This window comes from Electrophorus electricus, chromosome 2 (assembly GCF_041902795.1).
Source record: "Electrophorus electricus isolate QZ-2024a chromosome 2, ASM4190279v1, whole genome shotgun sequence".
NCBI classification, from domain to species: domain Eukaryota; kingdom Metazoa; phylum Chordata; class Actinopteri; order Gymnotiformes; family Gymnotidae; genus Electrophorus; species Electrophorus electricus.
The window spans coordinates 38,178,696-38,250,571 of NC_137498.1; the positions used below are offsets into that span (position 1 = coordinate 38,178,696).

The 71,876-nt window shown below is 38.1% G+C and overlaps 6 protein-coding genes across 23 annotated transcripts in view; 4 read left to right on the forward strand and 2 right to left on the reverse strand.

Moving 5' to 3' along the window:
- heyl (hes related family bHLH transcription factor with YRPW motif like) overlaps positions 1 to 650 on the forward strand; it is a 3,956-nt gene extending 3,306 nt beyond the window's left edge. Inside the window, exon 5 of the mRNA XM_027006371.3 lies at positions 1 to 650. This exon is cut by the window's left edge and continues 631 nt beyond it. Within this exon, the coding sequence (XP_026862172.2) occupies positions 1 to 34 (34 nt within the window). The 3' untranslated portion in view covers positions 35 to 650.
- A 10,329-nt stretch (positions 651 to 10,979) lies between these two features.
- On the reverse strand, positions 10,980 to 19,768 carry zgc:91944 (homeobox-containing protein 1). 8 transcript variants are annotated; one of them, XM_081702523.1, is made up of 12 exons: positions 19,552 to 19,763; positions 18,929 to 19,040; positions 18,303 to 18,741; positions 16,992 to 17,077; positions 16,619 to 16,729; positions 15,644 to 15,769; positions 15,219 to 15,372; positions 13,012 to 13,094; positions 12,746 to 12,841; positions 12,500 to 12,621; positions 12,259 to 12,395; positions 10,980 to 11,931 (listed from the first exon to the last, which is right to left on the reverse strand). In XM_081702523.1, the coding sequence occupies exons 2-12, from the start codon at positions 19,005 to 19,007 to the stop codon at positions 11,886 to 11,888; spliced, it is 1,479 nt and encodes a 492-aa protein (XP_081558649.1). In that variant the 5' UTR covers positions 19,008 to 19,040; positions 19,552 to 19,763; the 3' UTR covers positions 10,980 to 11,885. The 8 variants fall into 8 exon arrangements, with proteins under 8 accessions (XP_081558649.1, XP_081558654.1, XP_081558653.1 ...); XM_081702528.1 differs by having other exon boundaries at positions 18,303 to 18,711; positions 19,552 to 19,762; XM_081702527.1 differs by lacking the exon at positions 19,552 to 19,763 and adding an exon at positions 19,279 to 19,529.
- A 595-nt stretch (positions 19,769 to 20,363) lies between these two features.
- On the forward strand, positions 20,364 to 21,612 carry LOC113575054 (gap junction beta-4 protein-like). Its single transcript, XM_027006351.3, has one exon. It carries the CDS (start codon positions 20,555 to 20,557, stop codon positions 21,371 to 21,373), a length of 819 nt encoding a protein of 272 aa, XP_026862152.2. The 5' UTR covers positions 20,364 to 20,554; the 3' UTR covers positions 21,374 to 21,612.
- A 1,193-nt stretch (positions 21,613 to 22,805) lies between these two features.
- On the forward strand, positions 22,806 to 24,218 carry LOC113575066 (gap junction beta-3 protein-like). Its single transcript, XM_027006370.3, has 2 exons — positions 22,806 to 22,989; positions 23,322 to 24,218. Exon 2 carries the CDS (start codon positions 23,417 to 23,419, stop codon positions 24,185 to 24,187), a length of 771 nt encoding a protein of 256 aa, XP_026862171.2. The 5' UTR covers positions 22,806 to 22,989; positions 23,322 to 23,416; the 3' UTR covers positions 24,188 to 24,218.
- Positions 24,219 to 24,897: 679 nt separating this feature from the next.
- tmem54b (transmembrane protein 54b) lies at positions 24,898 to 30,483 on the forward strand. Of its 8 annotated transcripts, none has more exons than XM_081702575.1 (8): positions 24,898 to 25,104; positions 25,958 to 26,006; positions 26,217 to 26,397; positions 26,688 to 26,878; positions 27,105 to 27,164; positions 28,047 to 28,238; positions 29,257 to 29,388; positions 29,764 to 30,483. In XM_081702575.1, exons 4-8 carry the CDS (start codon positions 26,726 to 26,728, stop codon positions 29,986 to 29,988), a joined length of 762 nt encoding a protein of 253 aa, XP_081558701.1. In that variant the 5' UTR covers positions 24,898 to 25,104; positions 25,958 to 26,006; positions 26,217 to 26,397; positions 26,688 to 26,725; the 3' UTR covers positions 29,989 to 30,483. The 8 variants fall into 8 exon arrangements, with proteins under 8 accessions (XP_081558701.1, XP_026862192.2, XP_026862195.2 ...); XM_027006391.3 differs by having other exon boundaries at positions 26,217 to 26,345; XM_027006389.3 differs by lacking the exon at positions 24,898 to 25,104 and adding an exon at positions 25,379 to 25,696 and having other exon boundaries at positions 26,217 to 26,345.
- Positions 30,484 to 30,591: 108 nt separating this feature from the next.
- Positions 30,592 to 57,973, reverse strand: hpca (hippocalcin). Of its 4 annotated transcripts, XM_081702590.1 has the most exons (6): positions 57,777 to 57,973; positions 38,687 to 38,714; positions 38,308 to 38,455; positions 35,796 to 36,077; positions 33,092 to 33,197; positions 30,592 to 32,390 (listed from the first exon to the last, which is right to left on the reverse strand). In XM_081702590.1, exons 3-6 carry the CDS (start codon positions 38,401 to 38,403, stop codon positions 32,293 to 32,295), a joined length of 582 nt encoding a protein of 193 aa, XP_081558716.1. In that variant the 5' UTR covers positions 38,404 to 38,455; positions 38,687 to 38,714; positions 57,777 to 57,973; the 3' UTR covers positions 30,592 to 32,292. The 4 variants fall into 4 exon arrangements, with proteins under 4 accessions (XP_081558716.1, XP_026862187.1, XP_081558721.1 ...); XM_027006386.3 differs by lacking the exon at positions 38,687 to 38,714 and having other exon boundaries at positions 57,777 to 57,972; XM_081702595.1 differs by lacking the exons at positions 38,687 to 38,714; positions 57,777 to 57,973 and adding an exon at positions 37,641 to 37,807 and having other exon boundaries at positions 38,308 to 38,446.
- Positions 57,974 to 71,876: the final 13,903 nt, after the last annotated feature.

The window sequence follows — 71,876 nt, forward strand, 5'->3', positions numbered from 1 at the left end:
TAAGACTTGGGTAACAGAGATTGGAGCATTTTGATTCATTTTTGATTTTGGACTAACAGAACAGAGGTCTTGCTTGGCCATCAAAATGAGGCATTCATGATTAATATTTCTTTTGGTTATAGACATTACAAAATGTTTCGCACACAATAATATGAACATATGCTCCAGACACACAGCTTCCCATGTTGTTACACAGGAATTAAAGATGATAATATGTTTAGAATTTCATCAGATGGTAAGTTCAGATGGTAACTAAAAATAAACAATACAAATACAAATAAAAGAAACAAAGAATAAGAAGAATGATCCAATGATATAACCATTAAAACTCAAAAACAACTGTTTTTCCACACACTTGCTGAAAACAAGCTGGAACAAATATATACTTTGGAAGAAAAGGCTGAATACCATGTCTATCATATTCTACATATAACACCATCTGTAAGACAAACTGATAAGAATGGACTGCCTTAATACATCAGTATAAACATTTTTTCTATCATCTATACTATCTTTTTAGTTTGGTTTGTTGTTTATTTGTTATCTTTGTCATTTGCACACAAGTTTACTTGAATGTTCATATGTTATCCATTGGACATGGAAGTGCTTGAGGAAATTCCATAAATACACAAGTGCCTTTTCAAAATTCATGCTTTGTGTTGTGTACTTTTCTCTGGGGAAGTAAAAAAAGACCTGGGAAAGACACTAGATAATGACTGTGCCCACAGCACAGACTGAATAACAGTTATCTGGAAGATTCCTTTGGGTACAATGTGAGCAGGGTGGCAGTTTGTGTTTTCTCTACCCCTGTCCAGAGGGGGTCATGGAATTGGTGCAAGTGGCGGCCACAAAGGGAAAATACAGTGGGTGCTGGCTGAGCTCCTACACCACTCAGAGGAAACTGGGCATGCTGTATGCCTTCTCATTGCATCTGCCTACAGCTCTCAGACTAACCACTGTAATTTGGGTGATCCACACTGTGTGACTCCCAGAATTACATGTATATACTCGTGCAGACATATCCAAATGCACACACAAACATGTAGGCACATGAACATGCAAGTGTGCGCACATACAATCTCAAAGATTATTACTCTGCACATTTATTGCCAAATGGAAAAATATGGATACAATTATGCACGTATGCTTTGGTACCAGGGGCTTTAGGTGCAATCAGAGTCTAAGCTAGTAATTATCTATAACAATATTAACTGCATACTAGACAAAGGAGATGTACAGAACACTTAAGTTCTCGTGTATAGCATTTTATTACAGAAAGCCTCTGTAAAGCCTCTGTAAAGTCATGGTATGTGCTATTAAGATAGACAACAAGATATAGTGCATTATCCTACTCACATAACTATGGAACATACATTCACTTGTTCACAGTGGATATTGTTCATGCATTTAAAGACCTTAGAATGTGTACTATTTTTTTCTCAAACAACATAAGTGATGCATGACGTGTGCACTGACTGTGATTACAGTATAACAAAATACCACTATATTTTACCCTCAGAAAAGCAATTAAAATGTCTGGCAGAACATCAAAGAGTAACATATTCTGGACATTGGAAGTGAGGTTCTTCAATGCACGAAAGAATGAATGTTTCTGGTTGTCATGTTGTTTGTTTGGCTGTATTTTTTTTTCTCTCCAACTTTGTATTTCAAAAAGGGTGTGTATGCTCATGTAAGGAATGTCTGTGGGTGTGTGTGTGTGCGTCTGCTTGGATGGGTTGGGGTTTGTGTATGTGTGTGTGTTTCAAGCTGTGGTGGGACTCTGTGTCTGTGAGGACTGAAGAGTGGGTCAACCAAGCAGCGCAGGGGTGGATGATTGGGGTACTAGATGTGGGTAGTTAAGTGTGTATATGTGTGTTTGTTTTGCTGAATGTTTAGACTGACTCTCGTGTGAGTGGCGTGTGTGTTTGTGTGCATGCACGTGCGTGCGTGTGTGTGTGTGTGTGTGAAGCTCCTCTGCCTGCCATTCTTTTGGCAGCAGCAAAGCCAGTGCTCCCACCGCAGCTTCCAGCGAGGGCCACCACAGGCACATGAGCCAGGCTTTCCCACGGGGAGGGGCCCTAGCCTGACCTGGAGCAGGAAGGAAGGATGCCAGCAAATCCCAGAGGAAGACCAGAGGATTCCTAGCAGAATTTAACCAGTGAAGTATAACTTTTTTCCTCTGTCCTCTTATTTAAAGGTTCAATACACCCAATATCTAATTTGATAAAAAAAATACTATACTATAAAAAGTGTATACTACATAATGGTCATAGAAAGGTAGCACAACATGGTAATGGCAAGTAACAAGCCAGAAGATTTATGTAGGAAAAACTGAGCTAGGAAAAAGTGTGCCTTTTTACTGGTGGTCAGTACATCAGTACAACTACCAGTTTATACTGTATGTCTCAACAATACATAAAGCTAACCACGTAACCACTGCTGGTTACATTCAGTGGATGTGGCAGAGCGAGGTTTGAAGACATTTCAATCTATGCCTTAACAGATCTCAGAAAAGGAATTAAGGTTGTAGTGTACAGGTTTGTCCTACAGGTTATTTATCCTACTGAGACATTTACCTTCTGAATTTATAAAAAATTAGTTGTTTTTTTTGCATAGTGAGGAAAATGCATGCAAGTATAAATCAAAGCCAGCAACTGAAATCTGTCTTGTGGATCTACAATACGGGAGAAGAGGGTAAGATGAGCCAGTGGGTAAGTTGATCCACAACCTGTATCTGACCAACCATACAAAATTTTTGTCATATGACCCTAAATTTAGAGTGACCCTAAATTTAATCTATTTTCATCTTTCTGTGGAAGGAAGGACCATATGGATGGAGTGGTAGGCATATTCTTTCACAAAAATTAGGGGTTTTTTTTGCTTGTCAAAGGTTATTGTTTTGGGTTTTTGTTTTTTTTGACATATCAGGTATATTGATGTAATCAGTCTCACATCAAAGGTAATCAAATCCGATATCAAATATGTTGATAAACTACCACTGTGTAAAACTTGTGATTAAATTAGCAGAAGTGTAGCTGTGGTCTGCTAGACTAAACACTTTTCCCAAAAGGGTGTCTATGGGGTAAACTGAGTCAGAGCCTTGGGGCTGAGTTCAACCTGTAGATCATTTTACCCCCTCAGGTTTACATGAAGTTAAGGAAAAAAAAACTTTCAGTTTAAATTGATGTTGCTTCCTAACAATGAATAAATTAATATTATATTTCATATTTTAGATGCAGCATCTAAACAGCTGACAGGTCACATAATTACAGAAAAAAGACCAGGTAGGGGATCCTTGGGGGCAACCTATATGCATGGAAGGTTGACTGATTGTTGTCAAAGAATTCTGTTTACAAATTAGGCTAAAATGTTTGTCATTACATCAAACATTCAGTTGGACATCTCTGAAAGTGAAAAACAAATAATCTGCATATGTTCGTCAAAAATAATATTGTCTATTCTCAAACAGATGTATGTCTATTTATTAGTCCTTTAGACTTGGCAAACCATATTCAGGTTTCATAACTATAGACAAATTAGTAGTTTACATGTATTTCACGAACACCAATAAAATCAGATCAATGGGGGATTTAGTTATTAATCATGGTATTTGAATTTATATTTAAAAATCTGGTTTATACAATAGTTTTTTTTCTGATGGATCAATTTACCCTATCAGATGGATCAGCTTACCCATAATATGAGGCGAGTTGAGCCACATGTTTTCTTATCTATTACAGTTAGGTACACTATTATGGATTCTATCGATGACATTCAGGCATACATCCTGAACTTGTGTTGTGTGCGTTTTATTCCTGTCTCATATTCACTTGGCTTCTCTTGGCCATATAGGTGGAGTCTCTATCATCTTCTCTGGTGGAGTTCAAGAAAAACGGTCATCAAACGTTGCTCATATGTGGAATAACATCAGTATACCATTCTTTTTCATGAATGAAGTTTTGGTAGAATAACGAATGCAGACAATTCATTGTATAGTTGTATTCATTGTATTGGTGTATAGTTTGTCACTCCATGTTTCATGATTTTTCTTTTATCCCAAATTAAATTGTTACATTTTAGAATGAAAAAATAGATCTAAGTTGCATCCCCTTGAAACAGCCAGTAACCCATAGGCTTTGGCTAGTGAAAGACATGCAGATCAAATTTACCTATATGTAAACAAACAAACAAACAAACAAGTAAAAAAATAATGCCAATGGTTACACAAAATGCAAATATGCTTTTATCTTGCCAAGACAACATTCCTCCTGACTCATGAACAACAGCTGCTTGGAACTAAGTACCAAAAACAATAATAACCAAGTATGTAAGCACAGACTCTTACTCTTTATCCTACTCTTACTCCTTCAGTTCTCAGGATCAGTCCTGCTTGAGTGCTTCATAGCCTTCTGTGCTGCCATTATTACCACCCTCCAATAAACTCTGAGTTTACAGAGCACTCATGATGTCATTCTCCAGCCTTCCATAACTTCTCCTACACAAATCACAGTTTTTATTCAACAGTCAATACTTGCCATGTTCCAATATTTCAAACATTCTGGGTATGCCAAAAACACAAGCCATTCTACAAGTCCTAAATACATTTTTAACACTAATCATTGCCCTACCTCATTTGATATTTACTGTTAATGATTTGATTATCTATGCTTAAACTCAATAATTAGGTGTTTTGGGTCTGAACAAGGTTTATTTTGTTTATCTTTGGGCACACAGTGTGCTCTTTGGATGTCTCTAAAGCTGTTTCGTGGCAATGTTTGGTTTAAGATGTTTTTGTGAAAAGTGTTTGTTATAACAGGTGTTTTAGAAAAAAAAAGATAAATGTTTATTGATGTCTTTTTGATGTCAAGATATTTTAGCTGTTCAAAGGGTAGACTAGGTTAATAGGCAAAAATATTTTTTTTTTGCTCAAGCATAAAAAATCATTTTAAAAGTACATCCTGAACTTAGGGTTTTTGTAACAAACTAATTAAATATTTTTCAAATAACATGTCTTCAAATAAAACATCAGGAATGGTGTTATCAGAAAGCATTTTTTTTCTTCATTATGACTGTTAACTCAATTCAAGTTCAAAATCTAATTTGTTTAAATTTCCCCAAACCTCTAGAACATCATTTGAAGAACCTGAAGATCGAATTTAGATTTTTTTAAAGGGAGTAACTGAATTCTCAGAACTTATGACGAACCTTCCCAAAAGAATAGAAATGAATCTGTGGGAAATAAATGTATCTAATCAATGCCAACTCTCCAGTACATTTTCCAGTATATATAAAAAGTATGGCTTACTTGTCATTGCCCTCTAGTGGTTTGGGGGTGATGAAAAATTCAATGCATATTTTATTCGACATTGGTCGTAATATTGATTTATTATTACCATGAGACATCAAATAATACAAACATGTACACTGTGCAAGTCAATTGCCATCTGAAACAATGCAGTGCTCAAGGAATGACTCTTTAGATTCAGGATGGATTCTTTTTGGCTCCTTGTTACGAACTAACAGGCAATCAATCATTTTAATAAACAGCAGATTATGTGAGGTAGATTTGTCTTAATTTGAAGGAGGGAAAAACACCCTCCTAAAAAGTGCAACAAGGGTCTAGAGAGCTTTCATGCTGTCAGTTAGCCTGTGAGTCTGATCATTCTGCATACATGTTCCACATACACTTTCATTCTTGTTATTTAAGTGGATTGTTGCTCATTGTCTTGCAAGCTAAGTATGATCATTCTGCAAAGAAATAAACATCATAAAAAACAGACTGTGGGAGGCCAATATAGTGTTCTTGTGTTCTTAGTCACAATGGATCGAGAAAAGCTATATTTTCCCAGATGAAGACACACATCATGGGCATATTTAGAGCCACTGGGAAACACTGATTAAAGAAGAAGACAATAGGAAGAGACTGCAGTAGGATGGAGGCCTTTTGGTTTTCAGCACCCTGCCTCTTATGGGTAGAAGAATGTGTGGTGATGCATTTGAATTATCCCAGAATCTCTGGAATATATTTTGTGGCACTGGGGCAGATCTTCTCCACTGATCATAAGATTTGAGACAGAAGTCTTGATAGCTAGTGATAGGGGTCTGTGTATCAAAGTATGTTGCCGCTCTTTTGGCAGTAAGCTGGTACTTGCCATTTACTACCTCACTCCTGATCCAGTCTAGGGATTTGGAAACATGTGGACAGCCCAGGTTTATCAGGTCTTCCACAGCCAAGTCCTCCGTTTGCGAACCCTTTTAGATACCAGGTGGTTCATATTTACTTCTTTGCACATCACCACCAGAATCTCCATATCAGTCATAACAACACTTACAAAAGCTAAGCAGTCATAGGTACTGATAATAAAACCACAGTTTGTATGGGTTTAGAAATTAAAGACAAATAATAAGAAAGGTATTCCAACCATACACTAAAGAAACAAGAACACACAGAAACACACACACATAAACACACCAATTTATTCAGGGCTTATTTTACAAGTATTGATGCCACTCTGGCAGTACCCAGCACATAAATTAGTGTTGCAAATGTAATAGTCCTTGTGAAGTGTTCCAGGGCATAAGTGCTGCACAAGCCTCTGGACCCATGAGAGGCACCTGGGCTTTCTGCAGTGTATTCATGGTCAATCCTGAAACATCCAGGACAGTATGCAGAGAGGTATGGTGATACAGAATTGTCCTGTGCTAAACTGTTCACTGCTGTCACACTGTCTGTCTCATCCCTTTCTCATCCTGTCACAGTGCTGTACATTCAAAAGAAATCAGCCTTCATTTTCAAATCACACTACACAAACAGGACCCGTGAAATCTTGTGACACTAGTAATGCAAAATCATATGGCAAAATCACAAACCCATGTAATCATATGGAAATAACTTGACCACTGAAGTAAATAATTGGGACAAGTTTGAACAATGAAGAAAATACTTAAATGCACTCATCACTGAACATGACTGGTTTATTTAGTTTTAAAAGAGCAATGTACCAGCTTTCAATAACAATATATTTTTATCTTTTAATTTTCTTTTTTTGTGTGTGTGTGTTTTAAAAATATTTTTAAAATTACAACTGTAGAATTTGCTCTTTATTTTAGGGTTCTTTTATTCTCAGTGCTATAAAATGCCAAAATGGAAAAAATATCTTTCAACATACTGCTGATTTGGTATATGCATGTATCTTTTTTTCAGATAGAGCATGTTTACAAAATGTCTGCATATACCATACAAATATAACACATTTTTGTCTATTGGATATTTGAGTTTGTTTTTTTGTTCACCACAAAGTTTAGATTGGTGAGTGCACAGTGACAGTGACAGTGAAGTTTAGTTTATTTATGCCATAAGGTATGATGAAAATGACTGTGAGAAGTTACAGAAGTTACAGATTTCAAACAGAGCATAATTAGTATTGTTTTGGGCTCCATTTTTGGGGCTTAAACATTAGTTTAGTTATAGGGTTGTAAATAGACATGTTTGTATTATAAGCAAATAAACCACTTTTTACTGGAAGTTTACTTACAAAAAGAGGCAGTGTGCTGCAGTAAGAATCCATCTGTTGGCAATGATGGATGCACCACAAATCTATCCTGCCAGGGCCATTTACCTGCTCTGGCATTAGAGCCACCCAACACCCTTTCCCCAGTCAGCCCATATGGTGACATCCCTTCAAAACATTTATCTGTAGAAAATCCTTAGGCACTGTTCTTAATCTCTTTTAAAAACTAGAGAACACCATTTCTTTCACATATCCACTAGGAAGCTTTTGCTGCACTCTATTGTTAAACCTATTGACAAGATTGAGAGTATTTATTCTCAATTAGAGTGGATGACAACTTCTCAAAAAGATATTTTTGTTGGGGAGAACTTCCCAACAAGACAAAAATGATTTAAGCAGTTATTTCGTATATGCTTATTCTGCACTGTGTCAGAAATACAACCACTAGCAGTTAAGGTGAAACTGTATGCCTCACCTGTCATTACTGGTCCCATCAGACCATATAAAGGTGAAGAAGAAGCAGACCTGGTTCTTTGTTCAGGCTAGCTTACAATATTACATGTCTAGGGAATAGTTCTGCTGAATGTCACTCACAGGAAAATTCTCATCTTGGACTAAACAAAAGTGCAACAGCACAGAACAGAACACTTGTACACATAGTTAGAATTCAAATTGTGGAAACAAGTACAAAATTTAATCTATTGGCTTTTGAATGCAACAGCTAAACAAGCACAAAATACATTTCAAAATGACAAATTTGGATGCATGAAGTTTTTACATTTACTGTGAGTTGTTTGCATTTAACAAAAGAGTCTGGTAAAACAGACAGCAACACAAACAGGAGACAGTCATCTTTCCCCTAAATAAATGACTCAGTTATATTTTAAAGGATATATGGGTAAAGTTCAAAGTATAAAGTAAACATGACACTCACTGGCAAAGAGAAGTCACAAGACCAAAATTAATGGTCTCTGTCTTGTCTTGTTCTTGATATTGGTCTTGTCTTGGGGTAATGTAACGGATGAGGGTTAAGGAGGATGCGGGGACGAATAGCGTGACAGACCCAGCACACGTTTGACATTCAGACACACACTAACAGAGGCAAAAACCAACAACACAAACACATAAACAACAGACCTTTATACATATGATAACAACACAATAAGCAGGTGTGCGACATAAGGAGGGCGTGGCCACATTGACGAACACACACACACGCACGGAGACGTTTGGAGGGAGAGGGGCCGTACCGTGACAGGTAAGGAGGACTCAGTATTGTTCACGAGCCCAACCGATTACATTAGTTTTAAATTAAATTAAAAACAATCATTAAAGGTGTTTCTTTATATGGTTTGCAAACTGCTAACCAAATGTTTAACAGATGCTGTTATAGCGAAGTTTAAAATGATAATAAGATTAAATAATGGTAAATTAATTATGTATTCTACCTGTCTTCTTCCATCAATGTGTATTTTTGCCTCAGCTAAAACCCAAATAGTACCCATTGTAACTTTTTAGTAACCTGAACTGAAACATATTGTGCATGCAGAATTTACAAGCTTCAAATGTTCCCCTCGACCAGCAGTACAGTAAATAATATACAATACTGTTTTGGTGGCATTACATTTAGAAAGCATTTCAATACACATTTGCTGCTACATTCACTATTTTACCAAACTAAAATAATCTGTCTTTTCAAATTCTAACGTTTAATATCATGTAAGTCTTATTTGTCTAGTCTTATTTGCTTGCTGGTGCATGTGCATGTATGCCCTCAATTACTACTATTACTACTGCATATTATTATGAAATAATTTGGTATATTTTTACAGTTCACCTACTATTATGAGATAGGTTAAGCTATATCAAACAATGTATTTTTCAAGACAAGTGGAATGTCATTTAACAGAATATACCCATTCCATGATCAATGAGTCTTATTTGTTGATATTCATTAAATCAGAATTCAAACAGGCCTCAAGGGTAGATTGCAATGTTATTATTAGGTTTACTATGCTTTCATTTAATGGGTGTATGAACCTATTGCTTGGGTTGTTTTCAGTTGACTTTAGGGTTTGTCTTCAGAAAAACATCTGAGTAACTTCAGTGGGCAGAGTGAAACTGCATTAACATTTGTCTTGAAAAGTGAAAATACAGTTGGATTGAGACTACTGCACTACTGCACTGAGCAGAGAATGGCACATTACTAGAGCACCTGGTACATTACCAACAGTCAGTGAAGACTATAATACATTCACACTCTCTAACAATGTTTCTATGTATCCATATGATACAATTTACCAATCAGAGAATAAATAGCTCCAACATGTAACCTTGTTGGATATAGCTTTCAATTGTTCTGTCTCTCCTCATTAGTACAAGAACTAAGTCTGCCTTTGCCAAATCTTTCAAGTTTTAGTGATTTACACTTCTGAAAACAGTATGTCCTAACAATGCTCAACTGCTTGCATGTTCTTCACAACTGGTTTATACAGGCAAATCATATTCACTGCTACTTCACTAGTTGTCTCTTTAAGGAAAGCATAATATATATAATCCTCACCTTCATATCCTGATGCAAATGAATGTAATTAACATTAGAACAAACAATAATATAATTATCAATTAAAAATAAATGAATATCTAAAAGTCAATTGTGACTAATAAGAAATTAATTTCTACATGTAATAATGTAGAAATCATCTATAACAAACCTCAGAGGTCACTGAATTCTTGATAGCGAATTAAAAAATTTTAAATGTTTTTTTAAAAATTAGTACTGGCCAAAGTTTGATATCAAAATTTTAACTACAACAAATAAAATTTCTGATTAAAGTATACTTAAAGTAGGCTTAAAAGCTAAAATGGCTTGCCATATAAAGTGGATTTTCATACATGTTCAGTCTGGCCACATTAAATAATAGTTTAAATGCAGGTCAGACTGGCTTGTTAAGAGTAAACTATGAACAGAAGGGAAAGATTTTTCGCATCTGTATCCTATATTACCTACAAAATAGTTCTAGCTAACTAGCTTAGGACAGCTGGCAGCTTAAAGCTAAATAGAAAATTACTTGATAATATAAAAAAAAAAGTTTGACCAAAACAAAACAAAAATTGTTTGCTTGTCTTATGATGTCAGTTCATTGTGCTCTGGCCTTAGCTTACATTAAGCAAATGTATTTATTTAGTTTTACTTTTTATTGACCTCATATTGCAAAATATTATATTCAGGAGAAAATGTACAGAAGACAAAACATATCAGATTTGGAACATTTTCGACTACCACATGTCTAAAGGCAAAAAATCTAAAACATTTTTGAAAGATCTGAATACACATTAATTGACCCTAACATTAGTAAGATAAAAATAGTCTACACAAATTGCCCCTAACATGAGTAAGAGAATTCATGAAAATCATGAAGTGTATAAGCAAGTAAGGTGGTATCAGTAAATCCATAGACAAGACTATACTTGTACACTAGTTTTATTTAAGTCATCAGGGAAATGCAGACAGAGATGGCCCTTGGCAGCGTGCAACATTGTTGTTCTTGCACATGGAGCTGGACTAGGCTTGAATTTATCATGGCTTAAAGCCTTCCCACACTCAGAGCACATTTCATTTCGCCACATTGCTCATACTTTAAACTTATCATCAGAGAATGACAATTTGTTTTTGACCACATAAAAATTATTCTCTGTGTATGATGACGTACCTTGGCATAGCTTTGGCTTGAAAGAGACAAGGAGAAAAAAACAAACAAACAGTGGATCCTCCACCTGAAAGCAGCTCTTTGCATTAAATTCTAATTTTGACATTTTGTAGCTTTACATACTGCATTAGCTTATGAAAGTAATAATGGTGCTCATAGCAAACCATAAGTAGGATTTTTATATATATAAAATGAAGCATTTTAGAGCCCAAGTACCAGGCAGAAGTCACAATAGCTTAAGTGACTGGGTACAGAAAGGCTTGAAGTAGTGGTTAATATAAAAAGAGTGAAAAGTCATGATTATCTGCTTGATGAATAGATCATATTTAAAGAAAATCTCTCAGCTTTGTTTACTAAAAGTGTGAAGAAAAAAGACATATAAACACAGATGGTAAAGTGATCTGAGACACAAAATCCCAACCCCGAGGTCTCTATTATTGACTTTAGAGATAGTGAGTGAATATGGGACCATTTGCTCTCCGTCATATCCCAAATTTAGTTTTACCTGAGTTGGTGGTGGTGTTCAGATTGTGTAGCTGTCCAATCCTGTACAAGAACTAGTGCATATCAGTAAGGATATTTCCACACTGCCTGCATTTACACAAGCTTCACACGTTTAGTGCACCCCGTCACCACACCCAAACACCTGTCCTGCAGGTTCCTCTCACACTGCTTGCTGCTGTTTTATGAGGTTTGCAAAATACTTGAAACTGTTAGGCATGAGAAGAGTGAGAGAATGAAAAAAGGCTTTAGCATGAGGTGGAAGGTTACCAGTTTGCACCATACGCATCTTTCCTTCTTAGAATATGCATTAAGACTGTCTTGGAATGCACAATATAGTGTATAGAGATAAATATTGCCATTACTACAAGCGTGATTACTGCAGATACATATGGCTGCCTCCCTACCAGTAGAGGCACCAGAAAGTTTGGTGTCTGGCCTGACTTAGATGTCATCCTCAGAAATGTCTAACAATGACACTAAGCGGCACAATTTCAGGCCACTAAAATAAGATGCTGACTCCAGCCACTGCTCACTCCTCATCAGTGGCCTCCCTTTTCGATTCCTCCAGCCTCTGATCCATATGTTGGGCAGGACTTGCAAGAGGCACTACTTCTACTGCTGGCAACGTGGTTCCATCTTGCTCACTTTCCTTTCTTTGAGAGAGATCCTCCTGAGCACAAAAGCATTTTTTTAGCATTTTATAGGCCGCTACAAATGGACACTCCATTTTAATCCATCACTGTAGAAGTGGGTATGTCTTAGAGCAGGTCTTACCTGCTCAGAAAATCGCTGATTCACCACCTGATCCCCAAAATCTTGGTTCTCAAGCTCTTCTCCATTGGAATGACAGCTGGGGCTTGGTACCTCTATTCCATGGCTCTCAAGAATGGCAGCCTCTGTGAAAGTGAGATGTGAATGGTAGAGTTAGCAAAAGGGAATAAAAAGCAATGGAATTTAAACCAGGGCTACTCTACACCAAAATATTTTTCTTGTATTTATCAGAATTCCATCCCATCTCACCTATGTTGGCACGCCTCTTCATCTCCTTCCTGCGATTGGCAAACCAGTTATACACTTTGAGTGCTGTGACTCTCTCAAATTCTGAAAGTTTGCATCCTGCAACACCATTTCACAAATAGAAAAATCAAGTAGCTTCATTTTTAATCTGGACAATCTAATCTGTGGTCTACTATCACAATCAGGCAGAAACCTCAAAGAGTACACTGACATTATACCTTTATAGAGCTGCAACCAGTCTGCATATAAAATGATGAAGAATTAATCACCTGGTTTTTGGATGACTGAATTACAGGCATTGGCAATCTCCTCTCTTTTCGCTTCATCAGGATATTGATTCTCTATAAAGAAACTGACAGATGACATCCAAAAAAATCAACAAATTATATATAGTGTATATATAGTAAAGACTTGCACTGCACTATAACAACAAAGCCTTGAGGCACTGGAGAAAATTTATATAAATATATATATATATATATATATATATATATATATATATATATATATATATATATATATATATATTTATTTATTTATATACACATATACACACACACACACACACACACACATATACAATGACATATACATGTGATTGGGAAGATGACAAGCAGATTTGTACTTGTCATCTTCCTCAGAACTATAACTGCCTACAGAACGGGACTGACAGGCATTCAAATTGTAACCACAGGCCCTCTAGTGGTGTTGAATGAAGCCTGGCAAACCATCACTGTGTAACAAAATGCAGCTTATAGCTCACAAGTGATATAGCTGCATGTTGATCAAAGCAATTTTCTCTAAGGCACTGTTGATTTGACACTTCTTTCTTTTCAAATGGAAAAGATGCATGGCGAAAAATAAATAAATACATTTAACCCCCCCCCCCCCCCCCCCAACACACACACACAACAAAAAACCCCAAATATTTTTATATTTATATATATATATATATATATATAAAAACATTCACTCCAGATATTTTGGAAAACATCTTTCTCTTGATAATAATATTACTAAGCAAGAAAAAAAAATACAGTAGTAAATGTGAAAATGAGGTGAATGTTAAAATATGTATCCCAGATCAAGCATTCGTACAGACAAAAGTAGCTCAATGGGGATTCTGCACCAAAAAGCCAGTATATTTTTTATACAATCTATTAATCTTCTTATAGTAGAGTTTACAGTATAGCCAGTCACACAGCAGGACAGATCTTGGACCTTTACACTACTGGAGAACTAAAAGAACATCCACCCTCAGTAGAAGAAGCAGGGGCCACAAATCACCTGCCAGAAAGCAAATTATCGAATCAGGCCCCAACCCCAATTCTTGTACTCATGACAGTGTCAATAACCTTACAGTGTACAAGTTTTATAAAAGGTAAAATCCATAATCAAAACATATTTTAAGGCAATGCTTCAGATACCTCAGTATAAAATAGTACTGTAAATAACAACTGCAGTGGCAGATACGTTTCTGCGGACACTTAATAACATACAATAAACACACAATGGGTGAATAAACCATTACTTACAAAATGGAGAAGGCCTATTAATTTATTCTAGATGCACTTAAATATTATTCTATACTAGTACATGCCTCCTGTTTGCCAGTGCTCATTTTTCAACACTTGTTTGATTACAGTCGTTTTTCAAATTGCAAATTGGCACAATTGGATTCTACACTACCATAAATGTGCTTCATGTGACAGTGATAGTGGTTTTAGCTGCATTGAAACAATAACATTCATCCTAAATAACGTAGATATGGTATCCATCAATATGTAATATGTATCACCAATCATAGTTGAACTAGATGTTGAAAAGCATGTGAATACAAACATATTCACTGGTTAACAGAGACTATTAGCTATTAGTCTATTAACCTTAGCCAATGGTATTAGTCTATTAGGCCTTTGTCATTTCTTACACCAGGGCAAATCCGAATAGCAAAAAACAAGAGAAATCATCCCACCTTTATCCATTTATTCAGATGATCTTTTGGAATATTTATGATACTGAAGCATGACTCTGGAGCCCCCTTGAACATCTTTACATGTTTTTCTCAATTTAGAATTAATATTAATATCAATGATTGAACTACCATACAAAAAACAAAGTAGATAACCTGGTGATCTCAACATTACCCTTCAAGCCAAGTTCACACTCTGGTGCACAATCTTTCTTTCATTTTTTTGGGAATTGTCCATTCTTTGGCAAATTCTTCTAAACAGTTTGAAATTATGTTCTTGTCCAATTCTGGTAAATAAACCGCCAATCAAACTGTTATTTCAAGTCTATGTTTATTATGTATTTGTCTTAAATGTATTGTCTATAATATTATCTTTTATGGCAAACAAGTGGAAAAAAGACCCATGGGACAACAAACCCAATAACCTGCTGATACAGCAACTGCCCTGTTTTCCCTAATATGCATGCAGCCTTCTGTACAGGAACCTCTTTGTGATTGGCTAACCTCTCCATGATTGACTGACACTCTTTTCTCCATGTGAAACGGCTGCCCCTCCTCAGTCTGAAAGGCCCGCTCACAGCTGCCCTGTCTCCGGGGCTAGCAGCAACCCTCCAGTCAGGTTCTTCTTTGACCAAGGAGCGCATGGACAGTGTAGCACCTGCAGACATATTAGAGAGACACAAAAAATAAAAATGAGGTACACTATAATAAATTCTACTTCTTAGCAAAATCCTAACATATACAGAGATGTCAACTGCTGAAAAAAACATTAAATATGAACTATGCATTTAATAATATGATGATATCTTAAATCTCTCTATGAAAAATGTGAAAATAATGCCCTCTGGGTCATGCATTGCCTATCGACCAGCTTTAAGTACAGCAGCTGGGTCCATCAGTTACAGGCTTCCCTACAGCGTAGAGGTTACCTGGCTGGGACTGGTGTGCAGAGTACCAGGGGAGCAGGTGCATCAGTAGTTCTCTCTGTCTACTCCAAGGGGTGTCAGTTCTGCTCCTGGGGCCCTGAGCATGCTGGTTTTCACTCCATCTGAACCCTTTAAGCCATTTGGGCAATCAGAAAACTGTATGTTAACTATAGTCTCTTCCAAGGGCTAACAAGTTATCATTCATAGGTCTATACAACCTCAAAAATATAGTTCAGTCAAAATCTGTTGTGAAAATGGTCCAATCAACTCTATTGTGTTACTCGGTCCATAATTCAAGGAATTGATTCAAGCAGAAGCGTGCTTAACACTGACTGCAGCTTTGCAGAGGATTATAAAGCAACATGCCGACGGCCCTGTTAGTAGTGTTAGTTGGAGCAGAGACATCATGAAAACCAGCAAGTTCCAGGCCCAGGATCAGGACTGAGAGCTACAGTGCACAGCCTAGTCTGGGACTCCGCAGAAAGGTAGCCTGAGGTAAGGATCCCAGACGCCTCAGACTCCGCATGACTTTATCAGTCCCTTATGATGTTGTCATATTCACTCTTTTTAATATAAGTAAGTGAGCGATTTGGCTGGATGACAGGCTGCTAAGTTCACTCCCTAAACAATATGCACATCTATAGGATTTGCCAAATCCAACTCAAATCCAATTCAACAATATAAAAATTGGTAAATGAAATCACTTGGTTTCATTTCAATTCATTATGTGAACAAGACTTTATATAGTTTCATAAGGCCTGTTTCAGACTCTATGTTTCATACTGAATCATTACCATAGAAAGCATATGGAAGTTAAGTGTGAGAGAAGTGAATGTTAGATGAACAAAAAAACCCACAGAACATCTGCTTTGCTCTAGGAATACATTCACCCCAGACTGAATCTCCTGTCCTATGTAGCAGTTAGATTCTCAGCTGAACGTCAAATGCCTCTATACTGGTCAGAGCAGCCATGCTCACCTGGGCTGTTACGCTCCAGCAGGTACCAGCGGTAGAAGGCCCTGCGTTTGGAATCGCTCATCTCCAGACCCTGCTGCAGTAGCCACTGGGAGATGTAGCTCTGACTGATACCTAGAATAGGAAGCACAAAATGAATGGAACAAACCAGACAATGAGGACTTGGTGAGTTCACACAGTTGAGAAGTTAAAAGGATAAAAAAATATACTTCAGTTTTAGTTCCTCCAAGTGTGATTTTAAAAAGTAGATGTTTTTGCTCATAGACATGAACTTTTATAACTTTATTTACAGGGAGAGCCTTCCACTATATTTTATTTTCTCACCAATATTAAAGCCATTGCAGCACTGAATGCCAGAGGGAGTTGGACCGATTACCTGTAACTTGCCCAACAATAGCCTGAGAGATTCTCCTGTTATTCAGGAAAGCCTTGATCTCCTCCTTTACCAGGTTACTGTCCCTCCTAAAAGTCACACAAGGCTAAAAGTGAAATATCATCAAATAAACAGCACCAGCCACTCCACCAAGCCTGGAGTCCAATACCATATGCACATGTACCTCAGTTGTTATGCACTGTGATGTTCAGATAAATGATTAAACAGTTACAACACTAATTAGATGATATACTGTGAGCCATGATACCAGAGGATGTAATGAATCTAAGAAACAGTTTAGGTCTATCCAGAATTTTGTGATTCTTGCATAGCTTAATAGTAAAAATAAATAAATAAATAAATAAATAATTTCTAATGAGTTTATCATTTTAACAGTTTCTGCAATTTCCTGCTTGAAATGACAACATGGACAAATTACACTGTTACGGTGGGAAACAGTCCAATCAAGTCACATTTACATAAGCCTTTTCTTCCTTTATCACACTGCACCAAGCATTTTCTATTCTGAGCAGCTCTGATCAACACAGGGTGTGAGGGAGAAAAACTGTCAAGTAGGAAAAAAACACATGCATAAATAAGACTGTAAAGAAGGCTGCAAAATGCATAAAAAACCTCCAATGATCAACCTTGACTGTGTTATACTGAATAACAGGCATGAGAGAAATGAGAAAAAAACAATAGAACTATTATTATTAAATATCTATTTTTAGAATGTGCTACCAAAACTCTCTTTAGACACTTAAAACAAAGTGCACATCATCAAAAGACTATGTATTTAAGTAGGAACTAAATTACCCAAGCATTTTGCCTGTACTTTCCACTATTCTAGAATAGCAAAAGCTAGGAGGGACTAAGAACAGGCTAAATGCAAATTTAAGAACAAATGCATCTGGTTTATTTCCGTTTAGTTCCTGTTAACCTTGCCTTATTGAACAGTAATTGTTAAATACCTATATTTAACTTTCTCAACATTACAGTAATTTCTATCATCTTTCTATATGATAATCACATCATTAGAAATATCTTCACAGCCTTATGACCACAAATAATACGCCTTGGAGATGAGCACAACCTGAAATAAGTTAAAGAGCTTTAAAAATCCTACTAAAACTAGCAATCTCACCATCTCTCCCAGTCCACCTGACCCACTTCAGAAAAGCTTGTCATTCTCTGAAAATTACACCATGCCTCCTGGGATATTTGCTACCATTATGTGGTTATATTAATCTCTCCCTCTCTTTAATATTCTGAGCAAAAACCAGCAACATGAAGAAACACAATACAATCGTATACCTCATGTATTCCTCCACCTTTTCCTCAAGATCCCAGTCCTCTTCTGCCAGATCATAACTAAATGACCTCTGAACCCCACTGGGTGGGTACAGAGGTGGAGGTGAAGCATCGTAGCTGTTGCTTGGTGACAGCGCAGCATCCAAGACAGGGGTTTGTGTGGTAGCTGAGGTGAGAGAGGAGGACGACGAGGAGGAAGAGGGGGCAGCCGGGGCCGCGGAGGTAGGAGCAGTGGGTGGGGCTGAGTGATTGTCACAGCAAGGGGTGCGGTGGTCTGGATCCAGTCTCTCTAGAGACTCCAGGGCTTGGATTATCTGAGGTTTGGTTAGCCCTGACAGCCTGAGGCGCTGGAGCAGGTCAATCTGCTCAATGGTATAGCGGGGTTCCACATCGCAACACTCCATCCTGGCATCTGAGAGAAGAGCAGTTAATACTTCTGCATCTGGAATTAAATTAATGATTATGACAAAGGGAATACAAATAATTTCAAGTAAACAAATTTTAGTAATTTGCCTTTTTATGTACCTGAAAAACACAGCTGAAGAAGTTTATTTTGAACCGAATATGTCCATTTAAATTAAAAGTCTTACGTGTTGCGTCGCCGCGCTGTTTCAAAACCCGAGACCTACCTGACAGCTGAGGTGATAATCGGCCCGTAGGGAGCGGTTCAGTGCGTGGAGCCACAGCAGGGAGGCACCACTGTCGCATGGTCGAGAAGTCACCGCAGGGGCTAAGAGACGTCTGTCAAAAATTCCCGAGACATTAAACTCACCACAAGTAAGTCCCTTGGGACATGAAACTCTTGGCTATAAAAGTTAAATATTTTTATTATGCTTAAATGCGCAATAACCCGCAGATGTATTAACTGTTTCTGCAACTATGACAGGTTTCTATAATGTGTTTTGCTGCAGTTTTGAGCAGTTAGCTAGCGGTAGCTTACTAGCTTTAGCTAGCAAGCTAGCGATTTGCAAAAGCATACTTGAAACCTTTGCTTTGATCCTTGTTTTCTTCTGTCTTAGCACACTGAATTACTTGGGACAGCCCCTGATCACGGCAGATATTTAAGTCAAGTAATCCTGCAAAGTCGCTGAAAAGATTTTAATACAAAGATACTGTAACCAATCTTTGGCACTTTTTTTGATTGCGGATGAGAAATGGCAGCTGACTAGCAAACCTATGATAAATAGCTTGCTAAAGGACTAAGTTAACTGTTTTTTCGCCGCTAGCAAGCAGGCTATGCTGTCCGCCTTACCTCCCCGTGCTAGTGCTAGCTAACTGCAGCCGGTGTGATAGATCGTGCAGCAGGCGACGCAGTCGGTGCACTCTCCGGTAAATCTTGGCCCAAGCGCCCGTGCACTGGCTTGCACTCCGAGTTGTTCCAACTAGCTAATGAAGGTGATCCAAGAAGGGTCACATTGTCCTGGGATGCTGCAGTATAATATCACTCGGTGTTATGGCGAGCGGTCTCAGCGTTACTGACCTCTCACCCGCAGCGACAGTCCCAAGTTGGTGCAGGAAGTGGATTTATTCCACTAGGAGGGAAAATTAAAGGAACTTCTGTTGTGTACCCTCATAAGACAAAATAGAACATTAACTAACAGCCTCACTGAACATGTCTGTAAGTAACTGGAAGAAATGACAGCTGTTACTCAACACCCTTGGCGTATAATTACCGCTAGTCTGTCTTACAACCAGATGTTAGAAAAAGCACTAGCTCATAATATTTTGCCCTAAATATTATACATATTTGCTTTTCACGTTATGCTATGCGTTGTAACAGAATGACAGAATAGAGCAGAAAATGTACAGGAAACATAGGAACACATCACTTCGGGTCACTTTTTTTTCAGTGCTTTGTTGGATATGTGGCTAGAGCTGGGAGAACAAGAATAAATAATGTACTATCTGCGAAATGGTTTACAAAAGGTGCTGGCTGCTGTATGAAAGTTTATGAAATCTCAAATAGATGATGACATCTCAAATAAATAATGATTATGTGATAAGAGAACTCAACTCAGCCTCACATTTAGTAAGATGAATCTCTGTTCTTTCTCTCACACATGCTCTGTGTTACACACACACACACACACACACACACACACACACTAAGCATGCACACCATATTTACTTTCCCTGAGTCGATCAGCCTTTAGACACATAATAGCTGATGTGAACGGCACACCTCAGTTATATCAGTACAGACCAACTCAGAACCTACTGCTATATACTGTGTATTCTAGTGTCTGTGTTTAAAAATGAACTGGGCTTTCTTTCAAGGACTAGTTAGTGGTGTTAATAAATATTCCACCGCTTTTGGCCGTATCTGGTTGTCTGTGGTGTTCATCTTCCGTCTGATGGTGCTTTTGGTTGCAGCTGAGAAGGTTTGGGGTGATGAGCAGAAGGACTTTGACTGCAACACCAGGGAGCCAGGCTGCCACAATGTCTGTTATGACCATTTCTTCCCCATCTCTCATTCTCGTCTGTGGGCTCTGCAGCTCATCTTTGTCACCTGCCCATCTCTCCTTGTCGTCCTGCATGTGGCATATCGGAAGGACCGTGAGAAGAAGCATGAGCTGAAATATGGTGAGGGCTGTCCCCATCTCTACCAAAACACCAGTAAAAAACGAGGGGGACTGTGGTGGACATATCTCTTCAGCCTTATATTCAAGATGTCTGTGGATGCTATCTTCATTTTCCTTGTGTTTCACATTTATGAGGCCAGCTTCTTTCCTTTGCTGGTGAGATGTCATGAGGCTCCCTGCCCTCAAGTGACAGACTGCTACATCGGTCGTCCGACAGAGAAACGCATCTTCACAGTCTTTCTGGTGGTGGTCAGTTTGGTCTGCATCCTGCTGACTCTGTGTGAGATATTGTACCTCATTTGTAAGCGTTGCCGTGAATGTGTTGTCTCACACAAACTCAACAACCATGTGAACCAGACTGCAGTTGTCTCTTCACTGGCAAGCAAACATAATGAAGATAACATGCAAGAGTTTTCTCTGTTAGACAAAGTTAATGGTCATACCGCAACTGAGGAAGACAGTGCTCCTGCTTACGGCTTGGTATTCTCTTGAATTTGATCAACTAAAAGAAAAAATATAGCTTTTATGCACCTGTGAGAGTGTGTACGTGTGTTTCTGTCTATGTGTTACAATGTCTTAATATCACTAAGAGAAAGAATATGAGTGTGCTAAGTATGCACATGACTATACACCTTTTCTTTAATTAATCCTAAAATCCTTCTGTATTTTGTTCTGTTTTTAAGGTATTGTAATTATAGAGATTGATATAATAAATTGTAATAAAACTTGAACTTGTGTCTGTTTAAAGCTTGCTTTTGATGCTTTCTGCTGTTTTTGGCAAATTCATAATAAAGCTGAGCTTTAAAATAACAAAAAGACTTTTGTCTAATGTAAGAATTGTGGAAAAGCAAACAAATAGCTAACTGACGGTCAGCTCTAATGAAGTCTAAGGGATCAGTATTACTGCTTTGAGACCAAATCTGACCATTATAACTCATCAACTGCTTAACCAACTACACCTACTTAAACATTTGCACTATTATAACAAGGCCTGTGAATTCAGTTGTTATGTGAGTTATTTTTGTATTAGGATCCCCACAAACAGTTTAAAAGATTTTGGGACATTGTAAATTTATTTACCATGTATCATCCAAAAGTATGTCTGTTGTGTGGTAGAGGTGGGCTAAGCATACATGTGCAGAGCTATGCATATAGCTGGCAATTATTCAATTTTTTTTTTACAATAGCTAAGTTGCGATTAAGAAACTAACACGTCCTATATGGCAATATGTGTCTTAGAAGAAACTCCCTTAAAACAAACAATTTTTTTTAGCCAGTGCCTTTTAGTAACCCCTGTCACTGTCATATTGGATGTTAATCATATGTAATTTAAAATGTCAACCATATTAGTTCTAAGTATCATAGGTGTGTGTATGTGAGCTTGCAAGTTATCTTTGTCCAGAACTTTTGTTCTCTATGTTGCTTGTCTTGGGTAAACAAAATATTTGACGACAATGCTTATCTCTGCTTTTAAGACTAGGTGGAGGTGAAAACCAGTCACTGGCAAAACCAGTCACCAAAATGGAGTGAAAATACATTCATCATTAGGGACAGATAAGCTTCATGCCTTAACAGCTCCACAGGTATAATAATATCCAAGGTAAAACATTTTTTTTTTTTTTACTAATTTACTAAAATTTGTCACATGAATTATCAGGTAAATTCCAGTAACCAGATGGAGCAAGAACTTAATTTCATGGTGAAGTTAGCTCTTTGATAATAGTAAAGCATAACCATATATTAAGTAGTTTGGAGGATATGAAAATATGAAAAGGTGTATGAAAATAGAGAGGGTTGTTTGTTTGTTTTTTAATAAATGGAATTATTACGCATGTACAATATTGAATTCAACATTCTGACAGATTACCTTTATGTAATTGGACTTGTAGTGACTCTAAAAGTATCCTCCCATGCCAAGCCAGTATGCAGATAAGAAAGTGATGAAGCCACACCTCATACTGACAAAGTGTGTGACTAGCACACAGAGTCCTACGCTCCAACATAAGAGTGAGCAAATGCTGGAAAAGGAGCTGGTCAAATGGGAACTGTTAGTGATGAACTAGGCAACCTAATCATATAATAAAATGATGGATCAAGCAACATTATAGGTATGGCACCTTGGGGATTTTGTATGTTACTATTGGCCTATGTAAAAGTAAAAGTTGTAAACAACATAATATACCATGTAATTTGTATTGATTACAAATGCAGATAAAGCAGCAATCTTGTCATTTATATCCTTCTAAACTGATGGATTACATATAGATTCTATGAAATAATAATTATGTGCTATTGCTGTGTTAAAGTCTTATTTGAATCAAGTGGAAATGTAAAACTTTTAAAATTAAATTATTTTAAAACTGGATTAGTTTATGATTTAAGGCATTCTTAAGTTAATGAGTAGGGTTGTTTTTTCTTGTGTTTCTACTGGTTTGTAAAGGTTGCATTTCGCTGCTGTCAGTTGGGTGCACCACTTGAAGGCATCATTCAGCTTCCTTAATAACGATTTTCATCTGACTTTGTGAACCTTCATTCATGGATTGGAAGACTCTCGAATCCCTTCTCAGTGGTGCAAATAAATACTCCACGGGTTTTGGACGTATCTGGCTGTCCCTGGTGTTCGTGTTCCGTGTCATGGTGTTCGTGGTAGCTGCTGAGCGTGTGTGGAGTGATGATCATAAAGAATTTGACTGTGATACCAAAAGGCCAGGCTGCCCCAATGCCTGTTATAACTACTGCTTTCCCATTATCCACACACGACTCTGGGCCCTGCAGCTCATCTTTGTCACCTGCCCTTCCTTCCTGGTTGTTATGCATGTGTGGTACCGTGAAGATCGCGAGCGCAAATACCGACTCATCCACGGCGAGAAGGCGAAGCTATATGATAACCCTGGGCAGAAGCATGGGGGTCTGTGGTGGACATACCTCATCAGCCTTTTCTTCAAGACAGGCATTGAGGTGGGATTCCTCTACCTGCTCCATCTGCTCTACCACAACTTCGATATGCCCCGCAGCATAGTCTGTGACATTGAGCCCTGCAGGCAAGTGACATGTTACATAGCACGTCCCACGGAGAAGAGGGTCTTCACGTATTTTATGGTGGGGGCCTCAGTCATCTGCATAATTCTAAATGTGTCTGAGATCTTCTACTTGATTGCTATGCGGATCGTGCATCTCACCCAGAAGGGCAGCCATGTCCCTTCACGCAGGAGATGTGGAGAGCCAGGATGTGATAGCTGTAATGTAGTAATGACCTCTGTAGATTACAAACTAGCTAATCCAGAAAAGGCAACAAAACAATCTTAAAACCCCAGAAAGGGCATGCAGGGGATGTGGGATGTGGTCTTAATATATAAAAAATAAATTAATGATGAATTGTTACTTAATTTTGTTACTGTCTGGAAATTATTATAATATTGCTTTTTAATTACTGGAAGGTAGGTGTGAATTATCATTTAACATCACACACACACACACACACACACACACACACACACACACACACACAGTGTGTGGAGAGAGATTTACACAAACACACGTATATATACACACACACACATATATATATATAGATATAGATATAGATATACACACACACACAGCGATATATATATATATATAAAATGAGTGATCCATTTTCTTGTGTGCATACGATTAATACAACAATTTATCAAATAATCCTCTTCATGTCTGTCTAAGGAAAATAATTAATCATTACCAAATAATTTAAAACAAGTATTCAAACACAAAATAGGCATACCTAGTGTTACACCTAAAATTTGCGCAATCTATTATGTGAGGTAGAACACGTTTAGAAACAATTCAAAACTATTTTTCTCCATCTAGTGGCGAGCAGCGTACTTGTCCATACTATTTAAAAATACATAATACTTTAACATTGTATTTGATAAATCAAAATAAACTAGCGAGCGTTACTTTTGCTCGGCTCCTGTGTGAAGTACCTGCGGGAAAACTCAGTGGGGCGTTACCTATTTGGTTACGACGTTTAGCATGCAGACAGAGCTACATTTCATAGAGAAACCTAACTTTAAGTCTAAGAGTTCATTTGCTCTATCAACGCTACATCTGTCGTTGTCCTACCACAGTACTTTACTGCTGAATGTGGAAGAGGGTTTGTGTTGATCTCACGCTTATCGAGAGGAGTGCTTGTGTACGATGACTTGACAGTCCTTTAAGAAGATAAATTAAAATGGCAAATTCAGGTGAGTTTCAACAGACAATAAAATATTTCCGCAGAAAGTGTGAATTAACTAACTTCTAACTATGAGGTCGCCCAGGTGGCTTGATCATCGACCAGAGCTCAATATTCAGGGGTAGGGGGCTGGATATATTAACTCCAGCTGTCGTCAGAGTGTGGGCTGAGTGTATTGCAGAGTTTGTGCTGCTGAAAATAGTTCATATCTTGGATTCATTTTTACACTATTTGCCTCCTTTTGACTTTTTTAATGGATATGATTTTGTAAAATGTCTGCAAATAAGTTTAATAAACAGCTAACCGAGCATCCCGTTTCCATAATAGTTATAGGTTTGTTTCCTTAAATCATACCTATGATATCGTCGTGTATACAGTGTATAGTGCTTAACTGTGGTTATATTACAGATGTAACATTTAGCCTGAGCGCTATAATCAATACTGGGGTGACGATGTCAAATATGGCGGGGCAGAATACCACGGTCTAGTTTTGGACTTGGGATCTTCCCTTAGGCTTTAATAGGTAAATGGGGGTCATGCGTACCAGTACGCGAATTTATAACATTTAGTGGCACAGCAAGCATGAAATTAGAGGCATGAAGGTAGGTGAGGACCAAAGCTTTGTTTTTCAGGAGATTTTGTAGTACTTCATGTACTTCAACGTTCTGCATGAACGCGTTTTGTTGCGTTACCAGAGAAGAACTCTCACCCACCAAACCAGTAAAATTGTATTCATTTGGACATAATATTAAAGACAAAGTTATAAAGACTGAGTCAACAGAGGTTAATGTTTTGTCTTCTAGTCCTCCAACATAACTTGACCTAAATGAGCTTTTTTTTTTTCTTTTAATGTTTTATTTTAGAAGAAAAACACATTCTGCTTATGTTCAGTCAGTATTGGTAAGATAAATGGTAAGTCACTTATTAATAAATACATTTATCTGACCTTTAGAATAAGAATCATATTTTGGTAAAGTGCACATACAAGGAATTTGTCTTTGTAAAATTAGTGCTTATTTAAAGGGGTGAGAATCTGCGCTTATAACATGGTATTCTTACCATAGATTTTTACAGATGTGTAGTGGATGGTGAGCTATAGTTTTGTTTTTTTGTTTTTTTCAGATTAGCAGATATTGTGCTTCAGTTTGGCATTGGCCTGAGGTTGATGCAGCACCAATCCAAACATTTGTTAATGCTGTCAAGATGTACTTGATGATGATCTGGTTAAACTGGACCAGTTACCTATGGGAGGTTGTATTTCTGCAGCTATCATAAGAATCATTCTCTGATGAATCTTCATTGAGTATGTTTGTTGAAAGACTATGTTTTTTTGTAAATGGACCAAACATTTTAGAAACTAACTTGCATGTACATTAAGAACATTAAAAAAAAAAAAAAATCTGAGTCTCTTTCATTAAGGGTCTGTTTCCCTTGAAAAGGTTACTAGGTCACTTATACAGATTTTGCACTGCTTGTTTAGACATTAACTGAATGAGTCATTGACAGTGAATATTAAACAGTGGTCTATTTATAACAGATGTACCTGTGTGTTTTGTGTGTGTGTGTGCTTGCACATGTGTATGTGTGTTACAGGGGTATTCTGTGCCAATCTGGAGGAGCCCAGGTCTATAATGAAGCTGGGACTGTCTATGGTGTTGGTAGGACATGTGAACTTCCTGCTGGCTGCCTTGGTGCATGGCACTGTATTGAGGAATGTCAGCCTCAATCCCCAGACCATGGAGTACGCAGTTGCCAACATTATAGCGCTGGCAGCTGGCCTAGTGGTAAGACATGCTAAGAACCTCCCTCCCTCACCATCGCTTTTACCAGTAATGTCACCATGTTATCCTTATCTAAGGGACAGTGGCCTATAATGCATTAAATATCTGACCACTGAATAAACCAGATTCAAATATACAAGTAGATTACAGCTAGGCATTGCATACAACTTCAGCTCCACGTGCTTCTCGCTTATGTTCCATGCTTATTCTCTGCCTTATTTCTCTGCAGGGTGCTGTTGTTGGAATACTGGCTATGGTACTTTCTAAGCATGAGAAGAGTCGGGGACTGGTAAGCTAGTGACTTCCAGAGCTCTCTTTTTATGCAGTCCAACTGTTTGAGTGATTAAAATATTCCAGTGAGTAATATTAATTATTTGAAACACACTCACATTTCTTTGAGTAACACATTCAGTATGGCTATGTAATCCCATTACTCATGAGGACTGCATCCTCAATGGTGACATGTATACAGGGTTCAAGCAAGCACCATATTTGTTAGGTGGTACTGGGAGATTAAAACAAACAGTGAGTCAGCCTCAGTTCAGTGCATTAGTAACAGTCCTCTATGGGCATTAAAGAAAGAAAGCTTTTGTCATGTAGTGACAGATCTTATTTCTTACACCACAGCCTTAAAAAGTTAATGAAAATGGTGAATATGGTGAACTTATAATTCATACAATTAAAAGCATTGTTAAACTGCTCATGCCATATCTGCCTAAGAGACTACTCGGACCTTCCTGAATGCATATTATTATGATGGCTATCTACAACTCTGTATAAGCCTTTTATGTAAGTACCTACAAACTGACTGTAAAGGTCTGCCTATCTTTATCTTTCTCATGTATGTTTCGAGCTTTTTAAACACCTGCCTAGAGAATGGCCCAGTTAATCCACTCTGCTTTCAGGTTGTCTGTGAACTAACAGTCGTCTTCCCAGTTCTTTGGCCCTCAACTATGTCAGAATGATAGCTCATGGGATATGGCTTATGCACATATGTTTAACAGTTTTTCTTTCGGGACTGATACTTTTCTTTCTGGACTGATTCGCTTCAGCTTGGCATGGTTGTCTGTGCTTCCTTTTTATTTCTGTTGTCTCCCTCTTGTGGTTAAATGTGTGCATGCAGGTCCACTCTGCAAAGCTGCTAGTCAGTAAAATGCCTTTCCTTGTCCAGGTATGGTCTGTGTGCATGCTGAGTGCAGCCAGTGGTCTGCTTGCTGCTGCCTCAGTCATAGGGCTGATAGTTTCCATGGTGTGGACCATCAATCATGGCAGCAAAGGTCTTCTTGACCAGTGCAACCTGCCTGATGGCATAAGCTCCTTCAGTATCACAGATGAGTGTCCCTTTGACCCCACCCGTATTTATGTGAGTAACCAAGACCAGGTGGAATTGACCTGAACACTGAACGATCAATGACAGTATGTAAATTGCAGGAATATGCAGTACTCATTTAATCAATTTTCTAAAACATGATACAAAGCAACCTATAGTACATAAAAACACACTTTTTTTTTTTTGGCGTGATTGCACATCAGTGAAACTTTGGAAAATGCCATGATGAAGGCTCATTGAATTTGAATTACGTTTATTGAGGTTTGTGGTTTTAGACTTGTGGGAAACAGGGTGATGACCCTTACATGGTGGTAGGCCTTGCCAACACTGCTTCCTTTTTAGCCTTATCTTTAGGACAGTGGTGGCTTTTCCCGATTTCTACAGAGCATCTGATGGGGAATTTAAAATAGCTGCTATTTCAGAGTGTTTTTTATACTGTTGAAGATTTTGTATTCTGATCTATTGTTTGTTTTTGGTAGCTGTTGGTTCAGCTATTATCCAGTCTTAAACACATGCAATACATCACACTCTTCCCATATCAGACCTGGTAATAATACAGCCAAATTTGAATCACTCCTGGAGCTTTGCCATGTCTGTCAAACTGCGCTCCTGATAGTCCCTTCGCAAAACAATACTATACAAATGGGAGGGTAAACTATCGCTTTTCTTTATGCCTTCTCTTCCCTCCCTTTATCACTCTTTCTCCTTCTCCATGTCGCCCTCAATAAGGCACATATTTCATCATCCTGCCAGATGCACTGGGGAAGCCATGAGCACTCTCACCACCGCCACCCTTCTCCCTGAGAACAGACTGCCTATCATAAAGCTCTTTTTCAAGACCGTCTTGTCATTACCCTGAAATGGTTCCCTCCTCTCCTCTCTGCTGCTTTATTTTATGGTGCACCAAGTGAGTTGATTGGTACCAGAACGGCTGAAATTCATGGCAGCACATATTGGCACTCTCCACCAAACATTGCTGTTGTGTGTAAGAGCACAAGCACACATGCACACATACCACATGCTAAGAGGTGTTTTCCCTCGCTCCTCACAGAGTACAACTCTGATCCTTTGGGGGCCATTGATTCTGATGAGTGTGGTGGAGGGGGTGTTCTCAGGCCGCTGTGTAGCAGTCTGTATCTTCTTCCTCCACTGCAAACCAAGAACTCACTATGAAGCCAAATCGGTATGTAGATCTCCATACCTGGTTTAAAGCCTTTTACAAGCACTTTTTAAACCCATCAGCCAGTTGTCTGCATATATATCTGCATATATATTAATGGGTACAACATGTGATAACACATGCTCTCTTCTAATGTTTCTATGAGAGAGAAGGAATATATTCTGGCATGTGTGATTCACCCATGGTCCTCTTGTATGTGTGAAGGAGAAAGAAGGTGTGTATTCAGCTATGATAGATGACTCATACTGCAGCAAGACTGTAATTGTGTGTGTGTGTGTGTGTGTGTGTGTGTGTGTGTGTGTGCGCGTTTTGTGTGTGTGTGTGTGTTTTGTGTTTGTGTTTGTGTGTGGGCATGTCTGTGTGCGTGCTTTGTTTCAGGTGAAGACCCTTAGAGCAGCTGAGCCTCTGGTACTCCCCTGTCATGCCCCCCCACCCTGCTGTTGCCGAGGAAACGGAGTGGCGCGGCAGCTGGAGTGGCCCAAGGAACATCATGAGCTCCTGCACACGTCGCATCTGTACAGCTCGACCCGCTCTGCCCCAGCGGAGAGCTCCTCCCCCATCTTCAACAGGGCTGCTCTGAACAGGGCCAGCTTCTGGATCTAATTATGAGCCTTGCTGCTGTTCTGGCCAGACTGGTGTCCTACTGCAGTAAAGGTCAATAGAGTGTTCCTGTAACTGGCACATTCCTCAAGAGTTTTACTGTTGAGACACGCCGTTCTTGTCAACTTGTTTACTTTAAAAAGGCCTTGCTGCCAACTGTGTAGGGGATTCGGTGCGGGGAAAGCCAAACTTCCACATGCTGCCTGGCAGGTTATGTGTGTGTGTGTGTGTGCGTGTGCGCGCGCATGCGTCTGCATGAACGTGTTTGCGTGTGTGTGTGTGTGTGTGCGTGTGTGTTTAAGTTCATGTGGAACATACTGAGCCTGGAATAAGAAGTTCAATAAATTAAACTGATTGGCATATGTCCTGTCCTTTTAATATTGGAACTGTGTGTTTTTGTGTATGTCTTTTACAAAGAGATTAGTGTATATATATTTTACCTTAACAAATGTTGGTCTTCTGAGATTCTTGAATCCATTAAACACAATTTAGCACAAATATATTTGGGACCCATCTTTCTGCACAAACTGGACCTATAGGCTACCAATAAAACAATGCTGAATTTCAAGTTGTGGTGTAAGTAACAAAACACAAAACAATCCCAGCTGAGGTTTCAAACACATAACTATATTTATCAGTGACAGCATAGGGAGACCATTCACGACACCCTCGCATGAGATATTCATGCAACATAAAAGATTGTTTGAGAGGTGATGCGTGCCATAAACTTGTAGAATCGTGTATATATATATATATATATATATATATATAGTCTTGGTACAAATAGGGTAGCAAAGAGATGCTAACAGCTGTTGAGTGAGAAAAAAGGTGGGAATGTGTCAATACCAGAGCTGCGGGGACCAAAGCTCCATAAGTGTGCACAAAGGACAAGAGGAGAGCAGCTGCACAGTGACACGTTACAATCTGGTTAGACAAAACTGAGTGATGTTTTCATACACTCCTGTCAAGAGTGGAGATAAGCCCTTAGCGCTACCAATTGCTGTGATGACTCTTTTTAGATGTATTAATGATGCATTTTGTCTAAACTGAGATGTGCTCATAAATTATTGTATTTTACATTCTCTTCTGTGTTGTGACTGAGGTTTTGAAATAAACAAAATTTTATGAGCACCTTCTGCAAAATTTGAGAATTATGTGTTGCAGGACAATTTGCCACTTATTCCAGGGTTTCAAAAACACAGTATTACCTAAAAACATACTGCATTTAACGACACATAGTAATATAAAGTTAATGTGCGCACACACACACACACACATGCATTGTATCATGCGTACATCACCCTCATGTTCACACACACAAAGCATCTCAGATCATGTGCTACAAGCATCTGATTCCAAACACAATGGAATGTATCCCCTGATGCAAATATTTCATACAATGCTTTGCAAAGTCGTCCGCAGTTCACCTTATAGATAGAGCTTGAAATCTCTCTTCCATCTCATTCCAGCAGTAATAAAATAATTTTCCTTCACATTAAACTCCTGTAGGTTAACTTATCTGAATCAATTACTGCTGCCATCAAAATGACACTGCAAAATAAAATTCAAAAATAAATAATGTGGAGAAAACAATACATATATAGAAAAACAAAGTAAAATCAACAAAAAAATTAAACAATGGGATTTTCAGTATGTTTCTTATTATGAAAAATCATAAATGCCATAGCAAAAAACAAAAAACAAAAAACAAAAAACATATTCAATCCATCAGTCCACTGTGTCTACAGGAGGCTACTTTGGATACTTACTTGAGCTACATAATACTGTCTTCATTCACAAGTGAGTAAAAAGAAACCTACAGTTGCCTTTTTAAAATGTGTTCTATATGTTATTATAATGTGTATATACATATCAGTAAGGATATAAAAAAGAAAACTGGGCTATCAGTGAAAAAAAAGAAAAAAAAAAGTAAAAACAGGACAGACATTGGAGTGGGTGAAGTGAAGAGGGTGGGTAAGCTGGCTGGAGAGGGAGTGCATGCAGAATTCCCAGGGAACAGTCCCTCCAGGCCAGGAGACTGGAACGTGCCAATGGCTGAACGCCGGGTATCAAGTGCTCCATGGGTCACCGTTGAGATATGGTCAGGGGAAGCGCAGCAGACAGCAGACGTCTTTGCAGATGTTGCCTTTGTTCTTCACATGTATGCATGTCCTTTCTTGAAGAAACTCAAAGTAAAACTGATGCACTTGTTTATTTATATTTTTTCTTAGAACTCTTCCATCTGGAACACAAATAACGATGAGAGACGAGAACCTTCATGCATCGAGCACACATTTCTTGTGGGACTCAGAACTGTGAGGCACTGCTGGGGTCGCACTGCAGTAGCCGCACGATAGAAGGATCACTTTTGGCACCTTTAATGAATTCCTCCAAAGACAACTTCCCTGTGTGGAATAGATAGCAAACGTGAGGCCCAAAGATAAGAACTATGGATTTATTTCAATGGTAATTTTTTAAACACAATGATCTTTGACCCTGTGCACAGTTGGTTGTTTTATGTGATTTCTATCTTAATTCTATCCTAACAAGATTTTAACCACATGCATTTATAATATGTACTCAAACGCATCTCCAGTTAGCCAGATTGGAATCTGATAGCTATTTAGCTCAAAAAAGCGACTCCTCATCTAATGTTGCTGCCTGTTGCTTCTCTTTTCTTGTGATGTACATAAATAATGCAACAACAATGAAATTAAACAAATGCAACTGTATGATGTTTTTTTTTTCTCCTAAAGTTAAAGAAAGTGAAAGTTTGGCATTTCCAGTTTGAAGTGGTTCCTGGCTTGTTATATCATGTAATGTGATGAGATGGGGAGAGTTTTTGGTTGCAAAGTGTGACTCAGATAAGTGGCTGTGTTTACACTGTATGTCTGGTTTAAATGTAGTCTCAGACAACATCCTGAAGTAGAAACATTTAAATCCATTTTAAATGCATCATGGGTGTGTTTACACTTGCACATTTATGTGGATAATCCCTATTCAGATATAATCCCGATACTCAAATTGCATGAGTTTAAACAGGGTCTATGAGAGATGTCCATCAACCCTAGCCTTCACAACAGAGACACACAGTTTTTTCTCCTACCATCATTGTTCAGGTCCATTTGTCTAAAGATCTTATCTGTCCTTTTCTCCGGTGTGGACTCATCCTCAGGCATTTTCATCACCGATGACACCATCTTATAGATGGCCTAAAACACAGGAGAGGGAGTATGATGGATTAAGAAGGATTCTGCAGTTGAACTCTCTTCTTAATGCTCTTGAATATATATATATATATATATATATATATATATATATATATATATATATAGAGAGAGAGAGAGAGAGAGAGAGAGAGAGAGATAGATAGATAGATAGATAGATAGATAGATAGATAGATAGATAGATAGATAGATAGATAGATAGATAGATAGATAGATAGATAGATAGATAGATAGATGCATGTATGTATGTATAACATACTAAGCAACTTAATCTAACAAAGAAAGAGTCTTCTAACAAATTTGAACATATGGAGTCACATTGTTGTTAAGATAGCTGATAAGGCTGGAGCTGTTGTCGTTTGGAGAAAAGACCTTTACAATAGAGAAGCAATCATGCAGCTTTCCTAAACTAGATTTTATAGACAGAAAAGCTCTGGCAGGACTCTTCTTAGCAGGACTCTTCTTAGATTCTGCACAGAATCTTACTGTAGATAATCCTTTCTGTCATTTCTATCTTCTTCCTAAAATTCACAAAGAAAACAATTATGGATGTCCTAATATAGATACATTATGATGCTTGTCCCAGCCCAACAGAAATTATACCTCAATTTCTGGATGACATTTTTAAACCAATTGTTTAGTCCTTAACAACATGTGTTAAAGACTCTTCACACTTTCTACAAATCCATGAATGACTGAAAGAACAAATGCTATGTTCCAACTAATTACTTTTTTCTGAAACTGAAACTATTCAAAGCACAATAAAAATTTATACATGCTCATCCCTGATGAAGAGCTTTAAAATATTTTTGAGATAAGACCTGAGAAGAACCCTCCTACAGAATTTATCTAAAGACTGTCGGAACTTGTGTTCACTACAAACTGCTTCACCTTTGACTCCAAATACTGCTCAAAAATAAGAGGAGTTAGTATTGGAACTAAACTGGGACCATCCTATGCAAACCACTTTGGTGGATTTGTTGGGAAACGTCTTTAAAGCAACATACTAGACATGTACTCTTAGTATTTGTGAGATACTTTGGTGATTTATTTTGGCACTGGTGCATGCACATTAGAAGAGCTCCAATCATTTATTTCTTCCTTCTCCAAGTTCTACCCAGACCATGAAGTATAGCACATCCTGTCATGAGGATAACTTTTTTTTATGGATGTTTCAGTTAAGTCTGGAAATTCTTGTTTAAATACCATCATCTATTATAAACCTACAGTCTCCCATTCCCATTTGCAGTACAACACTTCACATTCTGAGGCCTGCAAAAACTCCATCCCTTACTCACAGCTATTAAGATATAAGCACATCTCTCTCTCTGTGTGTGTGTGTTTGTGTGTGTGTGTGTGTGTGTGTGTGTGTGTGTGTGTGTACTGGAAATGTCCATATATATATATATATATATGGACATTTCCAGTTTAATGATATAACGGAGTGGAAGAGGCTAGAGAAGAGTTGTCCTCTGGTATTATGTCTCTCCACTCTCACCTTACAGTCTGCAATCCCTGTGTACCAGCCAACCGTGACATCCATGAGCTTGAAGATAATCCCAACTGTTCTGCACACTGGGGTAAATCCTGGTTAAATTTAACTTGCTAATCCACAAGGGAACAGTACCACAGCTGCTGCTGACACCATCCCTCCACCCCTACACTCCATTGTTATGGATGTTCCCCTTGTGACATCACAGGCCAAGGGTCTTCACACACGGCACAGTGCTGCTGAGTCTGGCTGTAGGTGAGCACCTGTGGTAGTGCTCTCCATTGGAACATGCTTCTAAACCCCGCCTCAGACCATACCACCATGGGTCAATGCATTTCACCCCCACACATGGCCACACTTACAAAAGCAGTTACAATTAATAAATATAGTTGGGTTTATATGTCTTTATGTCAATACATTATATCTAGTTTTATAATGTTTAGTTTTCCCTGGTGGTGTTTATCATAACTAACCACAAGGTCTTATACCAGAAACTACTGAATGAGGCCCACCAATGTAAAGTTTCAAATCCACACAGCCTATAATAACATTATAACGTTAATAAGTTATAACGTGGTCATATGTGGTACAAACCCAGCCAAGGACAAATGCTGACCTCAAGCTAACACTGCATTAATAGCATTTCCAAGATCTGATATAAGCAGACCGCAGACTGCTCAACAAATTCACCAGCCACTCACTGACTCATTAGCAGAGTGTCACCAGTATAGGATTTCACAGCGAAGTCAAAACCATCTTCACAGCATAGTGATTTGTAGTTTTAATTGGGAGTTATAGTGTTGGTTGAATAGGAACCAAATGAAAACATTTTTAAAATAGCTTTCAAAGCATTTTTGTGACTTTAACAAGAGTGGGTCCAGGTGGACTCCTGAGTAACTGAAATGCAGAAATAACATTAGAATACCAAGAGTCAAGATGATAAATGTTGGTCATTTTTCACTTTTAATTAAATCCCATCACCATTCAAATGTAAAAATCTTACCCCTTGAGCCAATAGCAGTCATGCTAGCCTTTAGCCTCTGTGCATTATAAAACCTGTCTGCACCGTTTCTCCCAGAATGGTCTCTGACCTGCACAATCTCAAGCATCTCCTCACGACTGATGTAGCCATTTCCATCCAGGTCATACATGCTGAAGGCCCATTTGAGCTTCTGGTCCAGCTTTCCCCGAGATGTCACACTAAGGGCAATGATGAACTCCCGGAAGTCGATAGTGCCATCGTTGTTGGTGTCAAATGTGCGGAAGACGTGCTCAGCAAACTTGGAGGCATCACCGTATGGGAAGAAGTTAGCATAGATCTTTTTGAACTCCTCCACATTCAGGTGGCCACTCGGGCAGTCTTTAAGGAACCCCTACCAAGAGGGAAAAGCCTGTTTTAGTGACAGTATTAAGACTTACACTTTGATCGAATCTTATAACACAGAAACACAGCGCAATTTGTAATTTGTAAAATGTGAGCAATGCAATATTGCAGGATGACATTTCTACATCTAAATTAGTCCTATATATTTTAGTGGTTCTCTGTGGAATTATATCATCATACAGGAAGAATTTAAACATTTAGCCTTCTTCTCTAATCCTGAGTGGGTTCAAGCTTGAAGTTACAGTACTTTATTGCCATATAAGTCAGTGCTTTACTGAGAGGAATCTTTTTTAGTGTCACTCAAGCACAAACATCTACACATCTGACACACATTGCTTCAATAAAAAACACTTTTAAATACACTGAAACACATTAATAAAACATTAAAAACCATTAATATACAACACATTGCTAAGACACATTGTTGTGGTGTGGAGTATAACAGTCTGATGGCAGAAGGATAAATGTTGTTATGGAACCAAGATGGTCTACATAAGATGCCCTGGAACCTTTTACCAGAAGGGAGCAGTTTAAAAAGGTTTTGTGCTCGGGGTGAACCATCTGCATGAATTTTTAATGCTTTCTTTTTCATTCCATTGATGTATATAGAGACAACAGATGTGAGTTCACAACCAATGATTTTAGGAGCATAATGCAGCACCTTCTTTAACCATAAGCTGCTGCATTATCATACCAGACACGTATTGAAAAGGTCAGCACAATTTCTACCACAGCTCAATAAAAGTATAACATAAAGTCTCCAGTCACACCAAATTTCCTAAGCTGTCTTACAAAGGAAAGCATTTGATGAGCTTTTTCCAGCAAGGCAGCAGTGTTGTGTTCTAATTTAAGTGACTTACTGATGGTTGTCCCCAGGAGCTTACAGAGTAAACCCTCGCCACCCCCTGACCATTAATGGCCAGAGGTGGTAGGTCCTAAATTATCCAGAGATCCTGAATTTAACCACTCGTTACTTTGTTTTATCAATGATTTATCAGTGTTCAGGCTTTAATTATTTACCCTACTCCATTTCAGTACAGCTCCTGTATGCATTTTCCATCATCATTAGATATCAGTCTCACTATTGTTGTATTATCTGCAAGTATGTACAATTTCACTAAATCTGAATTTGATATTTAGTCCCTGTTATACAGAGATTATACCAAAGGAGACAACACACAGCCTTGAGGGGCACCAGTCCTGAGAAATTGAGGAGTGGAAACACAAGATTCTTTTTAACCATTTGCTTTCTGCTTGACAAGAAAAGAATCAAGAATCCATCAGTACAAACACTGGTGGACTCTAAGCCTTTGAAGCCTTGAGCCTTGAACGTAGCATTGTATTAAATGCTAAGCTGTAGTCTAAAAACAGAATTCATGTATATGTACCTGGTTCCTCCAGGTGTTGCAAAACAGAATGTAAACAGAGTGACAAAGCACAGGCCAGAACATGTTTGTTCAGCTCTTTTCTCAGTCCTTTGGCCAACACGACTCTCTGCAGCTTACATTTTAATACACGCTGCTTTCATCCACTCATATAACTGTATATTTACTGCAGGCATCCAGGCCTCCCCTCAGGTTCATCACAGCAGTGCCCGAGCCTGGGACTCAGGGCCTCTTACTGCAGTTCACTTTCCATGACCACTCTTCACAGAGATGCAGTGTCCTATCTCTGGGGAAAGAGCTGCTTTTATGCTCCTCGATGCCTGTGGCCCAGGGCCTGGATAAATAAAATCATGTGAAACAATGGTTGTATGACCTTTCAGTTGACCCCATTATTACTTTTTCTGGAATATATGTAAAGGGTATTTCAGATATTTGCACATTCGTTATTATGAAGCGGTAAAGCATAATACATCAAAAGTTACTTTTTTTTTTTGGAGCTTGTAAAGGAAACATTGGGCAAAAAATTACATTTACGCAATTTTTCCTTGCTCCAAATGATGTCATTTAGCAAAGACATGTTTGGTTCCCACATTTTGCTTATATTATTTTGTACTGAAGCTACAACACTAACACATAGCTAACAAGGGGAAGCTTATGTCCACCATTTACAGTTATGTCCACCAATTACAGTGAGATTGTGCCTTAAAGATGCTTAGGTGTTCAGTAGTATGTTCTCTAAATTTGTTAGGAACATTAGTTTCATGGCAACTGCAAAACTAAAGGAGCAAATTGTGGATACCATTCATGTCTTGGCTGACAGGTTGTTTTTCTCACCTTGTACCACTCCTGCAGCTCATGGTCAGAAAACTCAGTGTTCTCCCTCAGGTCCTGTAGCATCTCTGGCCTGAGCTTGCTATTCTGCTTTCCCATGTCGACCGGGTCTCTGTGTGCACAGCGACGACACCAAGGCCCCTGGTCAGAGCTGCCAACAAAAACACACCAATCATGGGAGAGTCCCCTATCTTTAATGTGCAAAAATAACCATACATCGGCTAACCATAAAGACAGAAAAGTATACATTTTGTAACAAACTTCTGACATTACAGGTGTAATTAAGCAGAATGTGTGCAAGTATGTCATACACAGTCTGTTTAATTAAATGAATACATGTGCATATGTTAGTGAATTAATCAGTCCTTCCTGACTCACTTACCCTAAGGCTCAAAAGGTCCCTGTACCCACTAAGCAGATGAAACAAAATCCCAAATCAGGTTAATCACTCCAAAATGCAAAATGGAAAAAAAAAAACATCTGTTTGAGGTAAATGTTTTCATGACATATTTTAAAAACACAATCACAAGTATGGGAGCCAAAATCTGCTGTAATTAATAGCCCAGTCGCCCACACTGTCTGCAGATCAGACAGCCAGCAGGGCACCAGCCCAGCTGGGACATGAGCTACAGTGACGAAACCCCAGAGGAGGAGAAGCAGAGAACAGCTCCTGGAGCTCTGGAAGCTTCAGACATCATGTACAGCCCACACATATCAGGCTTGTGGGCCTGATGATGATCTGAAGCTAGCCTTCATGAGAGATAGAATCTGACCTAAGCATGCTTGCATAAGTGAAAAAAAGAAAGAAAAATATCAAATAACAAGGTATCTTTCTAAGCTTCTGTCAGTGTCAGGTCTGAGGATGATCTATTTTGTAGTATGTAGGTGGTGACCTATCTAATTTATTTTTCCTACATCATGTTTTCTGGACTCTGGGGATAATTATGCCCATCTGAGGAAGCTGAAGGATAAGCAAACTATATAAAGCCCTCTCAGCCCAATATGCTCTGAGGAGTTCCAGCTCTTGCACAACTGCCTCTGTCCACCCCAGAGACTCAGATAAACATGCACTCCCTCTCTCAAATGACCCAGTGTACTGGTCAGTTTAGTTTTCGACCCCGGTGTGGCCTTCTGAATACTGCAGCTTTCCAACCAGCACACAACTGTTCCATGGATGATTTCAGTATGCTGCCTGATATGCATTGCTTGGACCAGCGTTTTCAGCCTTTCTCGGTCTCAGTTGCTGACTGTGAGTAAAGGGCAACTCAAATCTAAAGCAGAAAGTTCTGAACGGTAATTGAACTGAAGGTTAAGGTCAGAATTCATGTGGAACTGCCTCAAATAGTATTGGGCAGCATGGCGTAAACTGAGGTGCTCTTAATTCTCTCTGGATCTGGTATTGTAGCCTGAAGAGTACCATTTCATAGGGACTTAATGCCATCATTCAAAACTGCTATTGCAGTTTTATCAGCCCTAGTGAGCTCTAGAACTTATTGCATTTAAAAGTGCTTTAAGCCATGATTGAAGAGGGAAGAAAATGCTGGTACTTATGCTTATTTACATGTTGGCAAGTGTATCAATCAGTATTAATAAATCTTAAAGTATTGGATTCTGAATTTCTACAGTGAATAAAAGGCAGATTTCTGTTAGGAGATATAACAACATAAATTTATTTACCTAAAGTGATAACTATTTGGTAAATTGTTACATTTGATCATATATAATGAAAATATAAAATAATTTAATAATGTAACATTTATATAATGCCATATATTATGTCTGTGTGTACTATTATGTATGTATGTGTGTGTGTGTGTGTGTGTGTGTGTGTGTGTGTGTGTGTGTGTGTGTGTCTGTGTTTGCACATGTGTACAAAAATGCTAAATTTGACCCCCTGACCAACAATCAAGCCACTGAACTTTACATGCATTATTGCTAATGTCATAGTTCAGGTGTTTCAGATGTTTTTGCTCCTGCTCTGAAATACCCTTTACATATATCAACAGGCTCCTCACTATTAGGAGTGCCACTAACATTAGCTTGCTGCTCCTGGTCTGCATTTAGTGTTGGCTCTGGGTGAAGCTCTGTTGTGTCATTCTCTGACTCACACATTCTCTGTGTACCCTTTTCGAACCAAGCCAACATCATTATTTAGCTTTAACATTACTTTCATTAGAATTAACAGTACTTTTCTTGCACTAGAGAGAATGGGAACAGGTGAGTGTCATGTAATGCTCCATAAGCCCATACAGTATACCGGTCAGTACAGGTCCACTTAGAGCACATAGAGCCATATGTGTTTGAATACTTCCTGAACTTCAGACAGAGAATCCACTGCCGAGAGGAGAGGCAAGGAGAGGAGGAATGAAGATGATTTTATACCGTTCTCATCATTCTCATATTTTTCTCATGCAATCCACATTCTCTCCTGTTTACAAATATGGTTTACAGTTTACAATTTCATGAGTAGAGGTAAAAATCTATTCCATTAAAACTTTTCTAGATAAAATACTCAACCAAAACTTAGACATGGGTGAGAATTCACCTCCAGTCTACACCTGTGCCTCTCTACACTTATTGCTCTTTTCTGTTATGCTTCAGTTTCTCAAAACTGCCATTTCCTTCACTAGCCACTAGGTTTAAATAATAATCCACTTTTTAAACAGTGTCCCACATGTGCAGAGGAAATGTCTAGGACAAGCTTCCCATCCCATTCCAGCTCATCTCCCAAATAACTGTTCCCATTCTCCCTGTGGATTAGCAGCAGCTGTGCTGTTAATCCAGCTATGAAAGCATAGATTAATATGTAATGAACACTACAGACAGGATAGGATATCACTAAGGACCAATATGAATCAAGTTCAGTGGTGGTATATGTTAATGTTCACAGGTGTTAATATTGACAAGAGGAGAGTTAAAGTGGACAAGTGTATGGCTTAACAAAAATGCATTTGAGTATTCAGTACCTCCTTATTACTTATTTTATATTCATGTTTTCTCTCTAGCACAATTTTTACAGGAGGTGGGGGCTGAACACCATTGTGGGGGTGTTTGAACTCTTGAATTAAAACAGTTTAAATAAACAGCTTCTGTGAATCAGATGTTCTTCACACATTTTTATATGTATGTTGTATCATAATCTTTGAGATTTATATCCAGAATATTCTTATGGTTTGTATTTTCCTTTGGATAGGCATCTAATTTTGTCAACATTTTTCTTTTCACAGTATATAATCAAATTAACAGTGACAGATTCAAATAAAATAGAAAATAAAGACATGTGTGTTTCCTTTTCTGCATTATCTTCTCCTCTGTAATGACATCAACATTGTCCATTGTTGTTTAGGTGTTTTTTGGTTTTACTGAAAACACTTACAAATGAGACTTGACAAGTTTAAAAATGTGCTGAGTTCTTCAAGGTATGGATTGTATCTTTCTTTTAGCATCTTTAAAGTTGAACTATGTTTATAATTCACTGTGCTTTAGAGAATAGGTTTCTACTGTGCACTGAGGCATTGAGAACTGGGCCACTGTGTAGTACTGGATCCAAAACATCAACTATTAATCAAGTCAAGATTAAGAACAATGCTCAGTTATAATAGATCCACAACTTTCAATAGCTCTAACTTCTAAGATGCTAAAAGATGTTAAGTTTATGTCATGTACTGCTCGCATCCTGTGGGTTACGAATAAATGTATGCATGCTTATAAGAATTGATGGATGTATCTAAGGGGACATAGCTGTTATGATCTTAAGGAAAAAAGAGACATTCTTTAAAAAAAAAACAGAAAAACAGAAGAAAATAAACGAACACACGAACACACACACACGCACACACACACACACACACACACACACACACGCACACACACACACACACACACACATGACCTTGCATTCCAGAAAGAAGAAAATATGCTTGTTAACAAGCTCTACAAGCACAAGGGCTGAGGCTGAGAGTGACACAGCATACCAACTATTAAAACAAAGGGAAAGAAATTCTGGACAGAGTATAAAAGCACATCACACACTGTGAGCATCATATTGCAGCATCTATAAAAAGGCAGAAGCAAAAAGATAGAAGAATTGATTTTTTTTCATCCCTTGACTTTTTATCTGCATAACCCCTTTACATTTTTGAGAAATGTAATCAGAGAAGCAATCTGGTAATCACAGAAGCAATCTGACATGGCAAACAATTTTGATCTCTTTAAATCATGGTACTGTCTCTCCTTGTGTCTCTCTTTTAGCCCCTCTAAATTTCACCCTAGTTGCCACTCCTCTGAGTATCTTTTTTCTCAGTATCTTTAAATCTTTGAATCAAGTTCAAATCAAGTTCACGAGAGAGACAGCCTCATTTTTCTCACTTTATTTCCTCTGCTTTCCATCTCTCAGTCCTTCTTCCATCCCCTTCCAGCAAGACATGCAATGCAGACACAGACACCCACACACACACACACACACTCAATCACACACTCAAACACACACATTCACTCACTCACACACACACACACACACACACACACACACACACACACACACACACACACACACGCACGCACACACACACACACTCACACACACACACACACACACACACTCACTCATACACACACACACATACACACTCACCACACACACACACACACACATACACACTCACATACACACACACACACACACACACACACACACACACACACACATACACAAAATAATAAATAAATAAATCACCATGCTAACATCCCAGCAACATTACAGGGGTATCTGTGATCTCACAGAAGCAAAAGTGGGCCTCCTCCATGCAAATCCTTTGTTGACATCCCTAGTGCCACTAAGCTGTAGGGTTTGCTTGGCCAACAGGCTGTCTATCCTACAACTCATAGGAATGTCAGCAGCATTTCTGAAGCTAAGTGTAGAATTTAATCTTTTGTCACTTATACAACATCCTTATAGCTTCACAGTGATGTCTCCCTCTAGAAGCCTCCAGAAACATCACAGAAGCACTGGACCACTGGGCTATTCCAGTCTTTACACAAGTGGCAAGTCCAGCCCTTAATGAAGTCATCAGGGGACAAACCCTGACTTACATCAGTGGAGCATTTATTTCATGGATAGTTCAAATGGGAGGAGGAGGAGGAGGAAGAGGAGGAGGAGAGAAGGGGGGCAATTCAGCGAGCAATGCTGAAAGAGAGAGAAAGAGATGATGGGAGAGAGAAAGAATTCTAATGAAGGCAGTAAAAATAACAATGAGGTTGTGTCCTCGGTGGGTGAAGTCCCTCCTGTCTAAGCGAGAATACCAGCTCACTTTGCATTCTTCATTTAATTCCTCAGTAGGGACTGTTGCAAATCTTAGCTGTCCATCCATTAGAACAAAAGGGGGCAGAAAGCCCATAGTTGTTATAATTTAACATGTGCCAGACCTAGGATTGGATTTACACATGCCTATCCCTCAGATTCACTGAACAGTAGAGCAAATGATAGCATGTGAATTAAGGGATATTACTCAGAAAGAGACACAGAGCTGTCTGTGGTGGGGAGATGTAAATGAACCAACTGCAGGAAGATGGATGAAAATGCAACTGTATAGAATGTGCATCTCCCACCCCTTCACTTTGACAGTGTGGATCTGCAAGCACAGAAGTGCTTATCGGAGCAGCCCAAGTTCACTTCTCACAGTAAAAAATCATACAGTAAAAAATGCATAAAAATCACAGTTATAATGGCAACCTGGCTTTACACAGTGCAGGGATCACTTTTTCATCATGAAGGAATGAGGTGGGGAATACAGAGTCATGGGCTATGTACAGATGCCTGATTATCAGAGGGCTGCTCTCACTGGAGGCTGTCATGACCTCCATGATGCACTGTTTGTGTGTGAGTGTGTGGGTGACTGTTTGAGTGTGTGAATGTATGTCATGGCTAAAAGCAGGATGGGAGATTTACAGTTGGGTAGGTGTATTAATGCAAACCCCATGCAATCATTTCTGGTTAGGCGTGTTGCCATGATGGTCTCTATAAATGATATAGTTCACACATTCCATTAAGATTGTTGTTTTAAACAAAAGGAAAGGTCCAAATTCTGATGAAAGGCCAAGCTTTATGAATGTCATTCCTAAATGCCATATAGTAAGCCATGGATAAACTACATTATACATTATCACAACTATACATGATGATGAGAAGCAAACATGAGACTTAACCAGCTCTGTACACAGTAGTTTCAGAGCCTTGGTCAGACAAAGCATTTTTCTGAGACAAAGCATTTGAAGAGGGTCAGAACAAATGGGTCAACTGCAAGCATGCTACCTTTGAAGAACTCATACTTTTAAAAGGTACCTTCTATTTCTATAATGGGACACACAAAGAGGGAATAGTGACCTTCATTCAGACAGGGACAGCACCACACCTGAGAAGTACAACCACTGGTGCATCACATTAAAATAACTCAGCTTTTTTCTTTATAGCAGTCAATGATCTACTGAATTTTTTTGTAATTTATTTATTTATTTATTGGCTATGACACAAATTACTTCTTATGTAATAGCTTCTCAAAAGGTTCTGAAGCATCAAAATTAACTTAATTTTAGAGAAAGGATAGCTACTGATAGGAGAGGAAATCTGTTTATATTTAATTGCATATATTTTGGACGGCAGGCCATTCCCAGATCAGCAGTGACATATGTGTGTAAAAAAAAAAAGATACTGGACCTTTTAAATGTAACTTCCTGACAGTCATACCAGCATAACAGTCACTACAATGCCACTTCCATTGCAGTGTATCTGGGGTGCTGAGAGGGATGTGATCTCTAGCAGCTATCCAATCAGCAGCAGTCCAGCGGTCAGAGTAGCTGGTGAGTGTAAAGTGTATATGGCAGGGCACATCCGTTGTGTCTGAGCACAAAAATACACCCTTTTAGAAATGGAATGGAAAAACTCACTTATTTATTTTATTTTGTTTTATTTAATTTCATTTCTCATAACAGAAGAATGTTTAGGGATGAAGGACGAAAAAGGAGTGTGCTACTGGTACCAGCAGTTTTATATAGTTTATGATATCATCTGTCTTGGCACTTAAGAAAAAAACACAGGCCAATTTTTTTATGATACACGCCATTTCTTTTTCTGATAACAGTTCCTCAGTGATAATTTGTGTTCTGTTCTGGCTCCCCGTATTTCATTTACATGACTCCAGATGACCCCTCAGTGTTAACTGGGTAAGTCATTTAACACAGTATCTTTTCAATGACATCCAGTTTCTTCCTGTAATCTCTTCTCTCTGTTTGGCCTGAAACACTGAAACACAGAGGTGAGTATGTTTCTCTTTGAGACGCTTTGCCTTCTGTTTTTCCTACTCCTGGGCTGAGAAGTTTGAATACATCTATGACAACTGTCCTGATTTCCCTTTTTAGAAACAATCAGATTTTTCCAGTAGCATGGTATGACAACTAAATAAAAATATGTCAATACATTGTTGCAGTGTATAGTATGCTTCTTTCTGTTTTTCAATGGCTGCTTGAAGTTTTGAATCAGTCTTCCCACTAACCTGTTTGAGGCTAGTTGGTGCAGACTTAATATCTTGAACAGTTTTACTGTTGAATGCCCTGAACCAGCTACTTTTGGGAGCCCGTAAGCTCATAGCCTCAGCAATCACAGCTCAGTCACCCTGGTTTGACTTCTGGCCCAATGCAAGCACCCATGTCCACAGGAAGCTGATGTGTGCACTTTTCTGAAACGTCTATATGTACTTATTCATGTGTGTGTTCTGGCAACCTCAAAAGATGCACTTGAGCTCTGTACATAAAGGGGTTCATTGGTTTGATAAAACAAACTTCTGGTAACTACCATAAACTTAACTATTCCTGTTATCCTAGTAGTTTATTTGCTTTGTTTTTTCATCCCATTCAGATGCACAGAACTGAGATTGAAAACAAAATAATGTGTTTATCTACCTTTGTGAAATAACTATTAGTCTGTCACTTTGTTTCATGCTATGTGGGCAAATCCAAATGCCGACTGAAAATGAAAAGTTGTGAGTACAAATGTCAGATCAGGAAAAGGGATGAGAAATCCCCTGTGGTGAGACATTTTAATAGGGAGGGACATGATGCCAATTCTTTACCTTTTATGGGTCTGGAATAGTTAATCCATCGTCAAGGAGTGGACATGGTATGAAATGTTTTTTACAGAGGTAGTCATGGTACATTTTCAATCTCAATTCTGTGCTACTGAATGGGATAAATGAAGATTTTGCTTTGTCATGTTTTCTATGGGTGGAATTTATGCACTTATTTACTGATGTGAATACAATTATGAACAATTCTGTATTTCATATGTTATTGTACATGTACCTGTAACTCACCTTTTACTATACTGTAGATATTAGTTTGTTATATGCATGCTGTTTGTGTCTTGAGTCAAAAAATTATTGCATAATATATGAGTGCTGTCCAAACACCTCTACTCATTATTTCTTGCATGGATCAAACACATTTAAAGTAGCCAATTTCTTAAACAAGCCAGGGCCTGTTTACTTTATTCTTACAAGTATTTTAACAAGCAGGAATACCCTTTCTGCCATATACAGCATCTCTAAAATTATGTACTCTCAATATGATACCCAAAGCTTCTTTTTCAATCTGAGAATAAATTACTGAGAGCAACATTAGATTTTTCACTACTATCTGTTACAGCATCCACCTCATAGGGACTTAAGCGTTACATGCTAGCATACATGAGTTAAAACAGCAGACACTGGTTCTTTGGCTTGGCTCTAAGGAATGTCTTATGTTCTGTGACAAACACATCCAGGGCAATGTTCTGTTCCAGGGCAACAGAAAAAGTCTTAGTCTTAACTTCTTATAACTTTTCTTCATTCTTTTTCTGCCTCAAACTACATTTTTTAAAAACATTTTTGTTTCCATGGTATTCTGGCAGGTTAGCAGCATCACTGTTCTCTCACAGTCCTTTCTCTGGTGGGCTTTTTTAACATTTCCATTATTACTGCTGTTTCTTCACAATTGGTTTCTTAGCTGTTTTTCTAGCAATGCTCCAAATTCTCTCTTGTTGCAGCTAGCTATTTTTGTATTGCTAGATATTTGACTGGAGTCTTTACTGCAAGTAATGCACAAGTATGGAAACTTAATATTTTATTTGCCACACTAAAAAGTACAAAGGAAATTTTGGGATGTCTTATGGTAAGTGACATGCTGAAGATTTTTGTAGCTTTACTGAAGAATAGCTACTACTCATAACTGCTGAGAAAAAAAATATTAGGCTACTAGCTCACTTTTTTAGGGCTAACGAACTTTGCAATTCTAGACCACTCTTTTCAACAAAAATGTATAATTAGCCTTACTGTCACAATTTTAATGATACTTTTCACAAATGTGTCTCCTCCTAATCATCAGTTCTTTTCATTACTGTTATAACTATCCATGATTTCAGCTATCTTAACCTATGTATAAAATTTACAATTTCAGTACTTATGTTTACTGTCCAGATTTTTATATTCTATCATTTTTTTATAATACACTACAAGGTCAAACCCACATGTCATTTGATCAGAACATATAACATTAGTAATGCTTTTTTTAATAGATCACATATCTCACATGTCAATCTCACATATTGCACATGTTCTTTTTATATCAGTGATCTTGATTGGTTAAACAAAAGTTTAACAAAAGTATGGAGCTATAAAATGTTTTGTGTGCCGTGTGTATTGGTAAATTACATAAATTACATATTTACAGTTAAAGAATCTTCCTATACCAGAGATAAAAAATATGAGTGTGGGGTTTTCCATGGAAAGAGTAGCACATCAAATTACAAAGAATTCAGAGCCTCATGAGTTTTTTCATACATCATGCATATTAGTCTTTGGGTCTAAACTTAGCTGATGAAATAAAATGAAGCTTCATGAGCTTCATAAAGATTATCATTGTTTCTTGGTAAATAATTATCACATCTTAGCTAACACACTATAGATAAACTTTTGAATGATCACAACTTTGGGCATTTAACATACAATGAACATTTCCACTTACAGAGATAGTTTGCCAGAGATGCTAATATAGTAACCAAAAATGCAGCCACCCTATCTGAACTACATGTTGATCCAAGTCTTGCAATGTATAGGGGAGGAAAATAACTGTTTGCCCCAACCGTTATTTGGACTAAACACTGATCATGTACACCTTATGTGATGTCATATAGAAAAACTGATCAAAAGGGGATGCATAGTGGGAATTGCAATTATAAAAGGGGGAGGGGTTTTGCCTCTTTTTTATAGGGAGAATGGAATCCTCTTGCATCCTTCCTGAAATGGAGCCCTGGAAGTGACACGTTTCAGATAAGAAAAGTCATCACCCTCCAACAGTAAGTCCATCAGCAGGGCAAATAGACTCAGGGATAGATGCAGAGAGGCATAGGCAAAGGATCTAGACCAACTTAACTGCAGTCCACATTCAGGCCTTCTGTACTTGATACAGCCATTATACAGTCTTGATACAGTGATACATGATATAGACTTCCCAAAACTCTCCTGAACCAACCCCCACCTCCATTCCCCGATCCAAAACCCTTGTGTGATTGCCCCCCACACCACCCCCTAGTAGCTACACCACTGTGTATCCTTGCATTTGAGGGCTTCCAGAATATGCCCTTGTAAAACTCTTTGTTGTTTTTGTTTTAATGTAAGATATGCCACACCTAACCTCAATAACTTCAAGGGTTCTTTTATAAAGGTAAAGCATATGGGCCCTGAGATATGGTAGTTGTATTATCTTCCAGTTACCATTCAGAATAAGTCCAGCTAAGACCATTTTTTTACCATGCACGATTCCCACCTACACACATACAACCAGAGAGACAGAGAGGAATAAAGACAGAGAAAGAAAGAGAGCCTTCAAATTATGTCAAAATTATTAACAAAATTGTAGGTATTCTTTCCTTCTCATTTTGATGCAAAGAAATAGTTAAAGATATTCTTAAGAGTAACCTTATTTGAAAACAAACAAGCCACTTGTACTGACCTCTTTGTCTTTAGCAGTGACTAATAGTCAGGAAAAGCTTTATGCTAATGCCCTTCTCAAATCCCCTGCTTCATGGTTCACACAGGATTTCTGAGCTGCCATTACCAACCAGTATGCCATCGTCCTGCCAGCCACACTGCAACAGCCTCACCGCCCTCCAAGGGAAGACATCAACACATCCATCATCACCTCATGACCTTGTGGGGTTTCCTGCAGGTTTCTACGGCTGAGACAGGCCACATATCTACATGAATCTGGAGGTTATGTTTCTGGCAGGGTTGAGAGAAAGGCAACATGGTTGTTTAGAAGGAAAGGTAGACAGAAATGCTAAAGACCTAGGTCAGCTAAATGCCATAATGTAAATTTAAATAACCTAAGTGATTATATATACTATACCTGTCTGAAACATGTTTAAAAAATGCTTTCTTTTTTCTCTTATATGCTATTTATTCAGGCAAATTAATTAATTTTTCTTTCTAATGTCCACCTTTTTAAACCAGCAGAGCATCTGTACTTCAAACAATCTCTCTGCTCTCTGTTGTCTGTGAGTCTTGTTGCAGGTGTAAATCCCACTGACTGAAGCCTGAGAAACACTGTGTACCAGATCAAAGAACACATATAGCATTCTCTAGCCAAGCTGATCCTATTAGTAAAGTACCTGACCAAGTGTGTAAGCAAACACTATGCAGCCAGTCAATGAGAGAAACTGTAACCATGTCATGAAAGAAAATGTAACAGTCAGCGATAACAGAGTAACATATGAATTAATATTTTTCTGGTTTTATGACCTTGGTCCAATCAGAGCTGTTCATGTAAGTTCACAGGGGATAGGGTGGACTGTCAATGACTCACCATTATTTTAATCAGCAGAATTCATCAATAAAAAAGCATGCCAAATGATTTTTAAAGGTTCTGGTATCTGACTCATCCTGGACAAAGATGTTCCAAATGTTAAGTCACTAGGATTTATTTATATATTTTGCTTTTCGCTCTAGTTACCACCATTTTATATGACAACTATTCCAGCACAATTATTTAACTTTAAAATAAATTCCTTATCTTTCATAGAAACGTTAAGGACCACTTTCTGGCATGAATTAAGCCTAGTCTTGGTCTAAATAGTTATTTAGTAATATGAACTAAACAGTCAGCAGTCATTCATCATCAATACCTTTTTACCTAGGTCTACAGCAAATCCTGGTCTAAAAATGGATATAAATGAACTGACAATGTCAGGGAATGGTATTTAAATTTCTTTGTTAATTTCATGACTGGGTTAGAGATATCTCATCTCAACTACTCTGCCTATTCTTTTTAATTTTTAATCCTTCACCCAAGGGCAGTAGACTCCAAGGACACTCCCATATTCTGCACAAAAATTCTCACAGTACTTTGTGTGCAGAGGGCAAGCAGTATTGAGGTCAAGGAGAACAGATCTCACACTTCCCTTAGGGGTGGAGTAGAGGCAGGCCCTCACCAACACAGGAGTCATTGCCAAAGCTCTAAAGGGCTGAGTCGTGTGGTTATCTTGGCACTGAACTAACATGCCAGCCTCACCTTGCCCCATAAGTGTATCACATGCCAACATCTACTTTGCTTGTCACACCTTCAAAGCCATTTTCTCCAGAGGTCCTCTGCAAATTCTGCAAGGCATTCAAATAACAACTTAAGCAGAATAAATAAACTATGCATATATACTTTTATGAATTTAGACCTTCAAAATTTAATAATTTTTTAGCATACTTGTTTTGTTTTTATAGCATACTTGTAGCAAGAGTAACCTTTAGTAAGTTATTGACACCCACTGGCAGTCACCTCTCTTCAGTCAGTAACTTCATCTTCCTAAAGAAAGGCACTGAAACCCCAGCTATTCTAGCACTTAAACCATCGTGGTAAATTGGTATTTCTAGCAGGGTCCTGGGAGAAAGAAAGCAAATCTGTTAATGAACAGCTCTTATTGGGAAAGGGATAAGAAGCGGAAGAAGAAAAGGATTGGCCAAGAGAAAGAGGCAGCTAAGTGATTCTGGACTGCAGTAATGTGTCCTCATCTGGAGAATAAGTGCCCTTCCCTTTTATATTTGAAAATGGAAAACATAATCATTCTAAAACATAGAAAGTAATATTATTAACAATATTATACACATATATTAAAGTTCACTAAAAAGGTGGCATAATAATGTCTTGGACATAAAACCATACCCATGGCCATTTCTGCATGGAGAGAATAATAAGGAAATAACAAGATTTACATGGAGCCAAAGCATTCACCTGAATACTGAATAACACTGCAAAAGCCAAATCCTCTTGACAGAAAATACATATTAAATAGATACTTTGCATACAGCGATCCCAAAGAAATTTGAACTACCCAATCCATCACTGAGCAGAAGGGCTTGGAAAACAGCTTGAAATGCTGAAGGATGGAAAATATTTTACAAGGTATGTTTCTTGATACATTATGGACTCCACTCTCCCATTTCCCGTGGTGATGAAGCCCATACTAAAAATACACATCCTCTTTCATCAGAATACAAATTGCCTTCTCAGCCAAACTGTCCCCTTTACCTACTATCATGTGGCACAGCAGACAGCCTCAGCACAGGAAGGTTCCTCCTCCATGTCTAAGATCAAATATGCCCACCATGGGTTCACTTTGATGCACTTCTAGTGCATGCACTGCACTGATCTGTATTCCTTTAAAGATGTGCAGCTTGTGTGGAAGAGTGACTCTATATATCGGTCTCTCATTTTGTTTGTTTCTGTTTCTAATTTGTCAATGCCTGACTAACACTTGATTGCCATCTCTGCCAACATATAAATATTATTTTGGTTGTTCTTCATATTTCCATTTCTGTTGTGACAAACAAAGCAATTGCTTGTGTTTGTGAGTTCAGTAAACTTGATAATGAGAGTTTGGGCTTGTCTTAAAAATATTTTAAAGCCATTCCAGTCCATTTGATTTATTCTAAAGTACAACAATTATGCAGGTCAGGCTTCAGTAATCAATATTTGTTTCTCTCATTCAACTCTATCAGTCTAGAAGAGCTACAGCAGACATGGGAGTCTTGGGAATAATGTGTTGCTAATTGTTGCCAATTCCATTTAGAAAATGGCTCAGTATACTAATACATCGATTTTGCTTCTCTAAATTTGTACAAAATATAAACTTTGCAGGATCCCTCTATGTTTTTATTTATGTATCTATGTATCTTGTGAAGCTTTTTGAAAACTTCTGGTAAATTGCAATTAATCCAGAAAGGATGAGACAGCTTCAAAGGTCTACATTTGGTTTGCTTTCATTGCTCATCTCTAGTTTAGAAACTGCCTGTATTATTCTTCTGGTCAAACACCAGTGACCCTCTTAGTTCCCTTTTGCCAGTAAAAGGTCTTCCAAGAAGACATAAAGGAGGATAACTGAACCAACAGAACTCAGTGCAAACAAATAAAACTTCTGTGTAAATTATATTCTGCCACTTAATACAAAGTATGATAACCCTGGCTGCCAAGATGAATTGCCAGAGCCAGAGCAGTGAGGAGGGGGTCAGCCTGACCTCACAGAAACTGAGACAAGGCAAAAGACTTGGAGGCATTTTCTACTTCTCCCTACACCCATGAAACATCTCTTTGAGTGCCACAGCTTCGTGGACCCAGGCAATGGAGGAGGTTGAGATCAGGATAATTGCAAATCAGGTCTTGCGAATCAGGATACTATATACACTCTTAGCTTAGAAAAGGATCTATTATTCCAGCAGACAATCAACACGCAGCTGTACAACACACTGCATCAGGGCTGATTAGCCGCATCAGATAGTATGATGTTGAGTGTCTCTGCTGTCTGGGTGTGTGAATAATAATTGCACTGCTTTCAGTTCCACTTAAATACACACACAAACACAAACACACACCCCCACACACACGCAGACAGACAGACACACACACACACACAAGCAAACACACACACAAAACACTTACCCAGTAGAAAAACACATTTGCTCTGAGAGAAATCATTAGAATCAACCACAGTGCGGGCACTGAGCATAATTGCCGCCCTGTCAGTGTTCTCTAATGGAGGGCTGAGACCAGGTCTGGGGAGTCTTTGGAGAGGGGAAGTGAGGAGCTCTCAGTGGTTGGTAACCCACATACATCCTTGAGATGGAGCCCAAATACAGTACAAGTTACATCTCATACACTGCAATCATGACTGACGGGGTATGCGGGGTCAGGCAGTCAGGAGACAGGCAAAAGGCTGATTGCTAAGAGGGTCTGAATGCTCAGAACAGTGTCAGGGCATGATGTGTGCATCATTTTTGCAGTTGATGAGACTATGCGAGACTAACTCTTGCACTGCTGCCTACAACGCAGGGAACATGGACGAGTACAGGGCTGCGGCATACGGAGTGCGCAGGGCGGCGAAGCGGCGCTACTGGAAGAAACTAGAGTCACAGTTCCAGCAGAGTGGCTCTAGAACCCTGTGACAGGGACTACGGACGATCACAGATTACAAGAGCCCACCCCCCGGACTGATGAGCGCAGATAAGTCTCTGGCAAATGAATTAAATACATTCTTCGCTCGCTTCGAGGCTGCATTTAGCAACGCTAATGCTAACAGCGCGAGCGCTAACAACGCAAATGGTGCTATCGGCGCAGCCAACGGCGCATGCGTAAAGCCCACCATAGGCCAGCGCCCTCTCATCATCGCGGACAGTGACGTGAGGAGAGTGTTCAAAAGAGTGAATACCAAGAACGCGGCGAGACCAGAGAGCATCTGCGGTAGAGTCCTCAAAGCCTGCGCAGACCAGCTAGCCCCGGTATTCACTGACATCTTTAATCTCTCCCTGACGCTCAGTATCGTCGCATCCTGTTTCAAACGATCATCCCGTGTCCCGAAGAAACTTCGGTCTTCCTGCCTCAACGACTACCACTCTGTTGCCCTCACATCGTTCATGAAGTGCTTTGAAAAGTTGGTCAGAGACTTCATCACCTCTTCACTGCCAGCCTCCATCGACCCACTGCAGTTTGCATACCGTCAGACCCGCTCTACTGATGATATAATCGCACATCTGCTCCACACCACACTGACCCACTTGGACAAAGGGAGGGGTAATTATGTTAAAATGCTGTTTTCGACTACAGTTCAGCATTTAACACTATCATCCCCTCCAGACTCACTACCAAGTTGGAGGATCTAAGACTGCATCCATCCCTGGGTGACTGGATCTCCAACTTCCTAACAGACAAGCCACAATCAGTATGGGTGGGCAACTGTCTCATCCACCCTCACCCTCAGCACTGGAGCTCCCCAGGGTTGTGTCCTAAGCCCCCTGCTCTACTCACTGTACACCTAGGACTGCGTGGCCACTTCCAGCTCTACCATCATCATTTAGTTTGCTGACGATACCACTTCCTAGACGTCAGCAAGACAAAGGAGCTGATTGTGGACTGCAGCAAGAATTAGGAATGGCACTGCCAACCTGTTAGGATCAACGGAACCACATTGGAGAGAGTAGACCGTTTCAGGTACCTTGGAGTTCACATCTCGCAGGATCTGTCCTGGTCCCACCACACCCAACTCCCTGGCAAAGAAGGCTCGTCAGCGTCTTTACCATCTCAGACGCCTAAGAGACTTCAGACTGCCTTCCAAGGTGCTGCGGAACTTCTACACCTGCACTATCAAGAGCATCCTCACGGAGAACATCACAGTCTGGTTTGGGAACAGCACCAAGCAGGACAACAAGCACTCCAGAGGGTGGTGCGTTCAGCAGAGTGCATCACTCATACGGAACTTCCTGACCTGCAGACCATATATTACAAGCGGTGCCAGACCAAGGCCAGGAGGACTGTGATGGACCCCACCCATCCCAACAATAGGCTCTCCTCTCTGTTGAGGTCAGGGAAGCACTTTTGCTCCCTGAAGACCAAGACAGAGAGACTGAAGAGAAGCTTCTTCCAGCAGGCTATTCAGGCCCTGAATCAGGGCAACTGATGAACTGATGGGGCTACTCTGTGTATGATGTCCACAATAACATCATAAAAAAACTCTAAAAACTGTAAATTGTACATTGTATATACACATATTATACATTCCCTCTTCATCCATCATAACATATTTATTTATTCATGAAACCACATCCATTTCCCTGTATCTCTTCTCAGCTCAGACAGAGCAGTTACAAAAATCATTTCACTGCCAGTTATACCATGTATGACTATATACGTGACAAATAAACTTTGAACTTTGAACTTTATGCTTTCTTGGTATTACTGAGCTATGAATTCACATGATAGAGAGAAAAACAGTCATAACCTAGTCAAGCATACAGTATTAAAACATCAGAGCATCAGGTTCTCTGTTTCTAGAAGAGGACTGATAACATGCAGTAGTTCAATATCATCCTTACATTTTTGTTTGTTTTTTGTGAACATCAAAGTGCAAACATGGACCATTAGGAGACCATAATAATGTCTCCATAATAATTATATATGACCTTTCACCAGTAGGCTGTCACATGCTTGCATTTAGCAGCACAGTGAAAATTGACTAAATAGACAATAAAGCCAAAGATATTCCTGAATAAAGTTGAAGAAATAGGCCCAAAGTGAGAATTGTGCCACATGGTGGAAATGGTTCATGCACTTAGAGCATAGATCCAATAAAATACAATAGTGCTGTTAATGGAAAGCACATCCAAACAGCAGCCTTGAGTTGCTGTCATCTTTGATTTGTTACATCTTCAGTAATGTTGAGTTTAATGACTTAATTTCAAAGTAAAACATCATGATAGATGAGACATTCACAGCACCTATATGAAGAGACATGTATTCAGTGTAATCCTGAAGTTATACCAAGTGTTCAAAAGACACACAAACTTGTATAAAAACATCCTACTTAGGATTGTCCAATACATATACAAGTACAGGAGAAGAATAAAATCTTCATCACACTTTACACAGTTGTCTGCTAAGCATCTTCAATCTCCTTCAGTGTTTCTTCTGTGTAATTATATGTCAGATTAAAAGAAATTCAGAATAACTAGTAGCAAGTGTAAACACACAGGCACTGCTGGATCCTCTTCCATTTCCCTCTCTTATCTTCTTACGTAACAGCGATGCTTTCTCAGCAAGCAGCCTGTCAGTCACACACAGCTGACAGACACACAGTCATGGCTCAGCGTATGGCTCTGTGTCCATTTGTCATTCATATTGCACCAGCAGTTCCATAATACTAGTTTATACTAAGTAAACAAGATTCTGTATTCACAGTAATGCCTGTCATCAATGGAATGAGAGTAGGAATTGGCCGCAGATATGTTCAGAGTCACCCAGTTATAAATGTATCAAAGCTTGAACTTAAAAGCAATGGGAAGTGTTCTGTCCTCACAAATTTGGCCATATGTATTTTATTTGTACTAATACGTGGGATCTTCCAGTGAATCACATTATACTCTGTGTGTTCTGTAATGATCAACTCGTCCTAGATAAGAATTCTTTAGTGATGACCAATCTCCTGATTTTTGTAGTGGTGGCTTCATAAAATGTACATACTAAAGGCGCTTAAGTGTAGTACCAAGAATCAATACAAAATGCGTCATAAAAATTTAAATTAAATAAAATTAAAGTGGTTTGTTCATAGCGTGTTTCCTGAAATGTACCGAATTTATGATAACACGCCAGTTTTCTTAGCACATGTCAATAGTAGACATGTTTTAATAAATTTGCATTAGGTGATATTGTATTATTACACTCTCTAAAGATATTCGTGAAGGAAATTATTTATTTACATCGAACAATATACTTCTATAGAATTAATATATTTTGAAGGCACCTCACGTAATTTACTTACAATTTTACTTACATACAATTTTATCCCGAGGTCCAAAACATAAACACAGGACACCTCCTTACTGCAACCAAAGGGGATTCAGTTTTGTCAACGAATTCATCGCTTCGAAAGGAGAATTCCGGAAAGCATGCGCATCCACCGAATGCAGCCCCTGTCCCACGAAACGTTAATTCTCAGTAGCACATTAGTAGTGAAACGATTATTTACACAAGACGTAGGCCTATGTTTCATTTACGAACTACTGCTGAATTAGAGTAAATGCGAAATAACCTCTACACGGTGTAGTAGCCTAAGCTTCTTATAATGCAAACTCTTCATTGGAGCCTACGAGCACCGTGCAATAAAGAGCAAATGGGGTTAGTTAAGTTTATGCGTTTGAGTAATCAAGCTTTTCTTTTCTTTTTCCGATATGAAACATTTAGGCAACCCGTTATCCCGCGCGTGGTGGGCATTATAGGATAGTATTTACAATTCAGAATAGCAGTCCTCTAAATGGCATGCACGTCTAAGGCATAACCGACCTACCGTCATTACGAATTTAATGCTGAAATCAATATTTCAGATAAAGAGAAGGCGTTGACTGTATCTTTCTTACCGTGTTCAAAATGACTGAAATCCCCTCGATGTGTTGATATGTACTGGTGGCAGGAAGTGTGGCGAGTGCGTATGCGCCTTTTTGTTCTTTTCTGCTGCGCGACTACTACTGCTGTGCCCCGTAAACCATGTTAACGCTGGATGCCCCGCGAGAGAACGAGCAGCGTGTGCTTCCACGGTGCTGTCAGAGAGAAGGCTATCGGTTTAGAGGATTTAAAGAAGAAGAGGGTGTTGGTAGGATTACGTGGTGGGGTTTTAATGAGATGTCACTACGCCAACTGGTGTCAAGGCCCCCATCCAACGACCGTTTCCCTGCTCTGTAACAGCATGCTTTTTATGTTAATTAGCACTAATTCATAACGGATCCATTAATGGTTGCTGAATGCATCAGATTAGGGGCACTTGGTGCAACCTGAGCATCCCTACAAAGGACTTGAAAAAGTTCAGAAATTAATAAGATCCAACTAAATTCTGAGTTAGGCACAGTTTATTAACTTCAGATGTCATGTAGTGAGTAACATCATTGAAAGTAGAGAGCCTTCCTAATAACAGCCTTTGTAAAATTAAAAGAGAAAAATGTCAGCTATTCCTTTATAAAACATCATAGCATAGAAATCAACATAGCATCACTTGGAAATGAGCCTCAGAAAGAGAAGGAGAAATGTGCCATGCCCAAGTTCATCCCCATGAATTCCAGCTATGCAAGTCATTTTTAGGCCTTTAGTAAACGCATGAATCGATTTAGTTTCTTAAGTAGTCAGAATGTAATCTGTTATGCAGTTAGTCACAGAACCTAATAAATATCTTAATTTTGTGGATTCCTCAAAAGATCTGTAACAAAGGTCACATGATTTTATAATTCCCTGAAGAGAAGTCTGCTCAGAGTGCAGCATGACACTGCAGAAATGGAAGTAATATTCAATGATAAAAAATAGTAGACAAAGCTGTTAGTGTTTATATTGAAAACTGAGACACATAAAAAAACATTCCAAATTTAAAAACCAGGTTTGTGGCCATAACAATGCATTATTATACTAATCCTTACTGAAACAGTAGTTAAAAAAACAAACAAACAAACAAACAAAAAACATATATTCAAGAATGCAAAAATCACTGTTATGAGTAGGAGGGCTCATTTGTTATGAGTGTGTGGTATTATTTGTTAAAGTGTAAGGTAAGCATGCAAGGACTAAGCAAATCACATTAAATATGCAGGTGTTCAATCAAGAAGAGTCCTTTGAATCCTGAAGCAAGTCAACAAGCTCCGAGACTTTTTTGTTTGGCGTTCCAGACAACATTTACTTTGACCGTAGTCTGCTTGGACAGCCCTTGTTCCTTAGGCAAAAGCCTTTTACAAACATCTGAGACAACATGTAGATTCATATGACTGCCAACACTGTGTAAAAATGATTAGCAAGTTACATTCTAAAAAAGGAATTGTTTTTATAGACACAAATAGTTTTTTTAAACAGTTTATCAAGTTGCTATGAACTATGAAGAGCTCAGTGGGACTTGACAAAGTCTAGCAGCTAAAGCTTCCTTAGAAGCTTGTGGCTTGTCATGTGTGATGGTAAGGAAGATTAATTCAAACATTTCAATTTTCAAACATTACATGTTCTGATTAAGTAATTACATTACTAGCACAGATTTTCCTTCCATTACAAACTTGTTGGGAGGTTCCAGTATGCTGTCGTAAAGCTTGCATTTAGTGAAACATCTTCAGTCACAGTCAGCAACTTCCACAGCAGCTGAGCCTAACCAGTATAACAAACACCCACTAACTGTGTTTCCCATGAAGTTGTTTTGTGAACTCAGCAACAGTCCTTGGACAGCCTTGGTTTTGGAAACTCCTGAGTCAAGCCTTAAGGATTCCTTTTAAAAGACTTGCAGCAATACATTACCTCAGCTTTAAATCACCTAATCAACAGCTGGCACAGTACCCACTGGAGTTATCAGACCACACTATGACCTTCCTAACTCTGTAGCTATGGAACCAAAAAGTATTTAGTTCACCTATAATGATTTTCTAGAGTCCTGATGCTAAATCCTGTCCCTTGAATTGAAATGTGGTGAAATGTTTTGTGATCAGTAGTACAACTCACTTACTATGGTGTCATCAAACCTGAACTCTAGGTAAAATGGTAGAAAATCTGCAGAAGCTGGCTCTCAAAGAACATGAATTGAGTTCTCAAATAAATTCAGCAAACTATTTAATTACAAACCTTGTCATGTGGTGTTCCACAGGGTATTGCAATATTAGCAAGTTGAGACCTATAGTGTCAAGTAGAGTTAGAGATGTTGATACATGCTTTTATTTCTTCCTGCATTGATTATTATTGTAAAGCTCTTTATCTTCACTTAATAGATCTACTCTGAACCATTTTCAAGCAATTCGGAATGCAGCACCGAGAATACTTACTAGGACAAATAGACAATCCCATTTTATTCTTTTATTACAATCCCTTCACTGGTTTCCAGTTGCTTAAGATTCTCATTATTATCTTTTGAGTTTTGCCTGGTCAAGTCCTTATGTGTCTGACCTTCTCTGTCTGCATGTATCAGCTCGCCCCCTTAGAGTTGGTAATCTAGGTATTTTCATGTTTCGCATATTCTTTTAAAGACTCGTGAAGATCGATCCTTTGAGATTATTGCTCCTAAATTATGGAATGCCTTGCCTGTATCTATGAGATTCACAGTTTCTCTTGATTCTTTTAAAGAGCAGTTGAAGACATATTTTTAACAGGAATTTTGGTAAATGTATTGCTTCAGGTCTGTATCCTATGTTTTATGTCCTTGTGCTATTATTGTAATTATTGTATTTTTTGTTTTAAATGTTTTTAACACCTGTATGTTTTATTTGTGGTATTATCTATGTGAACTCAGTTTGTAAAGCAATTTGTGACTTGAAAAAAGTGCTATATAAATAAACTTTACTTACTTGCTTCATTAATTACTCCATGGAGTGCACTGCAAGTAGGCAGGTACTGCAATCAAGGTAGGTTATTTTGTAATGTGGTCTGATAATTCAAGGATTTTAAGAAGTTATCATAATTATGATTTCTGTCAAAATTACAGCCATAAGGTATATATGTAGGATAGAGAGGGAGTATGAGACAGACAAAAAAATAATGTGTAACACAAAGGAAAGCCCAGCTTCTGACTCAGTAGTTCCTTATTTGATTAGTCATGCTGGAATTCAATGTGTCTCCCCCTTTCTCTGTCTTTGTCTTGTACATGATGATTACCCTTTTCCTGCTTTACAGTAGCCTGGGAGTGAGAGGCTGATGTGATTGAATTACGCCTTTTATTCTTTCCAAGCTGATTCTTGTTCCACCCATTCACAATGGCATGCGCCTTTCTGTCACTGGCCAGTGCCTGGGAGCCAGTGATTGCTTACATAAGACATGTAGCTATATTCACTTCTCTTCTTCCTGGCCATTGCTTTGACAGTGACTATAGATAGATAGATAGATAGATAGATAGATAGATAGATAGATAGATAGATAGATAGATAGATAGATAGATAGATAGATAGATAGATAGATAGATAGATAGATAGATAGATAGATAGATAGATAGATAGATAGATAGATAGATCTATCACAAGCCTCTCCTTGGCACAGTGCATGTGTTTTAGTCTGTGGCTAAACAAGCTCCTCTGATTCTTGAAGGTAGATTGAACAGGGTCTGTGGAATGGCACAGAAGTTTGTACAGTGTCGTGCACTCTGCAAATGAATCCTGCATGACTGCTCTGATCAGGAAAGCCTTCTTAATAAGTTTGTTAGGTATTTATTACTTATTAATAGATAATGCTGCTACACTTAAAATATGTGCAAACACACTTGAAAAATGTAAAAATGTATGATTTTTGCCTATATTTGGCCTCAGGAACAGCCCTCTGCAGTGTCCAGCAGTAGTCTGCCAACACAGAAAGGATCCACTTTCTTTGGTAGTGCTTTTCCATATTATAATGACATTTAAAAATACTGGAACAAAAAAAAACCCAATGGTTGATAGAGAAATTCCAAAAAACAATATTTGCATTCAGGGTGTTAAACTTCTATTTCTCTCTGCAGCCTTCATGGTAAGGGATCCCAGTTAGGCTTTGCAGGGTTGCATTTCAGACTGTGTGGGGCAGTGAACTAGAAGCACTTTCACCTGGTCTCCACCTCCCACAAAGTCATCTAATCCTTACGTAGCTGATTTCACCTGTGCTAGCAGATTACCAAGATGAGCTATTTCTGGGTAAACAGGACAAGCTGCCCTGTAATCTCACTAGGAGACTGACCAGTACCAACATGGCGGCTATTGAGGACACATAGACAGGTTTTAGCCTATTGCCACCTTAAACTAATGGGGAGACTGGTTTAATGTGTTTTTCATGGCTATAATCATAGACTTGGTACTAGAAGACCTTTGAGCAATCACTTTTGAATTTAAGGAGGAGGGACTGCGCTTACACAGTCTTAGCAGATCATGAATAAATTAGAAAAAGAATAAATGAAGAAAGACACTTGAATGGAAAAATGAGTCCTTCTTCATAGTCTAGAATGCTTTATATCACAAAACTATTACAAATTTACTGTGAATCTTTAAGGCTTGCACAGGATTTCTATATAACCTTATTTTGTAATCTCAAATCATATCTAACATGGAGACATACTCTGTAACATTATGTTATACAGAACATTTCAAAAAGGTTTATAACAAATATTTTCCTAATTTAAATAGATAAAAATAAATATAGCTTTAATCTAGGTACATGTTTACAAAAACCCTTAATGAGAGTCCTTACACTCATTCTTCTCTCTTTCAGTGAGTGTTACAGCTTAGCATTCTGTTTAACTGAATTAACTGATTAATAAGATCTTTAAGTGGTTAGCTGAAAATGGCATTATTTTGAAACTAAATTCATAAGTTTTACTCTTGGCTGATGTACACACAGAAGTAGTGGTTTTGCTTAATTCATCTCATTCACCCATTTGATGTTCTAACTAAAACACGTAACATAATAATGCACAAGGCAATGTCTTTTGAGAACTCAAAATGGTATAACTGACCAGAACAAATGTTTACTGAAGCAAGTGGATCTGAAGAAATAAATGTAAAATGGTCTATATCCTTGTCACCATTACTACATTAAGCCTACATTGTGTGACTGTGGCTGCAGCACTATGAACAGATTTCTTTTCATAGTTTATGTTTATGGTTATGGACTGTGCCTGAATAAATGGGACTTCACAGGCATCACTGACCTTGGTATGGTATCTAATGTGGTTAGTTTGCTACATTGTGAAGTCACACAGCATGAGGATTTTGCTGCTCATCCCTGAGCCCCTCACTTCCAATGGCATTCTGTTTCCTGTCAGCACACTTAGACAGTTCAATGATCTAGCCAGACTAATGCCTGGAGCAGTCAAAAAGCTATAAGCAAACAAGATCCTGTAACTAGCTGTAGATATGCATTTAAATGTACATAATCAAATACTCACATGGTCACCTTATTTTAGGCTCAGGTTGCATTGATGACTCAGAATAAATCCTAGGTAAGATTGTTTTCTGGTATAGCTATTTAAGATAAAATGTTTGAAATGAGATATAGGTCCTCTGTTCCTAAAATGAAGTACAATGATATCAAGTAACCTTGTCAAGTACGATCATTAAATAAAAATTGCTGTTTGAGGATGGTAATGTAATTAGAAAAATGGGAAGGGCATTTGTACCTCTGAAGGTAATTTCACAGAGCAGAGTTAATCTATGCACTGAATATGGAAGCATGCTGATAGATCATAGTTTCTTGATACTCATGAAAATGAAGGATAAAACATTATCCAGTATAAACATTAAACCCATAATGGAACTAGAAAGGTGGTGCTCCTCTGAGCATTAAGGCATAGTTATAATAAGTCCCTATGGCTTTTTGGCTATATTTAAGATATTATTTCTTAACAATGCTGAGGTAATCAGCCATGCCTCTGATATGGACTACTGCAGTACTTCTTCTAGCTGGCTGTTCCAGTAAATCACTAAATAAGCTTAAATTGCTCCAGAATGCATCAGCCAGAGTTCTTATTCGAACCAGAAAATTTGAGCACATTACTGCCATTCTCTCTGTGCTGCACTGCCAGTTAATTCTGCATTGACAATACAATACTCCTTTTGACATATAAAGCTCTAAAAGCGTATCTCTTCAGTATTTCCGGTTAGAAGTTACTGGACCCTATAACCCTGCATGTACCCTTTGCTCACAGGGTGCTGGCTTGCTGATTGTTCCTCAAAAATAAATAAATAAATAAATAAAAATCACAGCAGGTATCCAAACATTCTTGTATAAGGCACCAGAACAATAGCATGTGCTCCCTACCTCAGTATGGGATTGAGACACAATCTAAATATTTAAGACAACTGAAAACTTACCTGTTTGCAATGATATTGTCAAGTCACTCTGGCCTGTACACATTTTTTAAGTATTATGTTGTCACGTTCATATAGTAAGTGACTATTTACAGCTCTCACTCTGTATTGTCTACCCTCTTCTCTCCATTGTTCTCATATTATTCTCTGCTTCTATCCTTTCTCTAAATTGTGCCTGCCTCAACAACCAAATTTTGGAAAACACACCCTGCCTCAGAATTGGACCCTGATACACCCTTATCTATAAAAACCGAGCCAGATTATAACTATATTGCTTCTAGCCAACTTTTAATGATATGTGCTATGCCTACATGTGCATTTTTCATATCCACTAATATATGTCCTTCCTCATCCTGTCCATCTCTCTTTTCCCTCTGAGCTAGCCCGGCTCTTTTAGGTGGAATTCAACCGAGACTGAGCTTCCCCGTCCTGTCAATGGACAGTGGACCAGTCTCTAAAACCATGAGATCATTTGCTAATTTGCATGACTGATGAAGGAAACCCTGGACCTTCCTGAGATGGCCTTTCAGAAGACCTGGCCCTGGACATTGACACACTATTGCCGTGTCACACTTCAGAATTGTCACACATTTGTTGTTATTTTCATTTGTTTTTTATTTCATCCCTGTCATCATGCTGTCCAGTGTCAACCTAGTTCACATTTGTTGTTATTTATTTTGTTTGTTTGTTTGTTTGTTTGTACATTTCATCGATGTCATCATGCTGTCCACCAGGGGAGGATGGGTTCCCCTTTTTGAGTCTTTGTTCTGCTTTAGGTTTCTTCCTCTTAGCCTTAGGGGTTTTTTCCTCACCAGTGTAGCCTTTATCTTGCTCTATTGGGGCTTGGACCCTGACATACGTAAAGCTGCTTTGTGAGCTGTTGTGAATGGCGCTATATAAATAAACTTTGCTTGCTTGCTATGTTAATCACAACGCTGGACACATCCACTATAATAAACAGACTGACCAAAATAATAATAGACAAAGTCAGCCAGTGTTTACTAAACAAAACATTGGTTCAATATACTTTAATATAGCCTACATGGTTGCCATTCAAACTGGCTTCTTATGGTTTAATATGACATTTGCAGCATCTGCAAGTGCTAATAGGCTACAAGTATTTAGAAAGCAGTAATTATTGAATAAGTTGTTCTTTCTTAGTTATTTCCTTTTTGGAATGAGGCTGATGTTTAAAAAAAAAAGGAGATGAACAGCAATAGATGGTAAAATGAAGGGAAAAAAACAAAGCTAAATTAATAATGACAGTGGAGCCCACCAGCACAAGAAGAGCACCACTGCAATATTGATGAGAGTTGTGCAAGGGCAGTCAGAATTCTAAGACTTTCTGTGCAGTGGCTCAGAGGCATAGCAAATAGCTAATATTCAGGCATAATATGTTTTATTTTCTGGTTACAAAGCTAAGATTAGGTCTTCACAAGATTCCTATGTCTTAACACATATTGTTATAAGCCACAACAAATTATTTTGTAAGTATTTAACTGTTTATTAAGACATGGGGGATTCAAGATATGAGTGAAAGTTCCTAAATTCAAATATTCCTTGTTTCAATACCAAGTCATTGTCAACTGCTTGTCAGCTGCTCTCTCTCGAGTCGTGTCTATATTATATGGGTTATATTAGGTTGCAGGTTAACTGTGGTTAAACACAGACTCTAAATTTTATTTCTAAAACTTTCTATGATGTCTATAATGAAAAGGTCATGGAGTTGTTGCTGATATATGATGATATTTTGGTGTATGATGATTGAACTGCAGCTTACCTTTCACATAGTTCTGAATATTTCAGTAAGACACCGCTGATATTTATGCAGTGGTTTAACTAGGATCGTCTGATGTAATTTGCTAGTTTATCTGCTATTTTATGTCTCAGTTAAATCAATGCTCTTAAGCATGCACTCACTGAAAAAGTTCATGCGATGTGCCTTGCACTCAGCAAAATCATCTGTGCTAGACTTCAAGTCCAAAGTCTTGTCTCTGACATTTTCATTGGGCCAAGCATTAAATCTCTCCTGTCTTCTGAAGTAATCTTACAGATTAGGAAATTTGTTTAATACAGCCAACTGCTTACATGCTTCAATTTACCTAGCATCTTCACAGTTACCACCAGTACACTTTTTTTTACTTAAAACGTCAAAGCTTACCCTTAGTTACATCACTGCATTCACATAATCTTGCCATCAGCAACAACATATCTGTTTTTCCAAGCATTAAGATTACTTTGATTACGACCACATCTGTACTGCACCTGGGCTATGATCCTGTTTTTTGCCTCACTATTACACCACACATTGCATTACACCTACTGTAGCAAGTGATTCCAGGCTTATTGGTTAACTTCCAATGTTATCAACTATGATAAGTATGGTGTCAAACCCCACTGAATTTAATTAAGTGACTAAATGCTTAGTTTACTTTTTGTTCTATCTTGTATATATCATTTTTTTAAATGAAGCAGAATCCATATGAACACCCTAAAGCTCAAGTGTTCAGTTTCTGCTGGTGAAGTTTGATATGCAACCAGTACTCTAGAATGCCAAGTTTTCTTTAATGATTCAAGGTGCTCAGAGGTTCCAGGACCACAATCAATAGTGCAAAATAGGATACCAAGAGTTCAATACCTTGAGGTTCAGTTTCTTCAGAAGACACATTATATGGAAGCCTTATTCCTGAATTCAGAGTCTCCAATAGAGCAGTCTTCAAAGGTTCCAGGACCAACAATCAATGGAGGAGAGACCAGCAAATTCCCCAGTGGTTCAGTATCTGGTGGTTTGGTTTCTTCAGAAGTCACTTCCCAGTACTATTTCAGAACCAAGAGTTTCCTTCAGAGGTTCCAGCAGGAACAATTAATGGGCCTACTCACATATCCATGACCCAAGACACATTTGTTCAGTTCCCCCAAGTGCAAGTATCACCTGCTCAGGGTCTCCATAACAGAGTGCCCTGTTAAAAGAATTCATCTATGCAGTAACAATCACAGTTTCATATAACATTCAGTAATTTTGAATCCAGGTACCACAACATTAGAAGTTAGCAGGAGCAGGTTACCCATAATTCCAAGTGCCATTTATGGGAAGCGCTTTCTACTATAGTACTTGTACTTAAGGTAAGTATTCTTACCATCTGAAAAGGCTACATATGTCAGTTCAACATCTGCCTGACTAGTGTACTTAACACATGCTGCCTGTAGAATGACTTTCTTTATCAAGCTTCAAGGTTTCACAATGTGAGCAGCAATCTTATGATACAATAAATGACTGTACACTGACACCCAATTCTCCAAGCCCAACATGTCCCTGTTTTTCTCCGTGTGTGTGTGTGTGTGTGTGTGTGTGTGTGTGTGTGTGTGTGTGTGTGTGTGTGTGTGTGTGTGTGTGTGTGTGTGTGTGTGTGTGTGTGTATGTGCAAGTGTTAGTAAGTGTGGCTAATTCAGTATCTGAAGCAGTTTCTTCTTCCTGTTATGCCCTTATAGAGGATCATAGTAATGTTTTATTTCAAACTTGTTTTATGTTCTTTGTTACTAATTTTGTCAGTTTTGCAAACATGACTAATTGCAAGGCTCTAACTTTGGTTTTGGCTTTTTCATTAAGAAATCTGTTGTTTTCTTGTTTGGCTTTTTGATGCAAAAATTAATTACTTCCACAATTCATGTCAAGAATCCAAGATAAACGGAAGTTTTATCTTAAGACTTTTAGGTTATTTACATGTGGGACTATGGTTTTGTATGTTGTGCCTTGTAACAGAAAATCAATACTATAAATATTTCACTACTTGTTATTCATAAAAGAGAAGAACCATCACCTTTCATGTGATCTGAATTTAGCTAGAAGCCAAATTGTCTTCTGATTAGAGATACATACTAACCTATTACATGCAACCCAATATTTAGAGCTTTATTACACTTGTAATTGAATGCTGCCATTTGGGATACCTACAGACATGACTGAATGTTAAAAGGAATGTGTTACTTAAAATTAAACTGGGTGACCTTGAGGCTTATCCCCAAAAAAGGTCATTCTCTTCCATAGAAAATAGAGTTCCCTCCGAAGTAGAAATCTGAAGCAACTCCTTGTATAGACATTGGTTTTCTTGAATATTAGGACAGTGCTTAGCATGGTTGATTAGCAAATATGTCTGGAATATGAGTCACAAGAAAAGTGGTTGCTTTTGGGACTCTGTTCTAAGAAAGATTCCTAAGTTAGGAACTTAAAGGATCATCATTAGTCTGCAATATAAATGATAACCACACTGTATGATTATATGGAGACTTCTAATACACTTTTGTAGTTTAATGCTTGCTTCTGACATACTGTTAGTTGCACCTTTTTGAGCAGGGCAGAAAACATGGGCTAAATAGTCTGCTTGAATTTTAACATACTTGAACACTCTTTATATTTACAAACATAACACCGGTTCTTAACAAAGGTAAGAGGTCTTAAGTACTAATTTGCTTTTACTCTGTCAGATCAGGAATTTGACAGGCAAGCCAAACAGAGTCAAGCTATTACTTATTATTTAATAATGATTCTTTATTTTTGATCTTAGTTTGGTCTCAAAGTTTGAGAGTATTTTTCCCAAAGGACTTTCTTGTCGTAGAATCAAAATAACTACATGTGGTTACACACAAAGTGGCTCAATGTAATTGTGTGAGCAAAACAATGATGGGATAAATGTCTGAATAGATATCTGTGCGTCCTGTACAGATATTTAGAACATTCTAAAGGATCTTAAAAACATACAGCCTTGTTAAAGGGTTTCCTTAATCTATATACATGTCTTATGATAAATTTCACAAAGAGCAAGTTTCACACTCAAATATGTTTCAAATAATTAAGAGTGAAGTGTACCAAAAAAAAAAGGACTGAATCAACTTGATTAATTATTACTCTAAAATCTAATGCAAGTAAGTCATGAACTAAAGTTGTTTTTTTTTTTTTATAATTTCAATGCTCTATGCAGCACAGCAGGTTTTGTATTAATAAACATTAATCACAGTGCCACTATCACCAACTATGCCTGGATTTAGTGCAGTTTCACTGTGGAAATAAGAGAAGCAGATCTGCAGTCAGGTGCAATCACCAGGTGCTAAGGTAGAATACAGCAAATCCTGCTTTGTGATGTCAGCATAATTGTTCTTTGGACATCACTGGATTGTGTTAGAAACTTGCTTGGCTTTTACCAGATTAAATCATTGTGTCAGTTACTTTTCCAAAGGCTCAAGGCATCTGGACCGTTTCCTCTGCTTTACACTCAAAGAATACTTCAGAATTGATCTGAAATACATAGAATATATATATATATATATATATATATATATATATATATATATATATATATATATATATATATATATATTTTATCTTGCATATATATATTTTTCTCTATGCACCCCTGTTTTCTTTTCCTCAGTTTGGACAGAGCACTCTCCACCATTTCATTGCGAGTTATACTGTGTATGACTATGTATGTGACGAATAAACCAAACTTGAAACTTGAAACTTGAAACGTGCACCATAATTATGAATAACATGTATTTAGTCTAGTGTTTAAAATCAAATCATACTGTTATCACATTATAAAATGAGAAAAGCGCCTCTCAATAAATAGCCTGTAAAAATGTTACCAATAATATTTATTTAACATGTACTAATGCTGTTGATGCAGTATCAGTTCAACATTTTGTTATTTCTCTGATTTAATAAGAAGTCAAAGAACTCAGACATTTTATTTTATTTTATGAGGAACAGTGACATTAACGGGCAGAGAAACAGAGAATCAAAATTTGATTTGTAATGATTAAAATGATTTTGTGGTTTGTCAGCCATATTTTTGTTCGTCACCCCTCATTCTGCTTTTAAGGTACGCTTTGATATATGCTGCTTTTAATATTAGCTGATACATCCTAGCCACAAGCCAATGATGAGTATCAGAGGATTAATGTGATGGTTTGTGGTTCTAATATAACTCCATCCAGCATTGTATTGCCACCAAATTATTGAATCAAATCAGACTCAAATGACTATTCTTTACAAAATCTACAATTCAACATTAAATTTGAGAATTGTGGCAGAACACACTCAATAAAAACCTTCCCAAACACAAATTTGCCAAATCTAAATGAACAGTACTCCAAGCCTGAAGACTGAGTTCTGAATACTGAATTCTAATTTTATTGGTTTTATGGCCTTTGTCAGTTTATTCCCTATTTACGTTTTTATTTCAGATTCACCAGATCACATTTATTTGTACTGGCCTTTCTACCTACAGATAGCCTAAGATGTGCAGAGAACCTGTTTGCTTTATTCAGTACTATACTCTACCTACAGAGTTCATAAGGTTTGCTTTATTCATTACTATACTCTACCTACAGAGAATCTGAGGTTTGCTTTATTCAGTATTAACTCATCTAACATGGCTTAATAATTCTCAATATTTAATTACTACATTATATGTTCAACAATTTCTGTTAATCACTATTGAATTTGAGCACCTGAATTTTTACTGTTATGTACATTAACAAGGTTAATCTCCTGGGTGATTTGTATGGGTTGTGGTAACTTTATTAGTGAGCATATACACAGGAACAGTTTTGTCCTAATAGGGGAAGTGTTAATCAAAGTATCAAAACAAGAGCGACAGATGGAAATTTTACATTTATGACAGTAGTACTTGATGTGAAATATTAAAATAGTTCTGGTTTTGTGGTTTGTTTTCACTCTTTTTCCATCTCTCTCACAGACATAAACATCCATCTCCCTTTCCCCTTTGCCTCATATACACCACCACACACATTCCAGAAGAAGGAAATTAGCAGAGACACGGAAAGTGTGGATACAGTAATTTCTTAGTGTGTTGGCACCAGGACTTAAAGCAAAGCAGACTGCAGCCAAGTCAGTTAGAGAAGTGACCTTCCACCACAATGAATTGGTGGGAGTCGCCTTCCCAATTTATGTATTTATTTTGGAAACATGTGGGTTTCCTCTCAAGCAATTGCCATGGCTAATAATCATTTGGGATACTGATGTCTGAACATTAGTGGTGTGTTAAATGGTAACACAGTAAACACAGCAAACACAGGATCACAGAGACAGACCAATGTACAACAATAACCATTACACTTTCCTTAACAAACCAGTTTAATTATTTGCTATGATTCACTAAAATACCATGTTACCACCTTGTTCATGCCAGTGGAAATGCTGGAATCTAGCAATGAGCTACACAAGCACTCCTGATACTGAATTGCCATGCAAAATGAAATGAAACAAGAGCAATTCAAGAAGTTAATTGATGATCAATGTAAAATAATCATATAAAGTGATTGCTGTAAAATAGTATACTACTTGAAACTATTCTGCATATCAGATATGCTGTTATGTAGGTATGCAGAGTCATTTTCTGTGGTGATGGGTTTTTGAGAGTTTGCTAGGCTCAAAATGGAGGCCCATATCGCTTTACACCCACCCCTCAACAAATCACCAAGCAGAACAGGATCCATCAATTATTCATAGGAAGTAATGCATACTTTGCCCATGTTGCACAGAGTAGCGCTATTATTATGAAAACACTTTCAGAGCATCCCTCAAACACTGAATTAATTCATATTTTTAGAATGCTAGATTTTAGAAAAGGCCAGACATCTTCTTTTATATAATTGTTTTAAATATTT

Coding starts and splice junctions, on each gene's coding strand:
- zgc:91944 (XM_081702523.1), bottom strand. CDS start 19,007: ATGCGACAGTGGTGCCTCCCTGCTGTGGCTCCACGCACTGAACCGCTC. Junction 18,742..18,928: donor ATTATCACCTCAGCTGTCAG/GTAGGTCTCGGG, acceptor ATTTAATTCCAG/ATGCAGAAGTATTAACTGCT. Junction 17,078..18,302: donor AAGGTGGAGGAATACATGAG/GTATACGATTGT, acceptor TGTGACTTTTAG/GAGGGACAGTAACCTGGTAA.
- LOC113575054 (XM_027006351.3), top strand. CDS start 20,555: ATGAACTGGGCTTTCTTTCAAGGACTAGTTAGTGGTGTTAATAAATAT.
- LOC113575066 (XM_027006370.3), top strand. CDS start 23,417: ATGGATTGGAAGACTCTCGAATCCCTTCTCAGTGGTGCAAATAAATAC.
- tmem54b (XM_027006387.3), top strand. Junction 25,995..26,687: donor CTTATGTTCAGTCAGTATTG/GTAAGATAAATG, acceptor TGTGTGTTACAG/GGGTATTCTGTGCCAATCTG. Junction 26,879..27,104: donor CGCTGGCAGCTGGCCTAGTG/GTAAGACATGCT, acceptor ATTTCTCTGCAG/GGTGCTGTTGTTGGAATACT.
- hpca (XM_081702590.1), bottom strand. CDS start 38,403: ATGGGAAAGCAGAATAGCAAGCTCAGGCCAGAGATGCTACAGGACCTG. Junction 33,198..35,795: donor AGATGCTTGAGATTGTGCAG/GTCAGAGACCAT, acceptor CCTGTGTTTTAG/GCCATCTATAAGATGGTGTC. Junction 32,391..33,091: donor AATGGACCTGAACAATGATG/GTAGGAGAAAAA, acceptor TATTCCACACAG/GGAAGTTGTCTTTGGAGGAA.